Source organism: Ursus maritimus, unplaced genomic scaffold (genome assembly GCF_017311325.1).
Source record: "Ursus maritimus isolate PB19 unplaced genomic scaffold, ASM1731132v1 scaffold_5, whole genome shotgun sequence".
In the NCBI taxonomy this organism is placed as follows: Eukaryota; Metazoa; Chordata; class Mammalia; order Carnivora; family Ursidae; genus Ursus; species Ursus maritimus.
This window is the reverse complement of record NW_024426663.1, coordinates 77855483-77927251: the sequence shown is the minus strand read 5'-3', so window position 1 is coordinate 77927251 and position 71769 is coordinate 77855483. Positions and strand designations below refer to the sequence as shown.

General features: G+C 45.5%; 2 protein-coding genes across 2 annotated transcripts in view; both read right to left on the bottom strand.

Moving 5' to 3' along the window:
* Positions 1–35793, bottom strand: part of MAML1 (mastermind like transcriptional coactivator 1) — a 40488-nt gene extending 4695 nt beyond the window's left edge. Inside the window, exons 1-4 of the mRNA XM_040622713.1 lie at positions 35461–35793; positions 4196–5608; positions 1939–2178; positions 197–293 (exon numbers count right to left, since the gene is read on the bottom strand). Coding sequence (XP_040478647.1) covers positions 197–293; positions 1939–2178; positions 4196–5608; positions 35461–35793 — 2083 coding nt within the window. The remainder of the gene's footprint in view (positions 1–196; positions 294–1938; positions 2179–4195; positions 5609–35460) is intronic.
* Positions 35794–37902: 2109 nt separating this feature from the next.
* CANX (calnexin) lies at positions 37903–70227 on the bottom strand. The gene is made up of 15 exons (XM_040622627.1): positions 70070–70227; positions 54110–54286; positions 53782–53855; positions 53023–53081; positions 52447–52588; positions 51813–51894; positions 51102–51294; positions 48641–48830; positions 45826–45939; positions 45372–45528; positions 44246–44461; positions 43443–43562; positions 42439–42565; positions 42179–42258; positions 37903–40294 (listed from the first exon to the last, which is right to left on the bottom strand). Exons 2-15 carry the CDS (start codon positions 54281–54283, stop codon positions 40241–40243), a joined length of 1782 nt encoding a protein of 593 aa, XP_040478561.1. The 5' UTR covers positions 54284–54286; positions 70070–70227; the 3' UTR covers positions 37903–40240.
* Positions 70228–71769: the final 1542 nt, after the last annotated feature.

The following is a 71769-nucleotide window of genomic DNA, read 5'->3' as shown; positions in this document are numbered from 1 at the left end:
CTGTCCCCCGGCCCGAGGGGACCCAGAGAGCCAGGCTGCACAGGCACGCTGACGTTTATACAAGCAAGTCGATCTAGTCAGCTGCTAGCAGGAGGCCCCGCAGACAGTGAGAACTCGGCAGGGGAGGGATAGACCAACCGCTCTGGCCCGGGCCTGCCGTCCCCGCCCGCCTGCACCACCTCCGACGTCCCCTCACCTGTGAACTGTCCCACCTGCTGGGGGAAGGTGCTCTGGGTTGGGTCTTGGTACTGGGGAGGCGGGCGCGTCAGGTGGCGCTGAAACTGCTGCTTCTCCTAGAAAACGTTAAGAACAATAGAACAAAACAACAAGACCCACATAAAACAAAAACAACAGAGTTAGATCAGACAAAAGCACACCCCCGTTTGTTACTCAGGGATGCGTTCCTGTGGAGATGATACTTGTGGTTTCATTTGGGGGATTTTTAATCAACTGTATGAAACAGGACAGGGCAGACCTAAGAAGCAATGATTAGAAAAAAAAAAAAAAGGTGGTTTATGGGTTTAAAGAAACGTTGGGGGGGGGCGCCTGGCTGGCTCAGGCATTTGAGCAACCCACTCTTGTTTCAGCTCAGGTCATGGTCTCAGGACCGTGAGATGGAGCCCTGCACTGGGCTCCGAGCTGGGCGTGGAGCCTGCTTCAGATTCTCTCTCCCTTTGCTCCTCCCCGCAACGCTGGGAGGGCAGAGCAGGGAAATGCGAACCAGAGCCACAGCGACATACCACCGCTCATGCACGAGGATAGCTAGAACCAGAAACGCAAGCACGGGAAGGCTGTGGCGAGACTGGGCGCCCTCACACTGCTGTGGGATGTAAAACAGCGCAGCCGCTGGGGAGAACAGTCTGGCGACTCCGCACAGGGCTCCATGTAGGAGCTACCATGTGACCCAGTGACTCCGCCCCCGCGTGTACACTTGACAGAGCTGAAAACCTCCGTCCATAGGAAGGCGCAACAATCTGTGTGTCGCCAACCGGTGACCAAGTAAGTCAAACGGAGTGCATCCAAAGAGAGCACCGCTCAGCCACGGGAAGGAGGGAAACACGCACGTGCCACAACACGGGCGATGACTTTTTAGGGGCTGAAAACGGATGAAGTCGACTGTGGTGATGGCTGCACTGCTGTGTGATTATCGTAAAACCACCGGATTGTACACTTCAAATGGGTGGATAGAGGTCACATGACTCTCAGTTCCCAATAAAGCTGTCATTTTTAAAAATGGCAGAACTGAGGCAGGGGGGTGGGCTTTAAAGTCCTCCTCAGTCACCTTCGTCTCCTGGGTAGCTGGTTCTTCTCTTACGACTTTAAAGATGGGACCTGAAACCCTGAGCACTGCCGCAACCTTGGCGCCCGCACACCACACCTGGGGGCCGCGCGGGTGGACTGCAGGACGTGGAGGGGGCTTGTGGCCTGATTCTAGGACTCAAGGGCCTCAGGGACGTTTGCACGTCCCTATGTCATCTTCCGGCTCAGCACAAACTACATTTACAACAAAGCTGGACCCCACAGTGAACCGGCAGACTGGGGGGCTCCGTGCTCTGGTAGCTGCGGACAAGGGACGTGGAAACGCATCCCTAACAAGTACAGTGCTGGGCACAGATCGGCCTCCACGAATCCCCACCGAGTGACACGGAAAGCTGCCTCTACACAGGCCACTGCTGACGAAGGGGCTTAAGGGGCAAAGGAGGGGCGCCTGGGTGGCTCAGTCCACTGAGGGGCGTCTGCTGGAGATTCTCTCCCTCTCTCTAAAATAAATAAGTCTTCAGAAATTTTTTCTTGAAAAAGGGCAAAGGACATGCAAACGAAGGGCCACACATGCACGCACACACACACGCACACACGCAGCGGGGCTGACAGCCACGCTGTGACGTGGGAGGCGGGTGCGTGTGGGGCGGCGGGGGTCGTCTTCACCTCTCGTGTTACCTGTTCTGCCAGAAGGTGCTGCTGCCTCTGCAGGAACTGCTGTTGCTGCAGATGCTTTTGCTGCTGCTCCCGCTGTTTCTGTTGGTCCAAAAGCAAGTGATGCTGCTTCATGACCGCCGCCTGCTGCTGGCTGCTCAGATAGGGGGCGCTGCTGCGGGTGCTGGCCACGGACGCAGCGGGCTGCTGGCTCCCCACCCCGGCAGCCGGGGCAGCCACGGGGACGCTGGGCGGGGTCTGCTCCTGTGAGCACAGAGAAGGGGGTCTCACGTCAGGAGGAACACAGTGACGCCCATAAGCCGGGATCGGAGCAGGTTCTTCCCTGAAGCCCCCACGGAGCCCCGTGCACGCGTCCTCCAGGCCCGGGCCGGATGTCCAGGGAGCGAACACCCGAGCACCCAGGCAGGAGCAGTGTCCCCAGCCGCACGGGATCCCTGCTGCCTGCGGCTCACCAGCGGCAAAGGTGAGATCTTACCCTTTAGCTTGTGTATCTGCAGGCATTGCCTGCAGTCGGCAACCGGAGCTTCTAAACGCTCACTTTCTGGAATGCGCGAGTGCAGAAGGGGCCCCCGGGGAGGAACGCTCTGAGGGGCTCCAACGGATGGAGACACGATGGTCCAAGTGTGCAAACCCTGGGTCCCCAGCGGTGGGCCTGCCCCTCGACTGCCGGAAACCACACCACGTGTCCATCCGCGTATGGCACTTTCCTGGGACCAGTCTGCTTGGCTTTCGTCAGATACTCACGCTCACAGGATACTGAGTATCAATGAAAACGTCAATAAATACTCTCAATACGTGGGCTAAAAGTGAGAGTCACGTCAGGGGCTGCACGGTATTATCCCATCGTGACTTACATTTAAACGGGGGGGGGGGGATTGAACCCAAAATGGGAAAAAGGTAAAAAGCAATGATCATTTAAACAACCTCAACTTTTTGAGCTCTTTCCAGTCCTTACAGGTCTAACCTGACAAGAGGTCCATCCTTACAAGAGTCTAAACTTCGAGCAGACAGACGCTGAGGTAATTTCCTCACCCCAACCCCCGAGCCCCCAGAAGCCTGTGGGCTCCGAGTGCTTTGCGAGGTGCTAAGCACTGGCAGTCGTCACCGCTCTGAAGGGCACTCCCAGTGGCTGTGGAGTTTCGTGGCCGGCATCGGTGGCTGTCCCGACACTTGCACGTGTGCTCTCCTGATGAGAGATGCTTAACCTGCTTCCAGTTTGGGGCTATTAGAAATAATGATGCAATGAATATCTCGTATATAACTTTCCTATTTTTTAGGGATTATTTCTGGCAGGGGTGTAACGTGTCGATGCTTATGAACATTTGTATGGCTAAAGAAGAACATCGAATGCCAAATCACTTCCCACAAGCACCGTGCCCATGTGCCCACCCTCGTCAGCAGAGGGGCATCGATTTCCATTATTATTATCACCAACACTGGGTTTTTAGTTTTACAATTTTGCAAATACACAACGGTGCCCGCCAAGGTACTAGCCGCAGGCTTACCTACAGTCATGAAGACCAGGAGACGACGAGGTACACCGACACGAGGGCACCCCTGCGTTCCACAACTGCCGCCACACGGCTGTTAACAAGTATCGGGGATCTCCGTGCGCGGACACAGAAGATGGTCCAGGACACACCGCGAGTGAGAAAAGCCGGTGTGCTCCCCTGTGTCTTGGAGGAAGCTAGGCGAGAAGCCCTCGCCATGGGAAGGTTGCCAGGGAAGAGACATCTTAGAACACATGTGACCGTGAGTAGAAATGCAAATACCGATCCTGATAAAACTGGCACCTGACCATCCTCCACCCTACAGAGCGACGTGGCGCTGCCAGGCTGGAGCGTGATGGCTCAACAAGCACGGGGCTTACAGGGCTGGGGGTCCGCGCTCCCCTTACTAAATCTTAAGGTATTTTGCACACAGAGATCTGAAAGTTTTTTTTTTTAAAAAAAGCAAAGCCTCTAAGAAGCACATTAAATGTGACCTCTACCTGCAAAGACAGCCACACATGACTTCGTTCACGCTGTACGGCAGGCAGGACACGCCTCCCCCTCGGTGCCCAGCGATGCCTCAAACGTATGGCTACTTTAAACCACGTTACACCAGGGAATTTTATCCCATTTCTGTTTTCGGAATCAACTCCGGTTTGCCTGACTGATTTCCTCTCTCAAGAGACTCCTCCCTCCCTCTGTTCCCCAACTCCCTGGGCCTGAGTAACCGCGGGGGTGCACGGTGACAGAGAGGGAGGCCGCGTGCTCACCTGGCTGGGTGGAACCAGTGATCGGAAGGGCATATTCCCTGGCTTTGGTTTCATCATGAACAAGGAGTTCTGCTCATTGCTCATATGAGGCAGCTGCTGGGGAAGGTAAGCCATGAGGGCGGTCTTGCTCTGGCCGGCCGCGGGGCCGCCCTGCCCACAGTCGGCTTTGTAATGGGACAGGGGTTTGGTGTTGCCGTAGTCCAGCACTGAGGCCTGGTTAGTCACGGCGTTCTGGCTCAAGTTACTGGGCGGCGGGTGACTCGGCAGGTTCACGTGGCTGGCCTGGAGGTAGGGGCCCCCGGGCCGCGGGGAGCTCTTGCTCACACCGGGCATCATGAGCAGTTTGGAGTTGGTGAAGTCTTGCTTGTAGCCAGGAGGGCTGGCAGGCTTCTCCAGGGGATAGGGGACGGTTAGGGGGCTGTGGGAGGGGCCTGTCTGCGGCCACGTGGACATCTGGCCCGGGGCTGGCGCAGGGGTGGCCTGCTGCGGGTTCTGGAGCATCTGCTCGCGCTTCTGCTTGGCAGCGATCTGCTGCAGCTGGTGGGCAGAGGACAGCTCCGACGCCCCTCCCGGGCCCGGGCCGGGCAGCACCACGCTGGAGAGGGCTCTCTGTGCGTTCTGGGCCTGGGCTGATGCCGGCATCAGGCTGGGACTGGGATTGTCGGCCCCCGGCTGACCGGAGGCGTGGAACAGAGGCTGAGCGCCCCCCAGGCTGGGTGACTCTGTGCTCACGGGGCCACCCGAAGGCCCCATAAAGGTCTGTCCTGCAGACCCAGCCCTCACTTGTGGAGAGCCTAACTGTTCTTGTTCAAAGGCGGCTGGAGAGAATTCTGTCTTAATATTAATGTCCTGTGCCAACGGGGTCTGTGTGGCCGACCCAGACGACTCTGGGTCCTTCTTCTCCTCGAAGTCCTCATTAAACAGATCCTTCATGTCTTCATCGGGCACTGACCTGTTCAGCTCCTCGATGAGCTCCTTCCACTCCTGCTCGTTCAGGTTGAGGTCAGGCATGAGGTTGCTCTGAGATATGGAGCCCCCGGCCCCCGTGATCATGCAAGGCAGGTCATCAACGGGCTCCTGCTTCAGCTCTTTAGTCAGGCTCAGGGGAAACGGCTCGCCGGGGGTGCTGCCCCCGTTCAAGTGGAGGCTGGAGTCGACCAGACACTTCTTACTGATGGAGTCCAGCCCCAGGGCGTGCTTCCCGCTGGCCTGCAGCACCTCGGGGCCAGGCTTGTCAGGCTGCCCCAGGGGAGAGGCCGGGGGCAGGCCGTTGGATGTGACGGCTACTCCCAGTGGGGCCTCTCGCCGGGTCTTCTTGTGTCCAGGGAAGAGGTCTCCGTAGCCGTTCTGCTGCTCGCCATTCTGAGGGGAGGTGGTGCTATCGAGGTTCCTCTTCACCGTATCGTGGAGATGCTGCAAGACACGGACAAGAGGGACTTAAGACACAGCGCCATGCAGGAGGCCTGTCCACGTCTAGCGCTGACGTCAGTCAGGGCCTACGTCCCCGCAGTGCTCTCCTGTTGACTGCGCTTGTCCAGCTTACCCCCCCTTCCCCTCTCCCAGGTCCTACGGCTGGGCCTGAGTCCCGACCACTAACTGCACTGCGGGAAAGTGAGCCCACTTCAGTCAGGGTGTGGGTCCCTCACTTCTGCGGCCCTGTCTTCCTGCAGGACGCAAGCCCCATGCTGCCCACGGTCATCTAGTCGGAGGGTGTGCCCAAGAATGGAGCCAATGAGAAAGAACCAGAAGATACATACATGTTCTCGAGGGCGCCACCTAAGTCCTGGCTGTACAGGAGATCACCCTGGACTTTTCACTTCAGGGAACCAAAAAATTTCTCCTTGTGTTTAAGCTGATTTAACTCTGATTGCTATCGCTTCCCGTGGAAGGAGCCCTGGCTGCTAGGGGCTCTTTCTCAGGCGTTGGTGGGGGTGGCTCACGAGCACCAGGCCGCCGTCGTGTGGCACAGGCCAGTTTTCACGCCCTGTACAGCCTTCCAAGGAGCCGTTGCTCGGCCCCACCCCTTCTCTCCAGGCAGGGCTGCTCCATTCGTGCCCACCCTCCTCCCTGCCGGCCACAGCAGCTTCCGATCCCCCGTGCCCAGACACCAGCCCCACAAACCCCACCACTTCCTATCAAGAGCATTTCTCTGGACACAGCCAGTGTGTCTCTCACTGCTGTTCTTGCTTCCCCCGATCTCCTCAGCAAGATTTGTTCAGCTAACCTTCCGAACAGTCCACCTTGTGCAGGGGGCCAGTGCTGTGTGCAGATCAAGACAAATGAGGTGGTTCCTGTGGAACTCACGGGCTCCCGGCCTTCCAGGCCATGGGACACACACGGACACACACACACACACACACACACACACACACGACACACACACGGCTACAAACGCCCTCCACAAGCAGTGAGCAGCAGCACCCTGAGCTGGGAGTCCAGGCGCCGGAGTTTCATGACAAGAATACGACAATGGGAGTGGGGAGGAGAGAAGGTGGTATCTTTCCACTCTTTCCCCAGCCTCGTTTCCAACTGCCAGGACATGGCTTCTCCTTTAACGGAGGTGCCTACACTTAGTTCTAAACATGGTGCTGCTCCTTTCCAGGCTTACTTTTGTGACATTTTTGTCCCTCACCCTCCGCCACCCCCCATTCCATCCCTCCCTCCCACTGACCCTAAGCACCTACACTGTGCCACTTACAGAGTTCCAAACAGTAGCTTTCATTATCATCTTTCAATAGCTATCAGAGGCATCGGTAGCACCCAGAGCTCCGTACTGCTGTCCTCTGGCTACAGAGAAGGGCTACACCGACCCACCACAGCGGCTGGAGGAGCCAGAGAGCGCCCGCGCTCTGACCAGGGGTCCTGCCCTAGGCGACTCCTTGGGCACCAGCTCTCAGCAGCAAACCACCTCTAGATACAAATGCACTACAAGCAAAGAAACAAGGAGGGCAATTTTCTCAATCTGGTGTCCCAATTCCAATGCTCCCATTCCTTTTTTATCCCCACTTCTAGATTTTCCTATTTCTTTACTGTTAAAGCCGACTGCACAAGGCTCTATAAATCCTGGCTGAGTCCGTACTTCTCTAAATCCGTATCTGGGTACCTAAGTTGGCTCAGAAAAACTTAGGGATAACAACAGATGGAACAGTAGGGCAGAGGTGTAAGCTGACCACGGTCCTAGGACCCTACGAGAGGACAGCTGCTTTACTTTCATGTGGGTTCCTCTGCTTCCTGCTGCCACCTAGGGGCGGGAGGGGGAAAGGGACCCATGCTCTTCAAACGGACCTTTATAAGATCAACCGTTGGAAAGGTTTCCTTTGGGGAAGGGCAATTCATAGCTATTTAATTGGTCACAAGGAAATCTAAACGAGTTGCTGATTTTTCTTGGATTTTTTTTAAATTTTTAAAAAAGATTTTATTTATTTATTCGACAGAGATAGAGACAGCCAGCGAGAGAGGGAACACAAGCAGGGGGAGTGAGAGAGGAAGAAGCAGGCTCATAGCGGAGGAGCCTGATGTGGGGCTCGATCCCATAACGCCAGGATCACGCCCTGAGCCGAAGGCAGACACTTAACCGCTGTGCCACCCAGGTGCCCCTTTTCTTGGATTTTTATTCTTTCTATTATTTTCTTTTTGGAAAATCATTTGTTCCTCAGTGTCAGCTCTGGGCTGTCTGTAAACCTGGGAGCTCAGTTTTCCATTCTCCTAAGGGGGAAGATGGAAACCTAGGAGGTCAGGGCACTTCATGAGTCAGCTGGTCGTCCCAGATTAGAAACAGAATCCTTCTTTGCCCTAACAATTATAAAAGCTACCACTCCCTCTTTCAATATCCACATGCAAACAGCTGCAGACAAGTTCCAAAGTAACAACTCAATTTTGCAATCCAATTACTTTCAGCCAAAGGAAACACCGGGCCTTTTTCTCTCAACTGCTCACAAAATGTCACTGGAATGATGTAGGCGGGGGTGAGGAGTGTGGAATGCGGTGGCCTGGCAGATTTTTAAGTCTTAAGCATTTGCGGGAGTGCCTGATATGTGCAGGGCACTGGAGAGGAAGAGGACGATGGGTAAACCATGGGGACTAATCTCCAGGAATTTACAACAGAGATGGGCAGACAGCCTGAACGGATTAGAAGTTATGTAAGAACCAACACAGACATAAAGCATACAAAACTGGCGGCCATGGATAAACACACGGGCTCGCTCTCAGCAGACCTGGTACTTCTGGCTACTCCACTCAGAGGCTAACTATCGAATGGTCTTGAGGTACACAGGGTTCCAGGAGGATCCGGTCCTGGGATAATGTGATCTGGGGTTCGTTTCCTTTGCAAGGGGGTTTTGTTAAAGGGTACCATGTGCCTGATGGCAAGCTGGAGGCCCTGCATGCTCACCCAGTCTTCCACCAAAGCACCCTGCGGGCCTGACTCCCACCCCAGCCTTTGCCCCCCATCAGCTTCCGCTCTGGGCAGGGGGCCCCAGAATATCCACGCCGCTCTGGGTCAAGCTGGAGCTGCGGACACCAAATCTGCATCCTGCGTCCCCCACCCCCAGCCCAGCTTGAGGCACCAGCCTTACCGCACAGTCCTTGCCTAGTCTCCACTTCTGCCACCTCCCACTGAAGTTCCAGGGCGCTTTGAGGACAGACTAACCACAGGGTAACACCTATACTCTTGCGCTGAGCTAACAAACACAGGTGGCTGCTTGGGACAGGGGTGGCTCTCTTCTCCATCTCTCCAACCTGTCTCCTTGTTAATTCCCTCATGGAGGCACTCACCTGAATAAGCCTAGCTTCCCCCATTAGAATGAAAAGCAGAGGCCCAGTACCTGGAACAGCGCCTGGCACTCAGTAAGTATTTGTGAATGAATGTGCTCTCTTACCCGCCATGTCGACGGAGCTCTAGACTACTCCTGTTTGTCCAACCACCTACCTGCCGTGTAGGGTGTACCACAGGTAATTCAGACTTAATCTGTCCCAACCTGAAGCAGCTTCTCCCGAGTCCCGTCTTCCTTTCTCTGTTCCTGTCCCAGACCATGTCACTACCATCCACCTGGTCACATAAGCCAGAACTGGAGAGCCACTCTAGCCACTCCTTCTCTACTCCTCGGACCCAATCAGCACCCTCGTCCTGCTAAGTCCACCTCCTCAGCATTCTTGGATCTACACACTAACTTCTCTTGCTTGAATCATTTTCACCATGTCTACAGCTAGTCTTGTTGCAGTCTCTGCCCTCATCTACATTCCGCACTAAGGTCGGAGTGACTGCACGGAAGGGCAAACCTGACCCTATCACTCCTCCTGAAAGCTCTTCAGTGGCACCTCGTTGCCCTGAGGGCTTCATAACCCTGAGCTTGGCTCCGCCATCCTTCGGCTCTGGCACCGGTTTGACTCCCCACCAACTATCCAATTGCACCCGTGCTGTACGCCAGTGGTCCGGCTCGCTGGAACGCCTGAGAAGTGAGGTGGAAACATACAAAACCTTACCTTTTTAAGGCAGCAATTCAACCTAATACCATGCTCGCTTTCCCTTTTTCCCACACGTTCTTCTAGAGCCCTGTACGGACACTCAGGAACCCTGACTGTTGGTGGAAAAGTCCGTCTCCAGATAATATTGACCTACTCTCAGGCAACATTCAAGATTTTAATGATTTGAGGGAAAATGTGGGAAATCATGTCGAGTCGCAACTGTGGTAAGGCACTCATCTGAGCCAAATGCCACGGGGCCAAGTCATTACTTCCTTAGTGGCCTTGCTGACCGCTCAGCACCTGCACGTAACCACTCCTCACGGCATCAGAATCTCACGCAACCTTCAAAAGCTCGCTGTGAAGGGGAATCACCGGCCCTGTTTTCCAGCAGATGAAAGGTTCCATGAGGCTTCCCAAGGTGTGAACATTCGGGGGTCGCGGGAAGGATCTGCCGCCCATCCTCCCTCCTTGCAGCCCTGCTCCCTCCTGGTCACACTGGGAACGACCCACGTCAACTCTGCTTCCACCTGTGTGGCAGAGCGAGGCGTCTGGTATGAAACACGGGCAGCAGGGAGTGAGTCAGAGCTTCACGCTGTGAGAAGGGCACCTCCCCTCTGCTAAGCACGGAGAATCCCATCAAGGTGTCGGGACCAGAAAAACGGGCTGTGCCGTGAGGAAATCACACACACCTACTAAAGCAAAAGAAAAATACCACAGAACCAAATACAACCTGCTACTAAAGATTCCCACTTTTAAGATATTATTTGTCTTCATAGTTGGAATCATCAGTGATTTAGAAGTATGATAAATACTAAAGAGATCCGTAAACACTACTCCTGGCCCCTGAATCCACCTACAAGGACATACTGAAAATGGCAAGTTCTAAAAAATGCATTTTCCAGAAAACTTTATACTTTGGGGTCCAGACATTTTTACCATCATTTCTTAAATGTTTTATTTTTAACAAATTATAGGTTCCTGTGCCAACTATACTCAAATAAAAAAAAAAAAAGAATTCAAGGTTCATAGGAAATTGGAAATAGAGTTTAGAGAGGTCCTGCGTATCCTTCCCCCAGTTTCCTCCAACGGTGTCCCATGCACTGCTCGTTCACAAGATCCTCCTACATGCCAGACACTGCCCTATACGAGCTGAGCACAAAATAATCGTGAATTCAGATATACAATAAGTTTTTACTATACTCCGGGCACTGGGATAAAAAGAGAAATAAGACACAGCTCCTGCTCCCACCAGCTGGGAGGAGATGGTGAAGTGATGGAGACAGTACAGTATTATGGGCGGAAGGAGAAGGGGGCACCCGAGGTAGGTATTAAAAGATCAAAGAAGTCATCCAGAAGTAGGGGGCAGGCGTTCCAGGCTGAGACGCAAAGGCAAGAATACACAAACGAGCACTGAGTGGGAGTGGACAGAAGGAGGCAAGCAGAAAAAATGAGTAGTAGTTTACTGTTGCTCAAGGGTAACCGGCACAACAGGAAGTGCTAAAGTCAAGCTGGGAATGGACGCTGCTGGCCCTGAAATGTTATTTAATAATGTGAAATTTCAAAAAAACCACAAAACTAGAGAGAACAGTACACTGAACCCACATGTGCCCCTCACCCAACTTAAAACAACTATTCATATTTGGCCATTTTATTGTATTTCTACCTCCCTGTTCCCCGCCCCCCAAACTGGATTATTTAAGAAACAAATCCCAGGCCTAATACCATTCAATCCACAAATACTTCAGTATGTATCTCTAAAGAGTAAAAACTCTTAAAAATATACATATGTGTATAATATCGCAATATCACTCACACCTAAAACATTAATAATTATTATCACCACCTCAAACACAGCAGGATGGCTACTATCCAAAACAAACAAACAAACAAACAATCAAAATCACAAGTGTTGGCAAGGATATGGAGAAATTGGTACCTTTGTGGGGACGGTGGGAATGAAAATGGGGCATTTGCCATGGAAAACAGTTTGGTGGTTCCTCAAAAAAAAAAAAACACCTAGATTTACCATATTAGTCCGCAATATACATTTCTAAAAGAACTCCATTTCCAAGAGCACTGAAAGCAAGGACTTGAACAGGTATCTGTAAAGCACGTCCATAGCTGCATATTCACTGCAGCCAAAAGGCAGAAGCAACCCGAGAGTTCATCAATGGATGAATGAATGTACAAAACGTGGTCCAGCCATACGACGGAATATTATTCAGCCTTAAAAAGCAAAGACATTCTGACATGTGCTACAATATGGAGGAACCTTGAGGACATTAGGTCAGGTGAAACAGACCCGTCACAAAAGGACAAATACTGTATAATTCCACTTACATACAGTACCCAGAGTCATCGAATTCAGAGAGACAGAAAGGACAACGGTGGTTTCCGAGGGCCGTGGGGAGAGGGAAGTAGGGAGCTAGTGTTTCCGTTCTGCAAGATGAAAAGAGCTACGGAGATGGCTGGTGGTGGTGGTTGCACAAATAATGTGAATGTACTTAATACTAGCGTGTACACTTAAAAATGGTTAAGCTGGTAAATTTATACACACACATTCATTTTTTTTTTTAAGAGGGAGAGGGAGAGAAAGAAACCCAAGCAGGCTCCACACTCAGCGTGGAGCCCAACATGAGGCTTGATCCCATGACCCTCTGAGATCATGACCTGAGCTGAAACCAAGTCGGATACTTAATCAGCTGTGCCACCCAGGCGCCCTTTGTTTTACTTTATTACAATTTAAAAAAATTTTAATTCTTTATTATCATCCTATAGGCCAGCAGTGTTCAAGTTCCCCTGCCTCCAGATCTTTGGCAACCAAAATAACTCCTTTACTATGGAAAATTTCAAACACACACTAAAGTAGAGAGAAAGCAGAATGACCCTCCATGCACTCACTGCCCAAGTGACACAAAGCCCGGCCCGTTTTGTCTCATTCATACCCTACCCGCGGGATAACCTAGCAATCACATCATCTCTCCTTAAACAGTTCAGCATGCATCACTAAAATATGAAAGCTCTTTGGAAAATAACCACAACACCACTGCTGAATGTAAAAAAAAAAAAAAAAAAAAATCAAACTGTTGCTACAGTTGGTTTATTCAAGTCAGGATCCAATACACTGCATCTGGTTGACACGCTCGTAGGACTCTGAGTAGGTAACAGTTCTCTCTCCCTTTCTTAACTCTGCCATTTATTTGTCCAAGACACTTAGTCACTTGTCCTGTAGAATTTTCCATTTCCACAGCTGGCTGATTGTATAGCCCCCAAGGTGTCATTTTCAAGTTCTTCTATCCTCTGTATTTCCAGTACACTTACAGAAGCTTGATCGGATTCAGATTTTTTTTTTTTTTTTAACATAAATACTCACAGGTGATGTTGCACTGCAGGTCATTTTAATAGGAACTTCAGATGAAGTCAGACTTGCACTTTTTTTTTGGATTTGCATTTTTATAAGCTATCTCTAATGCCTCTGTGGCAAATACATTTTAGGGAGGGAGGCCACAGCCAGAGTGATCGCCAAGGAGACTGCGAAGTAGTCCCTGAAAGAGATGAGGACCGGACAGCCAGCATGAGGAAGAAGAGAGGATTCTGGAGTTGGGGGAGGGGGATTCAGCAGGTCCTGAAGACTGATTTTATATTGGGGGGTGAGGGAGAAAGGTGTTTCTCTCTAGTTTGGACACACGGGTAAGATAGAGAAAAAAGGAAAAGCAGGGTTTCGGTGGGGGAAGGGGTTTAGTTTTAGCCACGAAGAGATGACTAGACCAACAGGTCACGTCCAAGACGCAGTGAGTAACACTGACGATGAGGCCAGGGGAAAGACTGTCACCAGCAAGGCACGCAGCTGAAACCACAAGCAGGTCCGACCACTCAGGAGGAACGACAAGCCAGCCGAAGGGCAGATGAAGCGCCCATAATGAAGACAGAGCACAAGGGAGAGTGATGGGCTAAATGCATCCAAAAGGTCCAGAAAGATAAAGGCTGAGCATGTCCACTGGGTCTGGTAACTGGGTCTGAACATGTCCAAAGGGTCCCTCTCTAATGCCACTGCCCAAAGCAGTTTCAGAAGGCTGACTGGAGTAAAAACCCTTGACTTCAGAAGTAACAGGGAAGGAAGTAAATAGAGTATGAATTGTTCTTTCCCAAGTTTAATTTTAAAAGTGAGACAGACAAAGTAGATTAAGTGACTGCCTAGGACTGGGAAGTGGGGGGTGGGGGCATTGATGGGTGACAAGTAAGGTTGTGGGGCTTCTCTCTGGGGTGAGGAAATGTGAAAATCTGACTGTGCTGATGGTCAGACAATTCTGTGGATAAACTTAAAACCACTGAAATGTATGGGGGAAATGAATTTAAATAGGTGAATTATATGGTATGGAAATTATATCTCAATAAAGCTCAAAAAAGTGACGGAGGGCGCCTGGGGGGCTCAATCGGTTAAATGTCCAACTCTTGATTTCGGCTCAGGTCAGATCTCAGGGTCATGGATAGAGTCCCCTGCACGCTCAGCGGGGAGTCTGCTTGAGATTCTCATTCTCTCTCCTTCTCCTGCACCCCGCCCGGGCTCAAGCTCTCTAAATAAATAGGTAATTTTTTTTTTTTTAAGTGAGGGAGAGAGACCAGTAGCCAGAGCGGGTCAAAGCAGGGTTATTTTGGAAGAATACTTGAGCAAACTTAAAGAACAGCAGATAATTATTGATTAGACCAGATCTCTTCTAAAACCCTCTTGGAACTCCGTGATTCTGTGCAATCAGGCATTCATAGATAAATATGAAAAAGATGCACCATGAACTACTGAAAGCACAACCACCACGATTTTCTGTAGGAGGAAAACCCGACTTAACTGAGGGACTGCATATGAAACTGTGCATGTAAGAGTGATACCCTTCCTTTCCAAAGCCACGTCCTCCCCCTGGTTTCGCTATCCCATTCCCATGTGGCCTCTTTACTACCCATCTCCCTGTTTACCAGTTCTTTCCCCCCCTAAGCATTTGCAATGCTCCATACCCCCATCTTTCAGCCCCCATCCTACTCTACATTTAGCCCAGTGTTCCAATCCTGCTTTGGTTGCTTAACAGCTGTGTGCTCACAGGCAAGTTACTAAGCATCTCGAGAAGCTCTGGTTCCTCATCTAAAGAGGGGCTGGGGGTGGTGGTGCTGTGGGGAGAAGAGGCACACTTCCTGGGGGAGCTGCGAGGCACACCCCTACCGCTGACCGGGCAGCTGATAACAGTCTCAACCTTCAGCCAATCCCCTTCCTTCACTTTGGAGCTTCCTTAAAGATGGGTCTCTACTTTGCTGTATGTGCCAAGGTGACTTCCTGGATCAAAAATCCAAAGGACACTTCTAAACTGTATCTGCTTGACCTTTCTGAGGCACTTGAACTCTGATGACCACTCCTCCCTTCTTGAAACATGTTCCTCCCTTAAGGCCCAAGAGACGGCTCTCTGGACCTGCCTCCACGGCCACTCTCTGCAGCCTGCTATTCCTCATGCTGCTCCGTCCTCCCTTTCCACCGCGGTCCTCTCCCAGGTACCCCAACCACACTCGGGGCCTCGGCCACAGCCTGGCAACCTGGCAGAGGGGCTGCTTAAATATTCACTGAGTGAACACTTCCGGGATCTTCATCATTTTTAAAAAACATTTTATTCATTCATTCATTCATTCATTCATTCATTCATTCGAGAGGGGGAGAGAGAGGGCACGGGGCAGGGAGAGGCAGAGGGACAAGCAGACTCTGAGCATGGAGCCCAGTGAGATCCCAAGACCCTGAGATCATGACCTGAGCTGAAGTCAGATGCTTAACCAACTGAGCCACCCAGGTGCTCCTGGGATCTTCCTCTCTGTGCCCAGCTCCCTCTCCTGTGCTCTAGACTCACACACAAGACCGTAACCAGGAATCTCCACGTGGGTATCTGACAGGACGTCCTTCAAACTTGGCTCGTCCTCTCATCTCCCTCACTCAGTGCAGGGCTCAATCCTTGCCCTCCGCTGACTCTACCTCCTAAATCGATCTCCAGCGGGTTCCCTCCACGCCACCACCACCCCTCCCTCTTACTTGAATGCCCTATTTTTTTTAAATAGGTTACTGAAATAATTTCATGCTGATCTATTTCTATTCTCTCTCTGTTCTCACCCACCCTTTATGATGTTATCGAGTGATCTCTTTAAAACACTAATCTGAACCACTTTAAGTCCCTTATTCTTCCCTCCCTTACAGATGAAGTTCAAATTCCTTATTCTGGCACTAAAAGCCTGTTTGATCTGATCCCAAGGAGCCTTTCTGCTTAATCCCCTGCCATTCCCTTGGGTCCCCAACTTACAGTGAACTTTCAGGACGGAGAATATACCTCTAGCCTGGTGATCTCCTACTGAACTTTTAAGATTTAGCACAAACATCAACTCCTCTGTAGCATTTTTTCCCTGACCACTTACCCCCACACCTGGTCAGGGTCCTTATTCCATCCCTAGTGCTCTAACAAAGCGTGTTGCGTATTACTTATATTCTCCGTTCACGGTAAAGCAGGGAGCCCTACCTAAACACGCACTGACCTATTTCTCTGCATCTCGCCCCATCTGTGGAGGACAAAGGCCTTGCCCTCTCCGTCCCCAGCGCCAGCAAGTCGCAGGTGCCCAACGACGGCTGCCTGATGAAGCCTCCCTTCTGCCCCATCACTGCCCTCCACGGCCACGCTACTGTTCCTTAGCCTCCTGCACATCTGTCTTTCAGTTTCACGGGCTCTCCGTGCCCAATAATGGAGGTGCTACTAGTTCACTTAATCTTCACCACAACTTCTGGGGTTCGTGCTATACTGTTACCCTAATTTCAAGATCAAGGCATTGAGGCTTAATGCAGTCAAAGCTTTGCAAAGTGAGTATGAAACCTGGACCTGAACACAGATTTATTTGATTCAAAGTCATTTCCCAAAGTCCAACTTACGCGACTCCATCAAACGCGCCTCTTTTGCATCTCAAAACTTTCTTAGAGTCTTTACTTCTCTCTTCTCTCCCTCTTTTCTGAGAGGAAAACAGCTCGCCTTGCAAAGGTTAACTGCTTTCAGCTGCACCTTCTTATGCCTTCTGGACCTGCCTCACCTGAGACTAGCCCCTTCAAATTATCCCCTTCGGGGGCACCTGGTTGGCTTAGTCAGTGCAACATTCGACTCTTGATCTTGAGGTCGTGGGTTCAAGCCCCACATTGGGCGCAGAGCTTACTCAAAAGAAAAAAAACATCATTCTCCTCCTCACCTCAAAAATAACTTCAACACTGAGGTGCCTCGGTGGTTCAGTTAGTTAAGCGTCCGACACTTGGTTTCAGCTCAGGTCATGGTCTCAGGGTCATGGGATCAAGCCCCATGTCGGGCTCTGAGCTCAGCACGGAGTCGGCTTCAGATTCTCTCTCCTCCCTTTGCTGCCCCCCCCATTCACACACACACTCTCACTAAAATAAAATCTTTTAAAAATTTTCATTTGTAAACAAAATAACTTCAATATTTTGTTCTAGAGCAGTGCTTTTCAAGAAGAAGTTTTCAAAATCCAGTGTTTTTTATACTTTTGGCACAATACAGTTTGGACTAGGCACATGTCGAGGCTTAACAGCCCTCCGTGGCTGGCGGCTACTGTACTGGGCGACAGGGCTCTAGAAACGGGCCTTGAACGCCAGTGTTCAGGACAGGCCAAAGAGAAAAGGAAGCGCCCTTGAACCTGCTGCCCGGCTCAGGCAGCCGGCGCCTCACCGCACACACGGCTCCTCGCTCCTCCTCACAGCCTGCCCTCCTGCGTCAGGAGAGCTGAACTTCAACAGCCAGGCCCCCTTGCGTCTCTGCACAGGCGGCTTCTTCGCTGGAAGTACTCAACCTGGTCCCTCCTTTCCGTTTCTCCCAAACTCCTTCTCATGATCTTATTCTTTTTTCCCCCAAAGATTTTATTTATTTATTTGAGAGAGAGCAAGAGTGAGAGAGCACACACAAGCAGGGGGATCGGCAGAGGAAGAGGGAGAAACAGGCTCCTCACCGAGCAGGGAGCCTGAGGTGGGGCTCGATTCCAGGACCCCGGGATCATGACCTGAGCCGGAGGCAGACACTTAACCAACTGAGCCACTCAGGCGCCCCTCAAGATCTTATTCAATGTATTCTATACAAAGTTACTGAGAGCTCAGTCAGCCACCGTCTGGGCCCTGGAGTACCTCAAGGAACAAAACAGACAACCCCCTTGCTCTCCTGGAACCTACCTTCTAGTTGGCTTGTGCTCCCAAGTAAATAAAGCACAGAAAGGGAGTTTGTGGGGCTTACCATTTAAAAAAGATACTCAGGACAGGCTTTACACAGCAGAAGTTTGACCCAAAGTCGGCAGGAGATGAGGGAGTGAGCCGTGGCAACATCTCCAGAAGAGGGTCCAGGCTGAGGGAAGAGGGTCAGAGAGGCCAAGTGGGAGTGTGCCTGGGGTGTACGGGAGGGCATGAAGAGATGGTGGGAAAGGGGACCTGGGGGAGGGAAGAGGGTGAAAGCGAGACAGGGCATGAGGGACAGGGGTGCCAGACTGCATAGGGGCTGTGGCCCTGGTTAAGGGTTGGCTTTTCCCTGGGGAGAGATGGAAAACTGAGCGGGGGAAGGAGTTCATTCCGACTGCTGCACAGACAGCAGACCGTAGGAGGGCTCGGGCAGACAGAGAAACTGATTAGGAGGCAATATTCTAGGTAAGAAAACCGATGGCTCAGACCCAGGTGGGTAGTGACAGAGGTGGTGAGAAATGGCCAATTCTGGATGTGTGTGGAAGGCAGAGCTGGTGAGGTTTGCTGACAGCACTTGGCCCAGGGGTCTCTGGGAGAAGTGTCCCTGGCAGGCTCCCTGGCTAGAATGCAGTGCGGGAGGGCAGGTGGCCGCAGAGAGGTCAGGCTCCTTGGCAAGGTCCTGATGGACTCTCAGGCTGGTGACAGGGAGAGGCCACAGGTCTGTGGGGTTAAGGATGCAGGCAGGTGGAGAAGTGGTTTCGCCGGGAGCGCAGGGAGCTCTGCGGGCACCCCCCCCGCACTTAAGAGCAGACAGCACGTACTACCCACATCTTAAGGTCTTCCCCCAACTCCCTAAGGTAACTGAAGAGTTGGCCACTAGCTTTTCGCACCATCCTCCAGTGCGCCACATACGACACAGCACGGCGATGACCGGCCTCTGCATCTGTCTCTGCCAGCTCCCAGGGCGCGGGCACGCCCTCGTTCACCTGTCTCTGCAGCACCGCATGGTGCTGACTCATCACCACCAGCGTTCAGTACGCAGCTCGCCTAATTCTGCCCGTTGGCTGGGACTGGCTAGTTTGCCAAGCAAAAGAACAGTCCGTGGTTGGCTAGGTCTTCTGGCAAAGGCTCATACCTGATTAACAGAGGTAATGAGGAGATCAAAAAGAACAACACAGAAACAAACATTTAAAAAGAAATCTCCTGGGGGCATCTGGCTGGCTCAATCAGAAGTCTTGACTCGGGATCATGAGTTCGAGTTGGGTATGTTACTTAAGAAAGTATTAGGGGTGCCGGGGCGGCTCAGTCAGTTAAGCATCCGACTCTTGATCAAGCTCAGGTCTTGATCTCAGAGTCGTGAGTTCAAGCGCCATGTTTTACTTAAACAAACAAAAAAGAATAAATTAATAAATAAAAGGAAATCCCCTAAACCAAAAAGAGCAACCATTTATTTTTTTTTAAATATTTTATCTATTTATTTGACAGAGACAGACAGCACAAGCAGGGGGAGCGGCAGGCAGAGGGAGAGGGAGAAGATGACTCCCCATTGAGCAGGGAGCCCGATGAGGAACTTGATCCCAGGACCCTGGGATTATGACTTGAGCTGAAGGCAGATGCTTAACTGACTGAGCCCCCCCAGGAGCCCCAAAAGCAGCCATGTATGAAGCACCTATTCTGTGCCAGGCAGAGCAACTCTGCAAAGCAGGTGTTGCTGTCACCATTTCACAGCGAAGGGAACCAAGGCTTGGGGAGAGTGAGCAAAGAGGAGGAGGATTGGGGGTAACTACAGCTCAGAAGCAGTGCATATGAGAGAGAGAGAGAGAGAGAGAGAGAGAGAGAGAGAGAGAGTGTGTGTGTGTGTGTGTGTGTGTGGACTGAACTTGGGAGTGACAGCTGCTCACGTCTTAACAAGCCTTGAAGGCATAGTGAACACTGCGGGTCTGAGCCGCAGTTTCGCGGGTCTGAGCCGCAGTTTCACGGCTCCCGGGGGTGGCTGGCGGCCTGCCACACAAAACACTGGCATAGTCCTCAGAACACATGTAAATTCTTAACTCTACATAACGACTGAGACGGGCTGCACACATGTGATCACGTCGTACCACACAATCCACTTACAACACAGATTCTCAACTTTCTCGACTAAAAACCTTGAGGTGAAACAGACAACCTGAGGCAAGTTGAGGTGGAAACTATAAATGGATCAGTGCAACATTAACGGTGCGCCGTAGGCAGAGCTCCAAAGGGGCTGCAGCTCAAGACCGCTGCATATTTGGGGCTGTGGATTAATTCCACATCTGAGCCCCTCCCCCCCCACCTCTGCAACTGCCCTGGCAAGGTCACTAACGAGGCCCTTGTGGCCAAAAGCAACTTCCCAGCAACTCCTAACCTGGCAGGGGCTCTGCTGATCTGGGATCAGGAAATGGAATCTCAGAAATCAGAAACTCTTGATTACATCCCCCAATCCTCCGATTCCTTCATCAACCAATCACCATATCCTGTTCATTTTACCATCTCCTCGGCCTTCTCCACTGTTCCCATGCTCCCACTTCCTAACTCCTCTGAATCGTGTCTTGCCTAGACCAATAAAATAGCCCTTCTCTACTACCTACGCTCACCCCCAATCCATCGTCCACACCACTGCAAAGATTATCTAAGGCACAAATTTACTCAACGGTTCACTGTTAGTTAAATCCTCTAACAGGCTCTCCACAGTACACACCACAGAAAGAAGTGCAAGTTCCTTGCCATGGTACACGCAATGGTTGATTTCGGGCACTGACATGACTGGACCACGGAGTGTCCAAGCATTTCTTTGGCCAAACATTATTCTGGGTATGTCTGTGAGGGTGCTTCTGGATGAAATTAACATTTGAGTCAGTAGCTTGAGTAAAGCAGATTGCCCTCCCTGATTCAGGTGGGCCTCATTCAGTCAGTTGGGACCTTCTAGAACAACAAGACAGGTTAAGAGGCAACTCTTCCTGTCTGTTTGCCTTGAGCTGAGACATGAGGATTTTCCTGCCTCTGGACTAAACGGTAAACACTGGCTCTTTGTGGGGTCTCAAGCCTGCCAACATGTGGACCGGAACTATACCACTGGCTCTCTTGGGTCTCCAGCTTGTCAAATGCAGATCTTAGTACTTGCAAGCCTCCATAACTGCATGAGCCAACTTATTCTAATCAACCAATCTCTCTCTCTCTCTCTCTCTCTCTCTCTCTCACACACACACACACACACACACACACACGGGTTGTTTCTCTGGAGGACCCTAATACAGTATGTAAGGTTTTTATGATTTGACATGCTTATGTCTCCTGGCTTATTGCTCAACACATCCTTCTCATATTTCACTTTAGCAATGAACATTTTTGTTGTTCTTGTGAAAGGTATCATACATATATGCATACATAACAGTGCAAAGAATAATAATGAAACAAACACCATTTTCCAACCGCTCAAGTTAAGAAACACTTTAGACCTTGGCACCCAAAGTGTGGTCCCAGGACCAACAGAACTGGCAGCACCTGAAAGGTTAAAAATGCTGAACCTCAGTCACAGCCACCTCTGCCTGAGAATCTGCATTTTAAAAGGGTCTCTGAGTGATTCATATACATTAAGCCTGAGAAGCTCTCCTTATAAACTCCTGCACCCTCCCTCTTTACCCCACAAGAGAGAACAAATATCCTGATTTTGTATTATTTGATTTTGCTTATAGTTCTACCACCCTCACATAATCTAGCCCCAAACAATATGCTGCCCTAGTCTCACAAACAGAGGGCAAGCTCACACTAGCAGTGCAAGGAGAGGGCAGAACTGCCCCGCTGGACAGAGGGTCCAGGAGGAGGTGAGAGCAGTCTCCGGGTCATGGTCTGACTTCCCCTTCTCTGGGAGTTGACAAGGCCCCTTCTGGGGAAGTTGCAAGCAAGGTCACGAGTGCGTCTTAGGAAACACGGGGCTCTTCATACTTGGGCACTTTTAGCAAGACTGAGGTGTGGACCAGGCATTGGACATGCAGCAGAAGGACGGTCAGAAGAAAGGGGCTGCCTCCCGCTCTCAGGGAAAAGCTGAGAACTTCTGTGAGGGACGCGCATGCCCTCAGCAGAGCGTCAGGGGAGAGACCCTTGGGAGCACATGGTCAAGACAAGCTGGGTCCGGATGAGAATCTGGACCAAGCTGTCCTGGGCGTTCTGTCCTCGGTTTAAGAAGATGGCCCGATGGAAGTGGGGGGTCTTCATGATGGCTGGCTGTCTCTGGGGTCACACAGCTGCAGGATGGCTCAGCTCCATCCACATCTGGTGCACAACTGCCGTCCTGAGAGCACTCCGTCATCCTCCAAGGGATTCCCTCCTCATTTCCTTCTACGTTGAGTCTTGTCTTTTCTGTGCCTCATGCGTTACTCTTTCTGGACTTATTCTTTCAATTTGGTGGAGTACATCTTACAGTAGCTCCTTGAGAAAGGGTGTGTGGCAGTTAAATTTTTAAAAACCTTTATATTTGAAAATGACTATGCTGGGGTGCCTGGGTGGCACAGCGGTTAAGCGTCTGCCTTCGGCTCAGGGCGTGATCCTGGCATTATGGGATTGAGCCCCACATCAGGCTCCTCCGCTATGAGCCTGCTTCTTCCTCTCCCACTCCCCCTGCTTGTGTTCCCTCTCTCACTGTCTGTCTCTATCTCTGTCAAATAAATAAATAAAATCCTTAAAAAAAAAAAAAAGAAAATGACTATTCTATACTCATTCTTGTATATTTTGGCTAGGTCTAGAATTCTAGGTTGATAATCATTTGCCTTCAGAATTTTGAAGGCACTGTACTAATGTCTTTTTGCTTCATATGTTGCTGCCATGAAGTCCAAAGCAATTCTGATTCTTGGTATGTGACCTAGTACCCTACCCCGGAAACCTGTAGAATCTTTTCTTTAAACCCAGTGTTCAGAAATTTTATGACCAGTATGGGTCTATTTTCTTCCCCAGTGCTGAGCACACAGCGTGCCCTTTGAATCTGGCAATGGATGTTCTTCAGACCTCAAATTATTTTATTAATCATTTCCTACCTTGTTTTTTCTCTTCCTGTTATTTCTATTATTCAGATGTTGGACCTCCTACACTGTTCCTCTAATTTTCTTTTCTATTTTCCATCTGTTCTGTCTTTTTGTCTTTACTTTTTGGGAAAAGCACTCCTATTTCATATGTACAGTTCACACATATACTTAATATTTTAAAAACATTTCCAAGGGGCGCCTGGGTGGCTCAGCCATTAAGCGTCTGTCTTCGGCTCAGGTCATGATCCCAGGGTCCTGGGATCGAGCCCCGCATCCAGTTCCCTGCTCAGCGGGAAACCTGCTTCTCCCTCTTACACTCCCCTTGCTTGTGTTCCCTCTCTCGCTCTGTCAAATAAATAAATAAAATCTTTAAAATAAAATAAAAACAAAATCATTTCCCAAGATTTTGCTTTAATTTTTAAAAATTCTTGCTCCATAAATACAGTACATCTTCTTAATCTCTCAATATTTCATTGGCCAAAGTAAGTCATATGTCCAAGCCCCAAATCAAGGGATAAAGAAGAATACTCTGTCTGCTATGATGCCGAGGGTGTGGGTTTATAATATGACCCACAGAGTGAAGACCTGAGGCCAAACATTTAACTGACTCCCCAACAACTAAGGGATATGACATACTCCCATCAATAATAACAACTCATTTTAAAGATGTATTTATTTGAGAGAGAGAAGGAGAGAAAGACAGAGTGCACATGGGCGGGGGAGAATCTCAAGCAGACTCCCCGCTGAGTACGGAGCCCCGCTCCGGGGTCAATTCTACAACCGTCAGATCACCGCTTGAGCCGAAACCAAGAGTCAGACAGACACTCAACCGACTGAGCCACCCAGGTGCCCCAGTAACAGCAACTCATTTTAGCAGTGATTAAGGATAAAAGTCAGGGGACGGGTAGAGGAGGGAGGGCATCAGGAGGCAAGGAGATGTATATTTAAAAAGTGCCCCAAGTAATTCTTAAATATATGCCACAGAGAGTGTCTTTACTATACTAAATAATGTATTAACTGTGCTATGGTAAATCATGTATTAACCAGCAATTTGTTTCTAAAAAGCCTTCTCATTTTTGAAAAGTTCTTTCCCATGTATGGTATCTGCAGAACCTAAATGGCACAGTGGAAAGATAAAGAGCTTTGGTATTAGACTTTGGTTTGAATTCTTGTCCTACCACTGAGCTGGCAACCTTGGCAAGTTAACCTATGAATCTTAGTTTCCTTACAAGTAAAATTGGCCACAGTAATATCCACCCTATGAGACCGCTGTGAGGACTGAATGACAACATATTTAAAGAGTCTGGTCCTTTTAAAATTTTCTTTGGACCTGAGCAGCCTGACTCCTTAGATCAAAGCAGATCTGACTGGATGCCATGATCCTAAGACAGGCACATCATATCTAAGTACCAGAGGCAGCCAAAGGCCAAATCCCAGGCTGGCTACCCCTTTACACAGCAGACCACCCCCAGGCAGCCCAGGGCTTCCTTAATGGAAAGGTCCTGCTTATCATTAGCCAATCAGGAACACAGAGTCTTTGCTTTCCCAGCAAGGGAAGAGATGGTCTGTGGTCTTCTGGCTTTAAAAGAATCACCCTATTTTTCCTCCCCCGAACCACATGCCCCAGAGCCTAGACTGTGCTAGATTGGGTTCTCTGTTTGAAGTAAATTTTTTCCACTTAATTTACAATCTCTGGTCTCTTAGATTTTTTTTTTTTTCTTAATATCTTTTAAAGACAAGGGAGTTGGAGAGCAGAGAGAGTAAGTGCCATGCCTAAAGGCATACGATTACTTTAGGCCCAAAGTGTCACTGCACTCAGGTTTTTGGATCCAGGTCCATAACCAGCTTCATCCCTTTCACATGCAAATCTTGAACTACCTTCTTTCTCATTAGCAGTGCCTTCCTTCCCTGAGAGATAGGGAAGACATACTGTCTTTTTTAGTTTTGTTTAGATTAACAAATTTTTATTTGTAACTATAAGAAATAAAGATGCAATACAGATACACAAATATGACGTTTTTCCTCGTTTTACATTTAAGCAGAGAATCACAGAATCTATTACATCTTTCTCTGATTATTTTTTTAAAGATTTTATTTATTTGGGGGAGAGAGAGAGAGAGAGCGAGAGCACGCACACACAAGCAGGGGGAGGGGTATAGGGAGAGGGAAAAGCAGACTCCCCACTGAGCAGGGAGCCTGACATGGGGTTCATCCCAGGATACTGGGATCATGACCTGAGCCGAAGGCAGACGCTTAACTGACTAAGCCACCCAGGCGCCCCTCTCTGACTGATTTTTGAATGAGACAGGCCTTTAATTAAGAATCCATTGAAATTTCTATAAAATTTTCAGGGTATATGGCTTATAAAATCAAAGCTTTTATCCTGTAGCTAATTTTTTCAAAAATCTTATCATAAAATATACCATCTTAACCTTTCTTAAATATCCAGTACATGTTGTGCAACTGATCTCTAGAATTTTTTCATCTTGCAAAACTGAAACTCTACATCCAATATACAGCTCCCCCAACCCTTTCCCTTCAGCCCCTGGCAACTATCGTTCTATTTTCTATTTCTAAGAGTTTGACAATTTTAGATATCTCAAGTAAGTGGAATCATGCAGTATTTGCCTTTTTTGCAACCGGCCTATTTCACAGCATAATGTCCTCAAGGTTCATCCATGTTGTAGCACAGGACAGGACTTCCTTTCCTTTTTAAGGTCAAATAATATTTCACTTTATGTACACACCACATTTTCTTCATCTACCAGGTGCTGATGGGATACTTAGGTTGCTTCTACCTCTTGGTTACTGTGAACAATGCTGCAGTGCACATGGGAGTGCAAATTGGGACCTACAGGTCTTACCTCTGCCAACTTCACTTCTGACATGATCCCAGCTTAAACACATACAGCGTACGATTCCCAATTCAGAGCTCCATCCAGTGTCATTAACATTCACTGAATAAACACTTGCTGATGGCCAGACAGGTGGCAGGTATGGTGCTAGACTCTGGGTCTTGCTCTCAGGTTGCTCAGAGCCTACTGGAGAGCAGCAGCAAACACACGAATTAAAGCTCAACGTGGTTATTCTGACAGAGGCTGAGCGCCTAGCCCAGCTTGAGGAGGGACCTATAAGGAGTCCTGGAAAAGGAGATACAAGAGCAGAATTCTGAATGAGGAGGAGCTGCAGACATTACAAGACTGGGGAAAGATACATGTGATGACACCAATAGAATTTAGGCCATTGTCAAAGACCTGCATTCAAAGTATCTGGGGGCTCTTGAGAGAGTGGCACATGGGCTTCATTTCCATGGTACCAGATGCCACGCCAATGACAAGTCGCTCCACTAGACCTGGTAGCAGTGATGCTGCTCCAAATGTTTACCATGTGCCAAGTCTCTCCTGCTGCTCTGCTCTGCCAGACACAACAGTTCTCCACTGACCTTAGGGCCCTGAGCACTGAAATGGTCAACGTCTGGTCTGTGAGTTAGGATGTTTTAAATTCAGATACGCCATAGAGTGGGTAGCTGGAGTTGTGATATTTTCCATTTAAAGATATCACTCTTCCATCCTCAAGTAATCAAACCAGCTCTTTGAAGGAATGCTCCATGAGAAAGCAGAGGACAGGGTAAGAAATATGAAGGCAATGTGCGGTGTTTGATGCAGGTAACAAAACTCACAACAAGGCTCCAAGCTCTTTAACTACCCCCCTTAGAATTCAGAAGTGAGATGGTAGTCATGGGGATGTGTATTTGAAAAACAAAGTCAAACTTTCTCTGATAGAAAGCTGAGTCTGATATGGCTGATTAATTTGACAATAAAGATTGGTTTTGCCAGTTAGGTTACATGGTAGATGCTTTCCATACTTTCCAGATATTAAGCTATAGTCACAGTTCTAAGGTTCTGATGAAAATATATTTAAAGCCAACAGAAGTATTTTATCAAAAACACTGTACTGACAAAAGTGTATTGAATGAACAGCATTCTGATTTGTCCAACGAGTTTTGAGAATATCAGATTAAACAAGGTACCTCTAAGAAGAGAAAAACAGGTATAATCAATCAATTGATAAGACTTGATAAAGCCTTCTGTTATATTTCTCAGTAAATGAGTAAGTGAATGACTAATTAGATTAATCCTTTCATAAGCAGATGGTTTCTCATTTTTTAAAGGTTTTATTTAAATTCCAGTTAACATACCGTGTAATATTAGTTTCAGGTGCACAACGTAGTGATTCAGCACTTCCATACATTACTCGGTGCTCATCACGACAAGTGCCCTCCTAAATCCCCGACACCTTAATTCACCCATCCTCCCAGGCCCTCCCCTCTGGTAACCACCTGTTTGTTCTCTATAATTAAGAGCCTGTTTCTTGATTTGTCTTTTTCCCCCTTTGCTTGTTTTGTTTTGTTTCTGAAATTCCACATATGCGGGGCACCTGGGTGGCTCCGTGGGTTAAGCGTCTGCCTTTGGTTCAGGTCGTGATCCCAGGGTCCTGGGATCAAGTTCCGTGATGGGCTCTCTGCTTGGCAGGGAGTCTGCTTCTCCCTCTCCCTCTGCCCCTTCCCCTGCTCATGCTCTCTCTCTCTCAAATAAATAAAGAAAATCCTTTAAAAATAAGTAAATGCCATATATGAGTGAAATCATATAGTATTTGTCTTTCTCTGACTTATTTCACTTAGCATTATACTCTCGGGATCCAAGATGGCTTCTAATTCTTTGGTTCCAGTAAAATTGAAAGAGTACCTAACCAATACCATGAGGCTAATTAGTAAATTAATTTTTGATGATAGATCACCATGTAATTTTTGGCATACAACTCAGGTTTCAAAAACAGAGAGTAACAATGCTAGAATTAAATTTCTTCCTTTCTTTTGCATTAATGTGAATAAGGATTTCTGGGGCTTACATTTATAAAAACAAAAAATAGGAACAGCATTGAGAATTCTCATTTTATCAACACTATTCACCCATAGTTACATGAACAAATTGAGGAGGGGGAAGACTCATCCACCTCACTAAGGGAGGCATTTTTTTTTTTTTTAAAGATTTTATTTATTTATTTGAAAAAGAGAGCGAGACCCCGTGCAAGAGCAGGGGAGAGAGGCAGAGTAGGGGAAGGGGGGAGGAAGAGGGAAAGAATCCCAAATGGCCTCAACACTGAGCACTCAGGGCTCAATCTGAGATCACGACCTGAGCCAAAACCAGGAGTAGGGCCCTCAACTTACTGAGCCACCCAGGTGCCCCTAAGGGAGGCATTTCTAATAAACTTGTGCTCTTTTTGCTTAACAATTATTTATAAAAATTTATAATGTATTTGTTGTTTTTTGTGTACTAAATTACTGTAACTCAACTTATTGAAGTAAGAACCACGTAACACACAAACTCTTATAAATGCTACATATATTTTTCTTTTGTATAAATCAACCTTTCTTAAAAAGAGGAAAAATATCCACAGAGCTTTATGGTCAAAGTACATTGACAAGTTTTTAGTTTCAATTTTTATCCCTTTTTTTGTTGCCGAGAAATTTACTAGAATGATAAAATAAAAAGACTTTTTAAAAAACATAATGTTAGAATAAAACTATGTGGGGCAAGTGTCAAAGAAATGCAAGTTGCAGGAAGAAAAGGAAGGATTTAAAATTTCTATGAAAGAAAAGCATTCTTTAAATGGCTGATGAAAGTGTACTGCTAAGGTATTCAGATTCCACAGGCTACATTTTAAAAAGTGATGTAACCACCTTATTTTTAAATGTTAATATTTATAATTCTCTGAAAGCTACATCCCCTGAAACTATAAATAGCATTTTCTGTCTTTTCTCTTTTTAAAACAGTTGATTCATATTGAATATATGTAGCACTTATAAGATTGTGTTACATACACTTATTTCATATATTTCACTTAATAAATCGAGTTACTGTAATTAAGTATACAGCTGATCAACATAATGAGGGCATTATGTTTTCTGATAAGCATAAAAACTTGGGATGAACTTTTAGATGACAACATAAAAATGTGTTGAGGGTGTTCACAGTGTTGCAAAGAATTATTAAGTCCAAATGCCCAGAATCAAATAAATAGGTTTTTAGGATATGACTCCTATCTTCCTAGCTTCATCTTCTAGCTTCTGACACTTGAAGCCCCAAATTCAAAGAACTACTTACTGTCATAATTTTGTGCTTTTGCTTAGTTTCCCAAAGGGATCAAAATCCTATTAGGTGCCCTGTGATAAGAGCTCAAGTCCCCATGCATAATAGTTGTATTTAAAGGTTCAGAAAACTCCTAATAAAAGGAACTGTTTGTTTCTCCAACTCTAGAACTCTTTTAATATTCTGTGAAATTAATGTCCCATGGAACACCTTTTAGGCAAGGCATCTAGCAAAATCTTAATACCTCGTTTAAAACTCAGGTCTTGGGGCGCCTGGGTGGCAGAGCGGTTGAGCGTCTGCCTTCGGCTCAGGGCGTGATCCCGGCGTGATGGGATCGAGCCCTACATCGGGCTCCTCCGCTATGAGCCTGCTTCTTCCTCTCCCACTCCCCCTGCTTGTGTTCCCTCTCTCGCTGACTGTCTCTATCTCTGTCGAATAAATAAATAAAATCTTAAAAAAAATAAAAAATAAAAAATAAATAAAACTTAAGTCTTTAAAGCCTTCCAAACTTCACCCAAGGGGCATCTCTTCCCCAGTATTCCCACAGGCTTTGCAGCCCTCAACACAGCTGTGCAATAACTAGTTTATCACCTACTCCCCATGAGGCTGCATGACACAGGTCCAGTACCACCACAATTCCTGGCTCCTAGAAGCTCAGATGGTTGAACAGACCAGTGGAAAGCTGAAAGTGTAGGAAAGGAGTGGGCAACTCACAGGTTTCTGCTTCGGATGACTGGACTAGGGAAAATAACCAGAAAAAATATAAGATTGGCTGGAAAAAGGGAGAGTCCATTTTGGATTTGTGGGAAATAAAAGTGGAAAAGGTCTGGAGGACAGGTGGAAATACGGATCTGAAACTTGGAAGAAAGATTTGGAGAATCTTATTATTATAGGTGGTAGATGAAGCCATGAAACAATGACATGACCCAGGAAAACACGACTGAGTGGAAAAAGTGGAGGACAGAACCACCTGGTGAATGCTGGTATCTAAAAGGAAGTTTCACAAGCCAAAAAACTCGGAATTCCCCTCAATTCCCATCTCCCTCCTGCCCCCCCATCTGGCCCACTTCATCTGGCCCATCACTGAGCCCTGTCACCTCTGCCTTTGGGAGCTGCACAAAACCCATGTCCTCTCCATTGCCACGGCCACCTCCAGCCCCAGTCTAGACCACCGCGAAAGCCTTAACTGTATCCACTCTTGTGCACACCAACCCCATTCTCCACCTGGCACCAGAACTAAGTCATGGGGGCGCCCGGGTGGCTCAGTCAGCTAAGCGTCTGCCTTCGGCTCAGGTCATGATCTCAGAGTCCTGGGATCGAGTCCCGCGTTGGGCTCCCTGCTCAGCAAGGAGTCTGCTTCTCCCTCTGCCCTTCCTTGTGCTCTGTCTCAAATAAATAAATAAAATCTTTAAAAAAAAAGTAACAACCCATAAGTCATGCTCCTGCTTAAAATCCTGCTAACTGCTTCCCAGTGCACTTGATCTGGTCCTTCTTACCTACCTCTCATTACTCGCTGCCCACCTGCCATGCGGCTCCAGCCACGATGACCTCCTTTCTGTTGTTCAGACAAGCTCAGAAGGTTCCTGCCTCAGAGACTTTGTGCTAGTGGTTTTCTTTAACTGGAATATTCTTTTCTGAGACTTAAGCTGACTGATGACCTCCTGTCATCAGGCCCAAATAAAGACAGAGCATCTTACCTAAAGCTGCTACTGTAAGTCAACCAGTATACATTACTCTTTTCATTTCTTCTTAGCATCATCATATTATAAAAATTAATTTTTAAAATTATCAATGTCTTTCTCCACGAAGGCAGAGTTTCAATTTGTCTTGTTCACTGCTGTGTCCCTAGGGCCTAAAATCCCCTCCGGCCCACAGTAGGCACTCAAGTACTCGTTGCATGAATTAGTAAGGGAAAGCAGGAGACTGAGAAAGAAACAGAAAGCTGGAAAGAGAATCAGAAGAGAGTAGAAGCTAAGTAAGAGAAGAGCCTTGAGAAGGAGGAAGTCAGAAAGAATGATGACTAAGAAGCCACTGAATTTGGTAATTCCATCTTTGGTGCCCTTTAAAGGGGCAACTTCGGAAGAGTAGAAGAGGGAAAAGGCAGATTACAATGGGCTCATGAGTAAATGGGAAGTTCAAGGGGAAAGGGCAAAGGGAAGGAAAAAGATGGAATACTATTTTAAGGGTGAGAAAAGACAAAAGAAAGGAGAATAACTGCCTATGTTTTCAAGCTGAAGGGAAGGGCCGGGTGGGAAAGGGGATACTAAAGATAAAAAAAGGAAAGAGTGCCAGGACAAGGTCCAGGATGTTATAGGAAGAAATGGGATCCTAAAGCCACATTAGTCATCTTTTCTCTAAAACTATCCCACATGATTACAGTACGATGTCTGTTTTACGTTCAGAAATATCTACTCCCTAGAAGTAATGTTATTTGCATAATTCTTCTTTTTTTTTTTTTTAAGATTTTATTTATTTATTTATTTGACAGAGAGAGAGACAGCCAGCGAGACAGGGAACACAGGCAGGGGGAGTGGGAGAGGAAGAAGCAGGCGGAAGAGCCTGACGTGGGGCTCAGGGCTCGATCCCAGAACTCCAGGATCATGCCCCGAGCCGAAGGCAGACGCTCAACGACTGAGCCACCCAGGCGCCCCATATTTGCATAATTCTAACACAGTCTGGTCCACAAAATCATTATTAAAATGCTGTGCATGTTTCTTAACTCTTAGAAGGGACACACCGGGGTGTCTCGAGTAGAGAGCTGGGAGGTTTGCAGGTGGTGCTCTCATGTAGTTCACAGAACAAAGGTTTTAAGAGAGAGAGAAAGAGATGGGTGGATGGATGTGGACAGGAAAAAAAAGCGTGTGTTGCAAAACTTAAAGCAAATGGGGCACAATGGTAATATGGGCAGAATCTAAGTGAAGGATGTACAGATGCTCTTTGTACTTTTGTGTAGCTTTTCTCTAAGTTTTAAATTACGTACAGATAAAAAATTAAAAAGAGAGAGAGAAAGGGAAAGATTTCACACCTAAACTAAGCAAGGAAGGCAACTTCCATGAATGGTTGGCAGACAACGGTCATATTTCTCCATAGACTTTCACAACTACTTAAGGAATAAGCAGCAAAAGTGTAACAATGGTGGATAAAGAGATGAGGCATAAACCTTTATGACATTTTATTAAAAGAAAATGTTCGAGCTATTGTATAGGACTATTTTCATTACAGAATGCATGCTTGTATAAAGTGGTTGGATAATTCTCTATAATCTAGCGTTCCTAATAAAAAGTCAATCTTTTATTTTTAAAGATTGTATTTACTTATCTGTCAGAGACAGAGAGAGGGAGAGCACAGCAGGGGGAGCGGCAGGCAGAGGGAGAAGCAGGGTCCCCACTGAGCAAGGAGCCCGATGCGGGACTCGGTCCCAGGACTCTGGGATCATGACCTGAGCCAAAGCAGATGCTTAACCAACTGAACCACCCAGGCATCCCAAAAGAAGTCAATCTTAATGTCATTAGAAAACAATCCTGGGGGGCGCCTGGGGGGCTCAGTTGGTTAAGTGTCTGCCTTCGGCTCAGGTCATGATCCCAGGATCCTGGGATAGAGCCCCACCTCAGACTCCCTGCTCAGCGGGGAGCCTGCTTCTCCCTCTCCCTCTGCCCCCCTCCCCTGCTCATTCTCTCTCTCTCTCTCTCTCTCTCAAATAAATAAATAGAATCTTAAAAAAAAAGAAAAGAAAAGAACAGAATAGAATAGAATCCTGGGGGCACCTGGGAGGCTCAGTCAGTTGAGGGTCCGACTCTTGATTTCAGCTCAGGTCATGATCTCAGGGTCCTGGAATCAAACCCTGCACTGGGCTCTGCAGATGGCAGAGAGTCTGCTTGGGATTCTCTCCCTGCCTGTCCCTCTACCCCTCCCCCCGCTTGCTCTCTCTCTCTCTCAAATAAATCTTAAAAAAAAAAAAAAAAATCTGGTCTTTAATACACATACAGTATAAAGAAACCCAAAAAGGTCATTCCTTGACAACTAGAATAGAAAAAAGTCTGAGGCACTGTTTCTGATCCATTTCCAACAGAATAAGCAGAAAGAGGTTACGACTGCTGTGATGGGACATCCTAAGAAATGAAAAAACCTGAAGGTGAACTCTGTTGTAAATCTGATCCTTCTTCAGTTTTACAAATGGTTTGCTGATGAAACAGCTGCCTACCAGTATTATAGTACATTTGGGGAAAAAAAGAACTAATAATATTCCCTAAGTAAGGGATATTAATTAGATCAAGTACATATACAGAACTGTCCAAAATAACAATGTCTAAGAGGCACCTTCTCCTCTCCATTTCTCTGTGCAAAGCTGTGCTCTCTCTCCAAGCCAAAGCCCTGTCCAGGCAAGGACACTCTCCTAGCTGAACTGAGTAAGCCATTAAAACACCACTGTTTTCTTAGTGACACTGATCTTCTGTTACTACGACCCCATTCCAAGGCCAAAGAGCTCAGCTAGAATCAGTTGTAGACTGAAGTGAAAAGGGTCCCCCTTCCTAAGAGGGAGGCGGAAGAGCACTTCCACTCTGAAGTTTAAATTCATGAAATCCATGGGTCAAAGTTTAATGTGAGAGGACATCAACATAACATGGCACAACTGATCGGGCTCTAAAACCCGAAGGAATGACTGACAAGCCAGAGTCAAGTTCTAACACACTCAGAATTAATTTCTCTTCAAACAGCATGCCTCATTTCTTTCTAGTAAATCAGGACTAAAAATAACATAGGGGGTCTAAGCTCTTACTTTCTTTAAACAAATTGAATCACTACTCATATACCTTCTACAGGGTGTTCAAGGCAACTATTTGAGTTTAAAACTAGGATTTTTATGAGCTCTCATTGTTTACTTAAATTGGAATGACCACCCACTACTCTTAAAAGCTTTCCTTAAAACAGGAGTTGTTAGTAAATGTGGCTCATGAAATTAAGCCATTTTACTTTTTGAGATTAGTGCATAAGAGGACAGATGACTGAGTGAGGTACTACAAAGTTTAATACCAATCACTCAACAAACATGTGCTGAGGGCCTAAGCTGTGCACAGGACTCAGAGCCAAACTCCTTCCTGCCTCCCGGGGCTTACAGTCTAGGTGGCAAGACGTGACCTAAAGCAGACCACTATGTGCTAAAAATAAAGAGCACAGACCATACCTTTTCTAAATGTTTTCACAAAGAAGACTCCGATTGTGGGCTAGGGTGGTCAGAAACTAGCTTTAAAGAAGAGGAAGATGACCTGAAGGATGGCAGGATTCTGAAAAGGGAGAAGGGTTCTGTGGGCAGCAGCCTCTCTGTTTATGAAATATTTCCACATCCGCACTCACTGGAGTCTTGTAAGAACCCTGGAGGATAAGAAGATGAACAACATCCACACTTTACAGACGGAAAAAGTGAGGTTCAGAAGGCTGGACGAGTGCGTACGATAAGCAATGAAATGTCCAGCAGCCCCGTGTAGGAGAGAATAAGGGAAAAGAATTCCACCAAGCATTGGACCTGTGGAGGCAGAACATTTAGAGAGGAAGAAAGACCAAAGACTAGTTAAGGAAGAGCACAGCAATAGCCTAGTGAGAGGTAATAAAGGCACAAATTTAAACAACACACAGAACAAACTAGACTTGTAACACTTGTTTTAAACTTTAAATCACCACGAAAACAACAACAACAACAACAACTAATTCTTATTATCTTCCTTTTATAAATCAGTTTCAGGAAGGTAAATCTCTACCCAACAAATTCTCTAACACCATCAGAGATTTTTCAAGAGGCTTATAAATGAAAACGGAAATTGTCAACAATATTGCTGGAATCTCAAGTTCACACATTTCTGGGCTGCCTAAACAAGCAATACTTTCTTTGCAACTCAATGAGCAGTATTATGCCTTTTACTACGATTTCCCAAGATTTTTGGATTTTTCCATTCAGAAGTTTAATTTGGACAACTGCGGATCGACTTATTTCCATACGTAAGACCTGACTCTTCAAAGAGCAAGGACCTTACAAATATTCGCAGAATAAATCAGGCCACTATCAGAGGCAACTCTATGCCAGTCTGTTCCCCAGAAAAGTTACCAAAAATTCGGAATCAAGCCTGGAAGAACCACCTTTCAGCCACCGTTCCCCAACCTCCCCAGCCTTCCCAGCCGGGGGCCTTAATGAAAGTACGGTCCTTACGGTCCTGTTCTCCCAAAGTGAATGCCACAGGGCCATTTCCCGCAGATGACAACCTCTCAGTCCCTGCCATGTCAGCCTCCCCCGAGCCAGACCGGAGGAGTTGCGGGCACCGGGGAAGCCTCCAGGCTGCCGGGCGGCGTCAGGGGCAGCGTCTCCCCGACAGGGGCTGCTCCCCACGCCCTACTCACCGCGACGGGGCGGCCGTGCTCGGGGCCGTCGGCCGCGTCGAGACGCGGGGCCGAGGCCGGCGCGGCGGATGCCGGGGCGGCGGCGGGCGCCGGAGCCGGGGCGGCGGCCGGGGCCGGGGCGGGTGGCTGCCGGTGCTTGCCGGCGCGCTTGGCTTTGGCCTGGATGCAGCGCTGGTGCAGGGCGAAGGTGTGCTGGCGCTCGAGCTCCAGGCGCTCGGGCGACACGGCCTCGTAGCGGGCCTCGCAGGTGCTGTGGTGGCGCCGGCACAGCTCGATGCGCCGGCGGAGGCGCTCCATGACCGCGCTGTGCCGCGGCAGCGCGAACTCCGCCATGGGGCAGGTGGGCAGCACCATGGGCCGCGGGCTGCACGGGCCGGGCCCGGGGCGGGCCTCTCGGGGCCGGCTGGCACTGCGGGCTCCGCTCCCCGCCGGCGGCCCGGCCGCCTCACGGCAGCGCCATGGCCCCGCGGGCTGCGGAGCGAGCTCCCGCGCGGCGGCGGGTCTTTCTCGGGCCCCGTTCGGCCCGACCCGGGCCGGCGCTCGCTGCCCACCTCAGGCTTCGGCCTGTCCCCGCCGGCCCGGCCCCATTGTTTTCCGCGCCGCCGCCGCCGCCATCTTAAAATTGTTTTCAGGGCTCTCGGAAGAGGGTGGGGCCCCGGCAGGCGACCCCCGCGTCACGGCTGATGAGCAGGCACTGCGGCCAATCAGAGGAGGAAGAGCGGGCCGCCCGAGGGGCGGGGGCGAGCACGCAAGAGGCGCGCTGGGGCTCCCGAGCCGGAGTTTAAAAGGAACTCTCAAGTGAGGGGCGGAGGGAAGTCCCTGGGCGGGCCTCAGTGCGGGGCACAGGGCTAAGTATGACCGACGGGAGCCGGTCCTAAACGCCACCCCTTGCCGGCAGGCCCTTCCGGGCCCGCGGAGGAAAGGGGCAGTCCGCGCGGCGTAGCCTAACCGCCCGACCCGGACGCCTGCCTGGCACTACAGCGCTTCACCATTTTCTTCCCCTGCAGCCTTTGAGATGTTTTCATAAACTCAAAAGTAGCCACGCTTTTTCAATGTCAGCTGTTTTTCGACCGCATTCCTTACATCCGGCCTCATAAATGGTCGGAATTGTCCACGAGTGAGCTGGAGGAGGCTTCCTCTTTCACCATTCTGAATCACTGGGGCTGTCAGTTTCTACCTAATACAAAAGTTTGAACAAGTTTCAAAAATACTACTTAAGAAGAAAAAAAAAAAAGGCAGATGCGAAGAGGAGGGTGTGAGGAAGAATCGAGCTAGCTCCATTAGTGGGGACTAGAACTTGTATAGGATGCTGCTTCAGCCAAAAACCAGGGAGCCTGGCCTGCCATTTAAGGACGGTGGCTTAGGTAAAATTGAGTCAACAAAATGCAACCAGAGACAATTACGTTTGAGTATAAAAACGAGGGGGGGGGGGGGGGGGGGGGGGGGGGGGGGGGGCGGGAAACAGGAGCAATGACTCAGTACTAAAACTAGGTAACTAAGCCTGCGTTGGCCCAAGAGATACGAAAAACAGTCATGGGCACCCTAATTGCTAAAAAGTTAAACAGGAGGTGCCAGGACCACCAACAGCTCGAACATTTGTTACAGTAACTTTTTACTAGGGCTCACAAAAATATTTTAAAATCAGAAGGAAAAAGAAAATGAGTTCTTATTCAAGTAGTATTTGTTTTTATACAGATGCAGTAAAAAATAAATTCAAGCGGCCCAAGGCAAAAGTGCCTAGAGCCCCATCAATTGTTCTGCTTTTTTTCCAGTCTTCATATATTTTACATTAGAATTAAACTATTTTCTAATAGGGGAGATAATAGTAACTAAGAGTACTACTACACTGTGTACTTCTCTTCTAGTAAGGGATCCAAAAGCCTATATGGCACATATTTAAGACGTTTTGGCCTAACTTTCAAAAACATCCCTGAAATACGTAAGAATATGTAAAAGTGGAGTCTGATTCTGAACATTCTCTAATAAAAATTTAAAAGTTCAATGGCTCCCATACATCTTAAAGAATATTATCATAAAATCTTTTAAAGGGGTGGTGGGGCGCCTGGTTGGCTCAGTCAGTTAGGTGTCTGCCTTCGGCTCAGGTCCTGATCCCGGGGTCCTGGGATCGAGCCCCGTGTCAGGTTCCCTGCTCAGCAGAGACCCTGCTTCTCCCTCTCCCGCTCCCTCTGCTTGTGCTCGCTCTGTCAAATAAATAAAATCTCAAAAAAAAAAAAGATTATGTACAAATTACTGTCCCCCCTTCTGAGCTGCTATCCCTATTATAAAACAAACTGCTGACCCCCAATCCACCAGAAAAAGGCAGAATTTACACAGAATTGATTGGATCAAATTCACATGGTGACATGAACTAATTACTCAACCGTCCACATTCTCTGCAGTAAAACACTTGAAAGTTACCATGAAGAAGTTCAGTCAAAAGCAGACACTTAACACAGGGCTTTAATGTAATACCATTTAGTGACGTGACAATTTGAGAAAAATGGAGAGTATTTTGTGGATAAGAGAAATCGAGGATCACATCTGATGGAGTGGGCATTTTACAACACTGTGACAGACAGCCAGCACGTAGAACTATTACGTAAGTGCATTTTAAGAGCTAAACACTGCTGGTCACTCATTAATGTGTCAGACATTTAATCAGAAGGCTGCACCTTCAACAAAGAATGAAAAAGAGAACCAAGGAAAGACTTTTGTTTTGTTTTTCTTTTGACAATCTTGGCTAAAGGATCCTGGAAAGGCAAATGAACACTCTAATTTATACTTGTCATTCCACAGCTCAGCTGGAAAAAACTGTTAAGTGAGACATGAGATGTAACATCAATGGACAGTGAGGAAGGCAGGTTGCTGGAAATTTACTTCACACACATTTACTTCAAGGAGAAACCTGCAGACGTATTTTCAGGTCTTGCTAAGTAACTGTTTATTTGCACTCAATACATTTGGGAAAGTCTGCTACATAGCTAAGGTCACTGTGACCACAGAACAACAGATGAAAAGGATAAAGCACTGAACAGCAAGAAAAAATTCATCCCACCCTCATAAGAATTTCAGTGAACCAGTAAAAAATTGAAGATAAACAAAATAAACAGATACAGCCTTCATCTTTTACGAATATACTTCCTCCCCAAATCTCCCCAATATAAACACTTTGGAGTGTTTATATATTCAGTGCAAGAAACAGTATCATCGGTACATTTGAAACACCTCTGAAGAAAGAATAAAGCTAAAACAATTCTGAATACATTTCAGTGTGGTGTAATAATGATATTACACTATAGTGATGGGGGAGAGGCTCTGATAGCACCCATCTGCATTCCACGTGAAAAAAAAAATCTAAAATCACTTTTTAAAGAATTCTACAAGCCACATACCCAAACAAAAAATTTTTTTCAACAGGACTGCTTTATCATGTAATTTAAGACACAAATGTTACATGAACTGCAAATGAAGACTCAAAAAGTTTAGCAGCTAAAAAGAAAAGAAAAAGAAAAAAAAATTCAGATAATTCATGCTGTATGTCACTCCTCCCATAAATACTTTTAGCCTGTGTTCAATTACAGTCAATTCTGAATTGGCTCACCTCTGGCTTAGACTTCTCAAGTCTTTACACAGAGTAAAAGAAATGGATAAAAATGAAAGACAGTATTCTATCCTGTACTTTGACCCTGGAAAGGTGTGGGTCTGCTTAAAAAAGGAAGAAGAAACACACACTTAATCACAATAAAGCTGAACACTATGCGGAGCTTATAATCATTTTCAGCGACGGACTGCAAGCTGCGCTGTGAAGAAAATGCATAGCAGAGGAGAAAGCTGGGGGTCTGGGCAAACAGGGAAGGAAACAGTGTCAACACAGTGGAAGAAGTGATGAAAACACCGGCGTCTACTTGGGAGCTCCCAGGCCCTGGGAGCATTCCTTAAACAGCCACCTGCTCTGGAAGGCTGGAGCCCAGACTCTCCCAGTTTGGGAAGCATGACTGCCCGAGTGCCACCTTATGCCACCTCCTCCACTGACTGCAAAGCTGTCTGGGAACGGAGCTGTCCCAAGGGCAACAGAACACACGCACGGTACAGTCTAACCAACATCAAGAGGAAAAGTTTCTTCTTTCTGTATGTCTATTTTTAATACAACTGAAACAGAACCTTTACATAAATTTGGGGTTCCATCCAATCCATCTCCTCAGTTTCCTTAGGAGGAACTAGGTGATGGAAGCAAGCGAAACAAGATTATAACCACAAACAACTGCACTTTCAACATGATTATCAATTTTAAGGGACAGAGAACACTTGAATGTTTCGTAATACCAAACTTAAACAAATTTGGTTATGAAAACTGCAATTCATCCCCCTAACATTTCTAAAGGTCGGTGTTATTTCTGCATGGACAGATTAATATGTTAAATTAAGCCAAGATTTCAAAGACTGGCAAAGTTCTATCACTCTAGTTTAAAAAACAAAGATGTTTAAAAAACCAAAAACAAAAAACAAAATACAAGTTAGTTGCTTCATGTTACATTTCACAACCATTCGTGTTATATGCTTTCTTTCTACAGAAACAGGGTCCTTTATGTCACAACTGCAAGTACTGACTGCTTAGATGTTTACAATTACACGGGCTAGTGTTCGACTGGAACCTGTCAATGGTGACGTCTGGAGGTTTTTCTGAGTTTCAACCTAAGGTGTGCCAGGCCCTCTCCTAGGACCACGCTTGCAGGGGAAGGGGAGGGAGAGGGAATCACAGATCAAGTTCTTTAAGATTGTTTCACTCTCTTCGCGGCTTTCTGTTTCTTGGTGATCTGTTCAAAATTTCATCCTCCTGTTGGTTGAAAAAATAAGAAATTCACGACAATTAGCATGCTTTAAACAAGTTAAAACTTCCCCAAGCTTTCAAGATCAGCCAGGCTGAGGGTAACCCATCTGAGGAAAACACCAGAGAAGAAAAATGATTAGAAGAAAATGCACCAAAGACAACGATTGTCTCAGAGGTGGCAGGGCTCTCTGTGCTCTAATTTAGTCCGTATTGTTTTCTATAAACATCCACTTCCCTCAAACTAACCCATCAACATTTTCTGTAAAAAGGACCAGATGCCATGCTTTCCCACGTGATCTCGCTCAATCCTGAATAACTGAACCTACTGGCCTGTGGGCACCTTAGCCCCACTCTGAGGCTGAGAAAGCTAGAATCTCAGGGGGTGGAAGACTATCCCAGCAGAGCCGCACACAACGGTCAAGACTGTCAGCCCAGGGCTCCTTCTGCTCTACAGCTCGACGTCTTACTCTCTGAGGAAGACTGGGGAATATAAAATCAGTGTGTGAGACCGGTCCCTACCCGAAAGAAGTTGAAAGTTTACACTGTAGTTGAAACAGAATATAGCCACAGAAGATATAAACAGCATTGACCTTTACTGATGGAGGGGCAGGCGTAGAAGCTGGGATGGAAACTGGGTAGGGTTTTCCAGGAAGGAGCAGACTGAAACAGAGTAGTGCTTGGAAAACAGCCCCAAGAAAGGTATAGATTATTCTCTTTCCCTCAAACGTCCTATCCAATCCACCTGAAATCTGGACCCAAAAGCCCAGTGAGTGCTCACACTCTCCTCTCCTATCACCCTGCTCAGAGCCACCGCATCTTGCGTGCATTAAAACAGCAGCCTTCTAACTGGTCTCGTTGGTTCTCCCTGGTCTGTAGAAAACACAGCAGCCAGCATAATCAGGTCCTGTCATTCTTGTGCCCCAAAGCCTGCGGTGGCTGCCCAGTTCACAGGAGGAGAAGCCAAGCCCACACCAGGGCCTGGAAGGCCCCACCCAATCTGGAGCCTTCCCCACCCTCCTTTTCTCTGCCCCTCACTCTACTGGCCACATGGTCTTCTACTACTTTAGGCCTCCGTACTGGCTGTCGTCTCGGCCAGGAATGTTCTTCCCATGGACAGCTCTATGGCAAGTCCTTTATCTCCTTCAGGTCTGCCCCAGGGTCACCTCTTCAACAAGGCCTACCATCTCTAACACTGCAACCCACCCCACACATCCAGTACTTCCAATACCTTTTCCTGTCCTACTTTTATTTTTCAGGGCCTATCACTTCCTAACATACTATTCATTTACTTCCTTATAACCCTACTGCTTATTGTCTGTATCCTCCCACTGGAACTTAAGGCTCCCCAGAGGAAGGGTATCTTTGTCTTGTTCACTGACAATCTGCCACCCATCATGGGCGCTCCATAAATATTTGTTGAATGAACAAATCCATGAGCAACAGGGACAAAAATTTTAGAATACAATGAAATCATTATTCAAGAAATACTTTTTTCCCCCTCCTAACCACTAGACCACCAGGGAAGGAAATACTTTTTCAGGGCACAGTGAGGAGAGAGAGAGAGGAGACAGACATGTTGAATAATAACCTGAAGTTACCATCTTCACAAACATTCTATTGGTTTTCCCCTGAAACCTTCTGCTTATTCCAGAAAACCATCTGCAGCACAGAAAAATACTTCTGAGATTCAGATGTAGTTTAAAATGATCCAAGGGAATGTGTACCTGTGTTGCTAAGAATTCCACTTTTACAAAATTAATTCTCGCAGATTTTTTTTTTTTTTTTTTTACTGCCACAGCCCATTAAAATTACCCTCTGAAAAAAGCGCCTACTTAAAGGCACCTTCCCCCGAGCTGTCTGGGCTGGAAAACGTACTCCCCCTTCTGTTACCTCTGCTTTAGGTTTCCTGTCGTCCTCCTCCTGACTGGCAGTGCCACCGTCTTCTTCAGCATCACTTTTCTGCTTCTCTTCTGAGACAAAGACCAAAAGTACAACAAACTGAGCAAAACCTCGTACTTGTTTTGGATGATGAGACCAGCAGCCTTAGAACACAACCTCTGGAGTCCAGGGCAATCTTTATCATAACTTGCTTCTGAGTCTGAAACGCCTTAGGGTCTTGGCCTAAAGCAGATATGCTGGGGTCTACTTACCAAGTTTTTCTTCGCCCTCCTCCTCCTCGTCTCCCTTGTCCTTTTCCTCTTCCTTTTCTTCTTCTTCCTCCTTCACATCTGGTTGAGGAGCATCGGTCTTCTTGTACTCCGCGGGGCTAGACTGTTTCTGAAATATTCCCCCGAGTGCACCAGTTTTGTTCACATCTTTAGGTACTACATCACCATATAATTACTGAGTGCCTATGAAAAAGTTCTGCACGAGGCCATATACTGGCATAAATAAAAATGGTAAGACGGAATTCCCGCCCTGAGAGCTTTCTCTTCAGTGAGCATGTGTGTGGGGGTCAAAGGCAGAAGGAACAGTAAGAACCAAGGGGTGAGGGAGGAACATGCAGATTTAAACAGTCAAGATGACTGAGGCAGAGACACGCAGACAGAAACGTGGTGGGGGAGAAGGCTGAAGAAGGAACTTTGGGGCTCAGGTTACAAAACATATCGAATGCAGGGTGAAACACAATCCTCATTTAATAGGAGAGCGCCTAAGCAAAATTCTCTTTCCTGGTTTTTGGACTGCATACAACAAAGACTAAACAAGAAAGACTTTACAATAAGGCTGGATTTCCCACCCCCCACATGTATTTTTTTGGGGGAAAGTAGGGATGCAGAGGGAAGAATGGATAATGAAAAAAATCAAAGACTGAATTATAAAGTGTTTGAATACAAACAGCTATGCCAAGGAGGAAAAGCTGGTTTGGGCCCAGATGGCTGGTTTTGTATCTAAGTTGTTGCGTTTTTTATTTTTGTTTTCCAGAAAACTGCTGCCAAATATTAGGCAAGAGTAATACAGCAGGCTTAACTACTACTAGACACTGAAGGGCTGTAAATCCTGCTCCCATCTGGGCACAATAAATGGCCACTGAGACCAGTGAGTAAGGTTTCAGATGTAGCCCAGTCGTTACTGAGAAAACCTGAGGCAACAGATCTTAGTTATACTAATATAAAAAGAGTTCTTTTTAAAAGTGACTGAACAGAAAAACTCCTACCTTTCCAGAGCAGCAGAAGAGGATAACGAGAAACACAGGCAGAGCTACGGTCAAAATGTAGACCACCCAGAGCCACGGGCGCTCCTCGGCGGCCTCAATCATCTGCCCCACTACACCTGGCTGAAAAACAGGACAGGACAGATTTCAGGTCCTTGGTTTGGACACCAAATATAGGCTGCACTGTCCCTCTGTTCAATTTCTGCCTGGCACTACTCAGGCTCCTCCTTTGTCAAAGGGTTGGAGCCAAGATATTCATACAACAGAAAAAGGAAATAAGAGAAAAGCCTCCACTTCCCCCCCACTCTTATCATCAAGGTGATTTCCCTTTCACGGATGTGAACACGGGTTTCTTAATCGCCTGCCAGAGGCCCCCTTAACCTCAGGGCCAGTGAATAAAGAATTTCTTGATCTCAGTATCTCTGGCTCTCCCACTCACAGCCTGGCCTTGTGGCCAATTGTGCGAAAATGGCAATATACTGGTAAACCAAGATTAAACATTTAAGAGTGCATTAAAATACCCTAAACGGCAAATTTTGTTAAACATACTTCAGCACATTAATAAAAAAAAAAAAAAATTACCCTACCCATAACACAAATAGGGAATCTAAAGCCATTGCATTAGACTAATGAAATCATGTCCAAACACCCAGTATTTTGTCTTTAGCAGGCACCCGGTCATACGTTTTATACCAATATTCTCAAGTAAGGGAAAAGCAAATCCTAGAAGATAGCCTGCCACAAAAGGAACGATTTGTCACCAGCAATGCCAGACATAAACGCGTAAGCAGCAAGTGAGCACGAACCTCGGCAGCCCCGTCAGCAGCTTTCTTCAGACCCCATCCGTCATTGGCCCAATCATCAACTACTCTTCGATCCCCGCACACAATAAAGTTGTCAAAAAAAATGTCTGAGGTCATGGACCACAGTTCCAAACCGATAGCGCTAAAAGGAGTCATTTTGAAAGGTTCCAGATCTTCAAAGAAATCCGGATTTGGTATTTTCCGGGGCTTCCAGATTCCCTAGAGAAAAAAAAATGTATTTTTTAAAACATTTCAGATAAAGAACGACGCAAGCGTATGGTGAACCTAAGTAAGAATTAAAACGAATTCTGCATGATCAGTGAAGGGAAGTACTGCCTTCGTAAAACATAACTGAGTACCAGGGAGAAAACGATGAAGATGTCTGGACTCCAACTACTTTCGATTTCTAACCTCGGCCCTGCCCTTGACCCAAACCAACACCTCGCTCTGCCTGGCACATTCCAACAGACTCTTATCAACGAATGGCCTTGAACAAGCACAGGCTTGCTCAGTGGTGATTTGCAATGTACGTGACCTTCAACCAGCAACTGTTCTTCTTGATAACTAGCTAGAGGAATAGTTACCACATATACCCAGACATGCGCGAGGGTGATCAGTGCAGTAAAGACTCTGAAAGCAAAAAGGGTGGAAGGCAATCCACCCAAATGGCCATCCACAGAACAGCTAAAGGGTGGTTTTAATTAAAAGGCAATTTTAATTTATCTTATTGCTTGACTGCACAACTAAAAATACACTTACAAACAGAAAAGTATATACACAGTAATATGCACAGAGACACACACCCACCCATACCTTACATTTGAAAGGGAGACAGGAACGCCTGAGGGGCTCTGTCGGTTGAACGTCTGACTCTTGATCGTGATCTCAGGGTCGTGATCTCAGGGTCTTGAGATCCAGCCCCATGTCAGGCTCCACGCTCAGCACGGAGTTGGCCTACCACTCTCTCTCCCTCTCCTACCCCTCCCCACCACACTTCAGGCATCCCTGAAGTTTGTTTTTAATTCAATTGTTTGAATACAGTGATCAACCAACGTAGCCTCACTATAGACAAAACTTCTATCCAAACAAACAGATCGATGAGGCAACTCAACCATCAGGAGGCACAAACCTGGTAGTTAGGATTGTCAATCATGGGAGGCTTCCATTTGCCCTTATAATTAGGGTTGTCAATCATAGGTCGCTGCCAGACACCACACCCAGGGGCCGACTCACACTTAGGGTTGGCAATCTGAGGAGCCTCCCATTCTCCATCCATATCTTCATCCCTGTGGAGATACAAACAAATTGCAAATGGATTCCGTGATGCAGGCCTTGGACGGCCATGCCAGGACTCCCCTGACATCCTGCAGTAACGCTTTCAGTGTCATCCTGTGACCCTAGAGTATCATCTCGTCCCCACATTTCCAGGAACAAGGGTTTTCATGACAGAAGCATTAAAGACAAACGGGTAATTAGATCTGTTGGGCTCTACACTTAAAGTTGGATACTTGGCTATATGTAATCATTAACTTTTACTTCACTAAAAAAAGCAGGTAATTTAAAAAGTTAACTGAAGCTCTCACCAATCCTCCGGCTTCTCTGCATCTGGATCGGGTACATATTCGGGCTCATCATCCAACCAGCCCTCAGGCTTTGTAGCGTCTTCATCTGGAATCTTAGCTGGGGCATCTTCATCCCTGAAACACAAAAGAAAAAGCTAGTTATGACAACACTGACCGCAGAATCACTATGAGATCTCACTTTATGAATCTGAAACAGGGCAATCTGAAAACATCTCAGTCGTGCTTAATCTCAAAATTTAAAATAATTCCTTCTAGAAAATAGAAGAGAAAAATTCATTCATCTGACAGTGGTCTAGTATTCAGGATACATAGAGAGCTCTGACAATTCAATAATAAAAAGACAACCCAACTTAAACACGGGCAAAGAATGCGAATAGACATTTCTCCAAAGATACACAAAGGGCCGATAAGCACATGAAATGATGTGTAATGTTGTTAGCCTTCAGGGAAATGCAAATCAAAGCCACAATAAGATATCACTTCACACCCACTAGGATGGCTATAAGAAAAATGACCGATAAAAACAAGGGCTGGGGAGGATGTGGAGAAACAAGAACTCTCGTAACGTTACTGAAAAATAAAACAGCAGCAATTTTGCTCCAAGAGCAATGAAAATGTAGAACCACCCCAAACCTGTAATGACTGTTCATAGCAGCATGATTCATAACCATTGCCAAAACAGGGAAACCACCTAACCGTCAGTCCACGAGGAATGGATAAAGTGTGGCAGTATCTACACAATGGAGTATTATTCGCTCAGAAAGAGGAATGAGGGGCGCCTGGGTGGCATAGCGGTTGAGCTCCTTCCTTCGGCTCAGGGCGTGATCCCAGTGTTATGGGATCAAGCCCCACATCAGGCTCCTCCGCTAGGAGCCTGCTTCTTCCTCTCCCACTCCCCCTGCTTGTGTTCCCTCTCTCGCTGGCTGTCTCTATCTCTATCAAATAAATAAATAAAATCTTAAAAAAAAAAAAAAAAGAGGCATGAGCATTGACACATGCTTCAACATGGATGAACCCTAAAGACATGCTAAGTGACTGAAGCCAGACACGGAAGGTCATATATTACAGTATGCTACGTCCAGAATAGGTTAAGCCATAGAGACAGAAAGTAGCTTAGTGACTGCTGAGGGGCTGGTGGAAGGGGAAACAGGAAGTAACTGCTTAATGGCTATGGGCTTCTTTTTGGGTGATACAAATGTTCTGGAATTAGGCAGTGGGGATGGTTGCACAATACTGTGAATATACTGAATTGCTGAATTGTACCAATTAACAGGGTGGATTTTAGTATGTGAATTGTAACTCAAACAATTAAAATAAAAGTTCACGAAGAAGTAACTAATTTCAAAGTTTTACAGTTACTATGTAACAGTGCCACATTAACTGGTAAGCAAAGACATCTTCTATCCTCAGTAAGGATTATGCTTCTTTCTGACCCATGCTTGTTTTAAATTAACTGCATGAGAACATCGTATGACATTGTATAACATTCAGCTCGCCCTTTTAATGAAGCTAAACATTCACACTCCCACCCCCAAAACAGAACAGCTAGTTAAGGGGTACTATACTGAAATAGGCCAAGTCCCGATCGGTGTTCACGAATACACAAGTAAATTCAGCGTTTACACTAGTGCAGCATAAAAGTTCATGTACACATACTTAAGGAAGGAAAAACATCGGCTAGAATTTAGCTGCTTTGTGTCACTTCTCGACATTCCTGAAAGTCACTGTATCGGAGTTCAAACACAGCCATACACAACAGTACAACCCTGTTTTCATTTTTATCACTCTCCAATTCGTACCCTACAAGAAAGGCTATACAGCATATACTCAAGGTCACTCACACATCAAGCTCACTCCTACTCCTTCACTTTTTTTACACGCTGTTCTTCCTCAGCTGGGAATACCATTTCCCATCTTCACCACTTGCCTGACTTCTTACTCCACTTCCAAGTTCAGTTTGACTTGCCCTGCTCCAAGAAACTGCCCCTGGACCAGGTATACCTGGTGCTCTGGTCACCTACTAACACCTACTATCAGATCACTCACTACGTGCATGCCAACTTCGCCTACCTCACAACTGGACTGAGAGCCACGTGGGCAGCTGGTATCCCTGTGGCTTTGTATTCCACTGCCCAAAACAGGGCAGAGATGTCTTGAGTGTTATTTAAATGGGGAAAAGGTCATTTTTCAAATTAAAATTTAAAATTTCGGGGCACCTGGGTGGCTCAGTCGGTTAAGCATCTGCCTTTGGCTCAGGTCATGATCTTAGGGTCCTGGGATCAAGCCCCACATCGGGCTCCCTGCTCAGTGGGGAGTCTGCTTCTCCCTCTCCCTCCCGACCCTCCCCCTGGCGTGTGCACATGCACATGTACATTCTCTCTCTCAGTAAATAAAATCGAGTAGGGAGCCCGATGCGGGCTTGATCCCAGAACCCTGAGATCATGACCTGAGCCAAAGGCAGATGCGTAACCGACTGAGCCGCCCAGGTGCCCTAAAATCTTTTAAAAAAATAAATAAAATAAAATTTCAAGACTTTTAAATGTGAATTCATAAAAGTACTGGAAGGGCCAGGCCAAGAAAGGTTCTGCTACAAACCAACCATGTTACCACAGCAAACTCTATCATCAATTTCAGCATTTTGTGGCTTGTTAAACAGTATTAGGCAATCCAGATAACCACTATGGCCCCTTTTCAGCTATAGTGGTCTCCGTTTTTCCTACCATTTAGACAGCATCATAGATTATCGAAATTATGAGATCTTAGCCAACATTCAGTTGCTTAAGCCACGTGGAACATATGTTCTGCAAAGACTCACCAGTCATCTGGTTTGACAGCATCGGGATCTGGTATTTTTGGTCTTTCATCCCAATCCTCAGGCTTCTGGTCTTCTGGGTCCTCAATTTCACGGGAAGGATTTACAGGAGGAGTCATGTCATTCAGCAAATTTCCACTATTCACAACAGACTGGTCCACTAATATTTCAAAACTATTATCTGGATTCAAGACTAAAAGAAATTAAATGCAATTAAAAAAATAAATTAACCACTCATTCCCCAAGCTCTCTTTACCACAGTAGAAGATCGTATTTCTAATAGAAAACCGAAGCACAGAGTAATGACCTAGGGGTGTTAGAGGAAGAACATGGTCCTGGAGCCTTGTGTAAGTTAACTCTCTTTTCCTTATCTATAAATCCTAAATGCTAGTTCCTCAGGATTTTTGAACTAAAACAAACGATACATAAAATTTAAAATGCCAGAAGACTTTACTTACGGACATTAAAAACATCAAATACCAAAGGTATATAAACTAACGTAATAACGGTCTGACACAAATGGTTACACACCAGTCAACAGGCAAATAAGTTTATTATAACCACTGCCCCCCAGCAAAAACAAAAAACAAAACAAAAAAACAAGAAACCATTTCCTCATTTTTTGAATTGGTACTACTACCATCTGTGTTACCAAAATTTCAAGTACACAAGCTTTTCATTTTAATAAACCACATGTCTACTTATGGTTGTACTTCTGGAGTCCAGTGGTACTTTAAAAGTATCTTAAGTGAGACTTACTCTTAAGGCCTGGATCCCACACCTAAATGTCTCACAGGCAACTGACTAGGTCCCAGCACATCCAGAATACTACGGAAAGCAAGGAGCGCCTATGCCACTGACCTCAGTGATAATGAAGACCAGCAGTGTTATCAGTCATATATACTCTCACAGAGAGATTCTTACACTTTTGTGAAAGGAGCAAGTGAAATAAGCACGTTCAACTTTTTAAAGATTTATTTGAAAAAGAGAGAGAAAGCGTGTGGAGGTATGCAAGGAGAGGGGCAGAGGGAGAGGAAAAGAGAGAATCCTCTAGCAAAATGGAGCCCGACGCAGAGCTCAAGCCCATGACCCCAAGATCATGACCTAAGCTGACATCGAAAGTCAGCCGCTCAACCGACTAAGCCACCCAGGCGCCCCTAGCATGTTCAACTTTTAATAAAAAATTACACGTGTTGGGATGCCTGGGTGGCTCAGTCGGTTAAGCATCTGCTTTCGTGGCTAGGGTCATGATCCCAACATCCTGGGATCGAGTCCGGAGTCGGGCTCCCTGCTCAGCAGGGAGCCTGCTTCTCCCTCTACCTGCGGCTCCCCCTACTTGTGCTGTCTCTGAGACAAATGAATAAAATCTAGAAAAAAAAAAAAATATATATATATATATATTACAATATTACACGTTTATACACATACAGCCAAATACATATACTACAATGTTGATATTTCAGGTAATTTTAAACGTCTTTTGTTTTGCTTATTTCTAGCTTTTGAATTCTATATGGAGTATGTATTACTTTTGTTATAAAGAAAAAAAAATGGTTACTGTATTGTTTCGGAAAAAGGCATGTTCATATATGTTCAAACCAGCAGGAAAAGCTTCATTAAAATAAAAAACACATTCCAGGGGCCCCTGGGTGGGGGTGGCTCAGCTGGTTAAGCGGCTGGCTCTTGGTTTCAGCTCAGGTCCTAGTCTCGAGCCTATGCCAGGCTCTGCACTCAGTGCAGGGTGAGCTTGAGGATTTCTCTCTCTCTCTCTCTCTCCCCCTCTGCCCCTCCCCTCCCTCGCATGGTCTCTCTTTCTCAAAAATAAACAAATAAATCTTTAAAAAATAATAATAAAATAAAAAAGGCATTCCAATGTCCAAATGATTAAACTCAACTGTCTAGGGATGCCTAGATGGCTTAGTTAGTTAAGCATCTTGATCCCAGAGTCCTGGGATCGAGTCCTACATTGGGCTCCTTGCTCAGCAGGCAGTCTGCTTCTCCCTCTGCCCTACCATTCCCCCTGCTTGTGCTCTCTGACAAATAAATAAAACCTTAAAAAAAAAACAACACACACACACCTCAACTGTCTAGGTACTGGAGCATCCAAAGCTCAACTGAAAGATAATTTGAAGAAACCATACATATATTTCTATTGTGTCCCATTATTTAATATGTTATCAACAAGAAAATCCACAATGGGAGAAAATGAGGGGAATCAGCAAAGCTCGTCATGGAACATAAAAGCTTACTCTTAAAACGGTCTCAAACCCCGCTTCTCAATTCAACCTATGGGAAAAGAAGCTTTTTTTAGTGCTAAGAAATTAAGTTCTTTTCACTGCTAAGATATTAAGTCAACAAAGACTCTTATCTGCAGGCTTGGGTCTTCTCCAGATGTACAATCTTTAAATTAAACAGATGATAAATGTATAGTGCCATAATAGCCCCAATTAGTATGTTTTCTTACTTAATGTATAAAGATGTGTTTTCTTATCAGTAAAATAGGTCTTCAGATCTGCGTCTGGCCTCTTAGCATGCTTTTCTTCATATACACCCGTTTTGGGGTTTTTGTGGCGGAAGATGAAGTGCAATTTATAGTCTTCTCCACATTTATCTGGACCAAACATAATCGTATAAGGGGTCTTGTCGTGGAACTGATCCTTCAGAAACAAAAATGAATTATTTTTAAGTGACTCAATCGAAGTGTTCAAAAGCAAACTTTCAAAGTGTGCTATTTCCTCTAATCAAATCCCCAGTAAATTTTTGGCACCTTAAAGAAAAAGCTGGTTCATTTATGAGGCTTATAGAAATAACCAGAAATTAGCTGGAAACTTTACATGAGGATATATGAACGTGCTTTAAAAAACAAAAAACAAGAAACAGAGTAATACATGTATCTAGATAGTTACTGCTTCTTCCATAGAACAAAGAAATAAGTTTGCCAAAACTAAAAATTACACAGAACAGAAATCAGGGATAAGGCACAACAGCTTTGAAATTCACATTTCAAATAAAAAGCAAAGAAGTGTCAAAGTCAATATTTCCAATCCTCTAAATATTTCAATTGTAGGAGAGGAGGCCTTCACTTTCCCAGGTCTTACAAGATTCTCTTTTCTTTTCTCTAAGATTCTTAAAAGACAACTGTGGGTGGCCACATAAGGAAACAGGAAGGACTTACCAGGTTGAGTTCTGGGGTTTTGGAAAGCAGTTTCACGTAGGCACCACCACATTCTATTCCATTTTGGAAATTAACCTCATACCTGATTTCAAAGAGAAAAGCAGAAAACCATAAGGCATTTTGAAAGATCAAATTTCTTAATTTCTTAATTCCCCTTCCCCCAATCTTGGTCACATGTTTTATCACAGATCATATCACATATCAAAATTCCATCTTCTGTCGTTTTTGAAGACTTTTTTTTTTTTAAGTCATTTCTACACCAACTAGGGCTCCAATGTACAACGTTAAGATCAAGAGTCGCACACTCTACGGATTGAGCCAGCGGGCACCCCTCATCTTCTATGGTGTTTGAATGGCTACTCAACCACCCACAGAACCAAATAAAACAAAACCTAAATGCGGATTCCCAGTACACACTTTTTACAAAATCCTGATCATCTGCTATCAGGAGAAAAATAAGTCAATCTGCTTCAAGAGAATTTACTGGGCAGGGAAAAACTGCTGGATGACAGATGCCTAAATACACTGTAAACCCGCCACGGTACCGTGTACTCATTCTTGTGATTTTTTTTTAGAGCAGAGTAATAATCTCCTGAGACCTGGGAAGTCTCTATCAAGCAAACGTGTCACTCACTGAACAATGAGAGGCTTGGTATCAAACATGAAAGGCTTGTTGAGCTTCGCAGAGATGGCGTGATGCTTGGCCCGAGACATCAGCACAAGCCCTTTATCACCTGGGAGCTTCGTTTCCTTCATTTCATCTACCTCCCACTTTCCTGCAAGACATCAGAAAAAAATTCCACTCCACTTCCTGATTAGACCTTTGACGAGCCCTTAAACAGTAACAAGCAAAACTCCAAGGTGGGCACATCTATCATCCTGGCCAATTTTTAACCAATTCCATTTACCTATGGCACACACGTGACAAGTACTAGGATCCAGTTTTTAAACCTGTAGCGTATTCACTTCATCTGTACCTGGAAAGACCTTCCATTTCCAACAGATACCACACCAGGTGACACAATACCTCTCCATTTGATGGTGTAAAGCAGTCAACAGATCTAATCCTATGAACACATAAGACAGCAAAGCTTCCAAGGAAAAATCTTAAAATGTACACATATTCTTTTCAAACCAGCCTTAAGAGACACTATAGAAAACACACGTGAAGTCTGTCTGCTAGTCTACGTAAATCAAATGGAACTCTCACCGTCATATTTGGCAATTTCATCATCAGTGTCATCTTTCTTGGCTTTGGATAAAATCCACCTGTAATGAAGACAAACCCCCAAAATAAGATTTAAATGACAGCTGGCCTGTGAAAAGAAACAATGTAAATACTAACAAAAGCAGGATCTATCCAACTCTTCTTAGGCCACTTAACCACTCTACTACTTTTAACTTTTAAATCTGCAGCACAAACTGTAATACATACTATTCAACTCACAAACCTGTAAGAAAAAGTACCAAACCCATGAAATAATTCCACTTTTTTTTTTTTTTTTTTTTTTAAGATTTTAGTTACTGAGAGAGAGTGAGCACACACAAGCGGGAGGGAGAGAGAAAATCTGAAGCAGACCATGCACTGAGCCGGGAGCCCGATGTGGGGCTCGATCCCATGACTGCGAGATCATGACATGAGCTAAAACCAAGAGTCAGATGCTTAACTGACTGAGCCACCCAGGAACCCCTCCACTTTTTTTAAGACTCAAGAGAAAAATATTTCTCAGTTCAAAAGAACAATATATAGGGTCAAGGGGGAAAGAGAAATGGAAATTAGACCTACATATTCTAAAAAACTTTTCCAAAATGGACATGTTCTAAACTCTCCTAAATGAGCACAATCACTGGGGACATAAAATATTTAAGACATTTTACCATACAAAATGCTATCCAAAAAGGAATCCACTATCACATCTTATTTACATGATGTTTGCCTCCAAGACATTTTTCCCTGAGAAACACTTACCCTGACAGAGTTCCTCTGTCAAAGGAATCAGCAAAATACACTTCCCCCGTTGGAACTGGAGCTTTATAGGTGACCTGTGTTAAATATAAAAATGTATCAAGCATTGCAATTTTCAGCATGATTCCCTTCTTGGTAAGATCTGCTTTCAATTATCCCAAATTTGTATAGCTGGCTCGTGAATCAATCTATATAATTTATCACTGGCAACATATAAGAAAGGCTGCTATTTTAGCTAACTTTGACTCCCCTTGGAAAAGGATCCAAATTTACCTTCGTCCTCTGACTGTCTCAAGAGGTAAAACAAAGAGATACAAAGACCACTTCCAACCTTTGGAGACGCAGGAGCGCTGGTATCTGGTTTTGATTTGGAGTCTTCTACCTCTTCAATAACATCATCGAGGTCATCCTCAATATCAATCATATCATCATCGTGTCCCTCATGAGCCTGAACAGCAGCAGTTCCCAAGACCAGTAACATACACAGCAACCACTTCCCTTCCATGATCTACACATAAAAAGAGAGTAAAATCCACTAAATGTTCTTGCTTCCTTTTAAACATTTTGTAAAGATCACGGACCCCTCTCTTATTTTAAAATTATGGCTTTCAAATCAGAGCTAAAAGAACTTTATTGTGACTATTTCATTTTATAGATAAGGAAAGTGAGCCCAGAGAGATGAAGGGGTTTTCCTAAAATCAGTTAGTTAAAAGACTGAATTTCAAGAAAATTTCAAAATGAAACTCAAAATGATTGTCCCCATATAGCATATCACGTTGGCTACCGAGACCCAGGGTGTCCGAATGTAATCTCAAACTAACTTCTTGCATTTACAAAGAGTTTGACAATGGACAAAAGCCTCTTTCGTGTATTAATTTACAATGACATGGTAACAGAAGAGCTAAAGAGCCTCACGTTAAAGATTTAATGTAGATATTGTTCAAAGATCATCAAGGTTAGATATGGTTTTAAATTAGTGTCTTAAGCCTCAACAAAAATATTAAACCAAGGACCAGCTACTTTTATCTCTTATTTTTTAAACACTTAAGAGCCCTGTGTATTGGGGCGCCTGGGTGGCACAGTGGTTAAGCGCCTGCCTTCGGTTCAGGGCGTGATCCTGGCGTTATGGGATCGAGCCCCACATCAGGCTCCTCCGCTATGAGCCTGCTTCTTCCTCTCCCGCTCCCCCTGCTTGTGTTCCCTCTCTCGCTGGCTGTCTCTATCTCTGTCAAATAAATAAATAAAATCTTTAAAAAAAAAAAAAAAAGAGCCCTGTGTATTGTGTTAGACTGTCATGGGTGGTAGTGGGTCCTCTTTCCAAGGACCACCGATCGAAAGATATAAAAGCTGAGTCACATGGAGGTACAACACGATTCAATAGTATGTAGTACAGTTTCAGTTCTGCAAGGTGAAAGGAGTTCCAGAGATGGATGGAGGTGATGACTGCACAAGTATGTGAATATACTTTATGCCACAGAACTGTGCACTTAGTAATGGTTAAGACAGTAAATCAACAACAAAAATTAATCTTTAAAAAAGATAGTAAATCTTACGTGTTTTTAATTCAACAAAAAAAGATTTAAGGAAAAAACCTGAGCTTAATATTTTTGGTCTCTTGTTTACAATGGAGACCTTTATTTCTCAGGCAAAATAAAAAACAAAAACAAAACAAAACAAAAAAACCAGAAGAAGAAAAGAAAGAAAACTGAAGGAGCTCCTTGATAAACTTTGAATGGCCCCAATTCATAACCAATGCTGCCATTTTGACTGAGTTTCTAGAAAAATGTAAATCAATTTATTCTAATGCTCAATTTAATGCCAAATTCCTTATAAACTCTATAATCCTTTATAGTGAGTAACCAAACACAAAGAACTAGATTTTCATGCATCACTAGTGGTATTTCTTTTTTTATGCATCTTAGGACTGTGTTCACAAAAAGAAAGAAGGTAGAGACTGGATTACTAATACTTAGCATTTAGTGCAGAAAATAAAAGTGCTAAATAAAATCACTTTATGAATGATTTTCCTTTCCTAGGACTGGTATTAGTTTTTAGAAAAAAATTCTTAATGTCAACATTCTGCTTCAGTTTCCTACATACTTAAAAAATACAAGTAATCTCTCATTTATTCACTGGAAAGACCTCTGTTTTCTGCAATGGCAAAGCAATATTCTGTTTGATTTACAACTTTCTCTCTGAAACTAAACAGGCTGACTCAACCCTTTTATCTAAATCAATTTTATACAACTCCCAAGTTCTCTCTCAAAGAAACAAACCTGGGTGGCTCAGTCAGTTAAGCATCTGACTTTGGCTCAGGTCATAATCTCAGGGTCCTGGGATAGAGGCCAGCCTCAGCCTCCACGCTCAGCATGAAATCTGCCTGTCCCTCCCCTCTGCCCCTCCACCCCACTGGTGCGCAGGCTTTTTTCTTTTTAAAGATTTTATTTATTTTGAGAGACAGTGCACACAAGCAGGGGGGAGGGGGAGAGGGAGAGAGAGCATCTCAAGCAGACTCCACACTAAACATGGAGCCCCACGCGGGGCTCCATCTCAAGACCCTGAGATCATGACCTGAGCCAAAATCAAGAGTCGGAGGCTTAACTGACTGACCCACCCAGGTGTCCCTAAAAAAATAAAATCTAAAAAAAAAAAAAAAAAAAAAGAAAGAAAGAAAAAAAGAAACAATGCTATAAGTAGTGATTAGATTCCCAGGTATAAGCTACAAAATCAAATTAGCCCCAAACACAGCTCAAAGAATATACAGCTAAAACTTTTTAAAAAATAAATAAAATGTGCTAAGACTAGTAGTAACTGAAAGTACAAAATCAATGGATTACTTAGGACTAAGTACTGGTGCTGGAACACCGCTGTGTGAAGGAAAAAAGCTGATTCGGGAGATGGTCTGGTGGGCTACCTACTTACCTTTAGTAAAGGTAGGACTGATTTTTTTTTTCTCAGTAAGTTTTAATGTGTTGACAGATTGCTGCTATGGACTGAATTGTATTCCCTTGCCAAAATTTGCATGTTGAAGCCCTAACTCCCAATGTGGCTGTATCTAGACACAAGACCTTCAAGACAGCACTTCAGGTTAAGAGGTCATAGGGTAGGTAGGGCCCTAATCCAGTGGACTGGTGCCCGCATAAGACACCAGGAGTGTTCATACACAGAGGAGAGTCCATGTGAGGACACAGCCAGATGGCAGCTCTCTGCGAGCAGGACAAACGTCCTCACCAGAAACCAATCCCAACCACACCCTGATCTTGGACTTCCAGCCTCCAGAATTGAGAGAAAATAATTCCCTATTGCTTAAGCCCCTGCCGTGGTATTCTATGTGGCAGCCCGGGCAGACTAAAACAGTTCTCCTCCGGTTTTTAAGTACGACGTAGAGCTGTTTCCCAAACTGAAACGGCTTTCGGCATCTCGCAGCGGCCTGGCTGAAACAGACTCCTGGGGCTCAGTCCGAGTTTCTGATTCAGTCCAGGCCTGGATTTTCACCTTTCTTTCTTTTTTTTTTTTAAGATTTTATTTTTATTTATTTGACAGAGAGGGAACACAAGCAGGGGGATTGGGAGAGGAAGAAGCAGGCTCCCAGCAGAGGAGCCTGATGTGGGGCTCGATCCCAGAACGCCCTTCCAGGAACCACCCTTTGAGAACCACTGCTTAGGGTTTATGAAGAATTCATCTGTGCTCTGTTTTCCAGTTTATGAAGCACTTTCATGTACACTGTTCATGTAAACCTTCCATGAGGTATTACTCTCATTTTATTTTACCTATTAGGAATCGAGACAATGAAATCAAAATAACTAATAAGTGAGACTCAAGGAATTCAAACCCTGTATTTCCGTTACACGAGACAGAATGCTACTGTGTAGTTTGCACACTGAGAAAGTAGAACAGAACAGAGGACAGGAAGACCAGGCAGGAAGCGCCTTTAGGAGGAGTGATCTGGAGCGGGGAGGTTCAGATAGCGTTAGTGAGGGCAGAGCAACTGCAGAACAGCGAGCCCAGGCTGTGGACCAAGGAAGAGGGGGAAAGAAGGCAGGGGAGGCAGAATGGTCCCAACTGAAAGGAAAACCGTTTTCAGAGAACAGAAGGCTGGCTACCTGTCCTATCAGGAACAACAGAGGAAGTCTCTAGCAAGCTTCAGAAAATGCACTTCTCTCCCACTGCCATTTCCTCCATACTGTGAGGTGCAGAACTTGGTGTTTTAGGTGAGAGAAGTGCGCAGGCGTTCATCTGTTCCTTTCACATTATCCAGCAGGTTGAGGAACCTGTGAGGAATGAGTATCGCCAAACCACGCCTCTCAGAGCTCTTACACACACTTACGAGAGCCTTACCCACTGCCAGCTTTACATACGCTGCGTTAACACCAGTACTTTGCCAATACTCCCCCAAAAATGCTACAGCCAATAGGTCTATTCTAGTTCTAAGAACCACTAGTAAGTCAGCTTAAATGTTCCAAGTTTTGTTAGATATTTGTCCATACTTACAAACAATTCAACAATATGTTTTAAGGTGACCTTAATTCTCTGCTTTGTTAATGAAAATAAAACATTACCAAGACACAGAATCCCCCCATCTTCTTTCAGTCCCCCTACATCAAATGGAATCCAAAAGGTAGCACTGACTGGATGGGTATTTACATAGGATGTTGCACTACTGTGCTTTCTAGAAGAAAACACAGGAGAAAATTTAGGTGATCTTGGGTTTGACGATGAATTTTTACGTACAACATCGAAAGCAAGATATATGGAAAGAAAAATTGCTAACCTGGATTTTACTAAAATTAAAAACTTCAATTCTGCGAAAGACTTAAGAGAATTAAAAGACAAATCAGTTGAGGAGAAAAAGACTTGGAAAATACATATTTGATAACAGACTAGTTTCCAAAATGTACAAGGAACTCACATTCACCAATAAGAAAACCACCTAGTTACAAAACGTGCAAAAAATTCTGAACAGATACCTCACCAAAGATATTGAGATGGAAAATAACCATTATGAAAAGATGCTCAATATCATTTGCCATTAGCTAATTGCAAATTAAAACAAGATACCACCATGCACATATTAGAATGGCCAAGAGCCAAACACTGGCAAGGGTGTGAAGCAACAGGAGCTCTCCTTCATTGCTGGTGAAAATGCAAAGCGGCATACCCCCTCTGGAAGACAGTGTGGCAATTTCTTACAAAATAAACGGAGTCTTACCATGTATTCAGCAATCACGTTCCCAGGTACTTGCCCAACTGATCTGAAAGCTTACAGACGCACAAAAACCTGCACACCAGTATTTCTAGCAGCTTTATCCATAACCACCCCAAACTTGGAAGATCTAAAATATCCTTCAATAATAGCTGGATGAATAAACAAAGTGCAATGCAATATTATTCAGCAACTCAAAGAAATGAGTTCTCAAGCCATAAAAACACTTGGATGAATTTTAAATGCAGATTGCTAAGTGAAAGAAGCCAGTCCGAGAGGGCGATATGTTGTATAACTCCAATTATAGGACATTCTGAAAAAAGCAAAACTACAGATACGGTAAACAGATCAGGGGTTACCAGAGGTTTGGGGGGAGGTGGTCAAGATGAATATACATCAGCACGGGGGGGATAATGGAGCCAGTGAGACTACTCTGTAAGATGCTACAACTATGGATAACATAACCCATGAAACTTCACAGCACAGAGAGTGCATCTTAATGGATGAAAATTTTTTGAAAATCATTTAGGAGGTCGAGTGACCCAAGGACAGCACGCAGGATGTGACAAACAATCTGTGACAGATATACTAAACCACTTCACTGGAAGGGGTGGAGGGAAAAGATGCTGACCTATGTAACTTCAGAAACAAGTGGAATCTGTAAGCTAGACTGTGCGAAAGCACTTTTCTAGCTGGTAAGTTATTTCCCATGGGTGTGCAGGTTAACAATCCTGATACTGCTGTCTGCACACACTGGAGCTAAACAAGTGAGTATATGGGTGGTGGGAGCCACTTTTTCACTACTGGGTGAGGGAACGGACAGACAAGCATGGGAAAGAGGCTGGAATAGCCCCTATGGCAATGGGAGCGAGCTGGAAAGAGGTATCAGTGCAAACGCATGTTGTGGCTAATTTACAGAGGGTTACACACAGTAGTATTTATAGATATGCACATATATGCCTATTAGTATGCACGCGTTTCCTTGCTGTGTCACCTGTGAGGGCCTAGAAGAAATTACACCCCAGTAGCAATAAATATACCTAGTACCAAGATCTTGACTTTTTTTTGAAGACTTTATTTATTTGACAGAGAGAGAAAGCACCAGTAGGGGGGAAGTGCAGGCAGAGGGAGAAGGAGAAGCAGATTCCCCGCTGAGCAGAGAACCTGATGTGGGGCTCGATCCCAGGACCCACAGATGCTTAAGCGACTGAGCCACCCAGAGGCCCCAAGATCTTGATTTTTAATACCACCTCCCATTAAAAGAAACAGGGCCCCTTGGAGAAATGGACAACTCTAGAACTGGGGCAGGAAATACACGAGATGAGCCTGAAACATCATGCAGGGCCAAAAAAGAAGTGTTCAAAAAAGAAAACAAAAATAAAACACCCATAATGATACGGGGGTGAGGCGTATGTCAAAGGAACACAAGAAAGAGTGCCCAGTGGCCAAAGCGGAACAGTGTGAGCAACAAAATAAGTGGTACTGGATAATACCCCAAAGTATAAAATAAATGTCCACGGATCTATACTGACACAAATATATGAGTAAAGAAATAAATGGGGGAGGAGACACAAATTTCCAATGCAGAAACATTCTAACTAACCTCTGCAGCTCCTCCTCCTTCAAGGAAGGAGAGCCTAATTCCCCACTCCTTCCGTGTGGGCGACTGCACAAGGTGACGTCCTCCCAAAGAGCACAGTACGGGAAGGAGGAGAGAGAGGAACTTCACACTGGAGACACCTGGCAAAAACCATCTCACCCAGGGGACCAAGGTCAACACCAACAGTAAGAGGTCATGTTGATAGTATGTACCCTTGACACAGCGTGATGAAAAAAGGACTTTATCCTCTGCGGTCTTCCTCCCAAAAATCCATATCCCTGGTCTAATCATGAGAAAAACACCAAACAAAATCCCAATAGAAGGACATTCTACAAAACATCCTAAACCAGTAGTCTTCAAAAATGTCACGGTCATCAAAAACTAAGGAAAGTCTAAAGAATGGTTCTAGCCAAGGGGAGCCTAAGGAAATAGGACTAAATGCAACGTATCCTGGAACAGAAAAAGAACAGTGGGTAAAAACAAAGGAAATCTGAGTTAAAGATAACTTTAGTTAATATATATATATCAATATTGGTTCATTAATTGTAATAAATGTACTACGCTCATTTAAGTTGTTAATAGTAGGGGAAACTGGGTGTGTATCATATGGGAATCCTTTGTGCTATCTTCATAATTTTTCTGTACATCTAAAACTGTTCCAAAAATTAATTAAAAAAAAAAAAAAGGGATGTTCCACGATTATGCCTCAAAAGGTGATCTCCCACCCCTTCAAGAAAATCCTGGGGCTGAAATATACCACAGGAATCTAGTCTAGTTCTCCTTTTTGACAAGACTGAGGTCCAGAGACCAACTTGCCAAAAATCACAGTTATTGGCAGAATCAGGACCAGAAGCCAAGGTTCCTGCATCCCAGTGCAGTGCACCCTACTTGGTAATTCTACAAATGCTTCTGTCTGAAAGACATAAGGTGATTTTTCACATATTTTAACACCTGGGAGGATTTCAGAAGGTCTTTTTCTCCCTTTTAAAGTCTTCATTTGTCTTTACGCGCACAGAATCCTAAGTAGAAAGCAAACTTCTACTGTCACTTTGCTTTCCTGATTTTATGATTTTTGATAGGAAATACATAACAAGGAGTTCAACAACAAAGCAAGAATGCTTTTAGAAAACAAACAGCACACTCCCCCCCCCCCCCCACTCAACTTCCCCAAAGCCACAGAGCAAGCGGTTCCTAGATTTGGAAGGTTCAGGAGTAAAAGTGAATAAAGAAATTACCTTTAAACCAAGAAACATTTTCCTGTGATAAAGAAACGTTGACCACATGTGCTAAAATTCTCTTCTATTTCACAGTTCATGCTAAGATGTATTAGCTCCTCCAGGGCAAGGTTTCCCGCATCCCTGCATGCCAGTACAGTAGTCCGGTCCCCCACCCCCGACTTTAAGCCATTATATTCTTGGAGCACTTCATTTTCTGGTTTCTTTCAGGGGCCATCTCTCCCTGTCTCTCATTTTCATCACCGCAGGACTCTTACCTGAAACTCTACAGCAAAGCCCCTCTGAGCCAGTGTGCAAATGCTGGGTGGATGCATAACCAGTGACTACCTACTCGGTGCTACAGGAGTCTCACAGTGGGCCGCTTAACTGCCTACCTTGGTCAAATGATAATCACTACAGGCATGGACCTCCAGGACAGCCAGCAACCAAAAAACAAAAGCTCAAACATCAAAATCTTCTTTAAAATTTTGAATCTACTGACGTGGACAACTTGTCTCAAACATACCCTTGAGTTATATACAAACGTGAGTTTTGTGCAGCCCTGCCTTATGATATCCTTTAATGTAAGCAAAGACTAAGTCAGTAAAACCAACACTATAGGGGCCAACACCGTATGGTCCAAGTTCTGATTTCTGTTGATCTAGAACTCAATCTAAAAACAAAACCTATGGGATGCCTGGGTGGCTCAGTTGGTTAAGCACCTGACTCCTGATAGGCATCTGACTCTTGATTCCGTCTGGGATTCTGATCTCAGGGTGAGATCGAGCCCCGATTCAGGCTCCCCATTCAGCAGGAGTCTACTTGAGATTCTCTCCCTCTCCATGCTCGCAAGAGCATGTGCTCTCTTTCAAATAAATAAATCTTTAAAAAATAAAGTAAAAAATTAAACCTACAATATCTAGGTTCTACAGAAATCGACAACTGCATATCCTTCAAATCCTCACCAATCTATCAACTAGACTTCTGATAAAAGCTGGGTGGCAGAGTTCAAGAGTGTTTTCTGGCAGTCACAGGCTTAGAATGGGAATTATGTATTACAAAGGGGTTAAAAGAGAAAATGCAGGGGCGCCTGGGTGGCTCAGTTGTTAGGCGTCTGCCTTTGGCTTGGGTCATGATCTGGGGGTCCTGGGATCGGGCCCCAAATCGGGCTCCCTGCTCCGCAGGAAACCTGCTTTTCCCTTTCCCACTCCCCCTGCTTGAGTTCCCACTCCCACTCTGTCAAATAAATAAAACCTTTAACATAAAAGAAAAGAAAAAAGAGAAAGAAAATGCATCTGGTGCCCATCAGAAACCCTGGCTAGGGGGCGTGGCTCAGTCGTTAAGCGTCTGCCTTCTGCTCAGGGCACGATCTCAGGGTCCTGGGATCGAGCCCCATATCCGGCTCCCTGCTCCGCTGGGGCCTGCTTCTTCCTCTCCCACTCCCCCTGCTTGTGTTCCCTCTCTCGCTGGCTGTCTCTCTCTCTGTGTCAAATAAATAAATAAAATCTTAAAAAAAAAAAAAAAAAAAAAAGAAACCCTGGCTAGAGTGAAACGCTAGACCAATGTTTGTTGATGGCATCCAATTCCATGAGTGCCAAGTAGATATCAAATATGAAAAAAAAAAGTTGGTCTCTGACCTTCAGGAACTCAATCTATAATATGGTGTCCATAAAGTCTGGAAACATAAGGGCCAAGGGGATTCAAAAAAAACCCTGGAAACATAAAAATGTTTTATCGATTAAAAGTGACCTTGATGACATTATGCACACTTGCCTGTGTTTTCAGAGTTTATGAATGTACTGTAGTATTAGTTCTACAAATCAATTTTGGGGGGTTTTGGGGTCAATATCAAAATAAACTCATAATATTATAACCTATCTTTTCTTTATCCAACTTGCAAAATATACACAGGTTTTTTAGTACCACTTAAGACTCATGCTAGTATTCTCTTTCTACAAAAACAATGCCAAAAAAGTAACAATTTCAAAAATGAATTCCCAACATAAAATTGCATAGAACTATATACAGACACACACACAAGCGCATGTAAATCCTGGGAAATTATGAAAAACGTCTGTAGATTGTACCAATGTCAGTTTCCTGGATTCGAGATCGTACTATAGTTATGTAAGACGCTACCACTGGGTGGACACCTGGGTGGCTCAGTCAGTTGGGTGTCTGACTCTGGATCTTGGCTCAGGTCTTGATCTTAGGGTCGTGAGTTCAAGCCCAGCATTGGGCTCCATGCTGGGCATGGAGCCGACTTAAAAAAAAAAAAAATGCTACCATTGGGGGAAGCTGGGTGATGGGTACCAGGGACTGCTCTACAATTTTTGCAAATTTTTACAGGTCTATAATTAGTTCAAAATTAAATGCTTTTTAAAATGACATATACTGGATCAACAAATATGGCACTTTCCACTTAAGAAAAGTTGTCCAGAAATCAGCTTTAAACTGACCTGCCTCTGTAAAGCACAAAATTATAAGGAAGTCAGATATGTGAGCTGTATTAGAAATTGAACTTGAAGAGGTCAAGTCTTTCTCTTTTCCTTCCAGTTTATAAGGGTTTATGTTTTTGGTCATCAAATGTAATTATCTATCTATATCCAGGCCATAATATCTCCACCCTCTGGGTTCACATGGACAAACATATGTAAAGCCAAGAAAAGAGGAATGAAACACATGGACATTTACACTATACACTTGTAATATACAAGATTTCTGGCTTGCTTCCCAATCTCCCAAGGGCAGAGCAAAAAGTCCAGCTCGCTCAATCTCAGGGACAGGAGTCTTCAAGAGCACCTAATCTACTCACTTTTAATACTGCAGTCCACTCTTCAACTTTTAAGAGAGTGAATTCATTTTGACTTCTAGAGACAGAAATTTCCTATCTTAAAACTGATGATTCAGAAAAGTAATTCCTGATAACCCACGGCAGTACAGTGCACATGGATGGTATAACTTGTCAGGTCAGAGAAGCCTGGGCTCCAGACTCCCCTGCTCCTCTCTGGGCTCCCAAGAGTCTTCTTTCCCTATTTTACAGATGTGGGTAATAGTACTACTGGCAGAAAGGCCTGCTATGAAAATAGAAAAAGATAATACAAAGTCTACCAGAGTCCAGTACTTTATAGCAAATAGTTTGTTCTTTGACATACACTTAGTACAACCATAGTGAATACACCTTCAATTCTCACACTAGGGATTCCTCGGTGGCTCAGTTGGTTAAGTGTCTGCCTGCGGCTCAGGTCCCAATCCCAGGGACCCTGGGATCGAGTCCCGCGTCGGGCTCCTTGCTCAGCGGGGAGCCTGCTTCTCTCTCTGCCTGCCACTCCCCGGGCTTATGCTTGCTGTCAAATAAATAAATAAAATCTTTTTAAAAAAAATTCTCACACTAGACCCATAGGTCTAATATGCCTGCCTCCTCCTCCAACCTTTTTCAGCAAAGCTGAATAATTTTGCATAGCCAGAAAAACTTGCTTTCTTCCAATCATACTGTATGGTTTCTTAACTCTTCCTTGCAATGGTGTCTCTACAATTTTAACATTTGCATATAGAAATGTCCATGTTTATCTGTGATTTTTCCTTTGTCATTGATTATTTCCGTTCATGAATTCTCCAAAATTCAATTTATTTTTGGTTGTTATTCTGTTCTCAGCACATTCTGAAAAAAGACAATCCCAATTATTTTACTACATACATTTAATAACGTACATGAGACTTCACCCGAACACATATCTTATTTAACAGAAACAGACAATTCTTCACTGAATTTCAGCAAATCCAGACAACCACTTAGATCAACTTTAGGAATGGGCACACTAAAGAAATAGTAAATTTGTATACCCTGTAAGGCACAAAACTTTATTCTCAATAAGGGTCTATTTAGAAAAAAAAAAAAAAGATCTTTAAACAAATGGAGGCTTAAATTATTTTTTTTAAGTTTATTAAATTTAAATTTTTATATTTTATCAAGTTAAGTATTTTTTTCGTAAGAAATATTGGTCTGGGGCACCTGACTGGCTCAGTCAGTAGAGCATGTAACTCTTCATCACGGGGTCATGAGTTCAAGCTCCATGATGGGCACAGAGCTTACGTTAAAAAAAAATACATATATATTTTGGTCTCTGGTTTTCTTTTCTTGTGAAGTCTTTACCTGGTTTTGGCATTTACAGAATATTGACCTTACGAAATGGGTTGAGACGTATTCTCTCTCTTCTATTTCTCAGAAGAGTTTGTGGAAGGGTTGGTATTAATTCTTCCCTAGGTTTCTGAATTCACCAATGAAGCCATTTGGTTCTGGGTTTTTATTGGTGGGACTTTGTTTCTTAAAAGAAATTAGGAAATTTCAACCCTAATTCCTGCAATCCATCTGAAATTAGAAAGAGGAACAGAAGAAAACCCCAGGGGGCGCCTGGGTGGCACAGCGGTTAGGCGCCTGCCTTCGGCTCAGGGCGTGGTCCCGGCGTTATGGGATCGAGCCCCACATCGGGCTCCTCTGCTGGGAGCCTGCTCTTCCTCTCCCACTCCCCCTGCTTGTGTTCCCTCTCTAGCTGGCTGTCTCTATCTCTGTCAAATAAATAAATAAAATCTTTAAAAAAAAAAAAAAAAAGAAGAAGAAGAAAACCCCAGGAAGGGATTATTTGTCTCTTCATCAGGTTGAGGAAGCTCTTTCTATTCCCAGTTTGTTGAATATTTTTATCATGAAAGGGAGCTGCATTTTGTCAAATGCTTTTTTGTCTACCGAGATGTGGTTTTTGTCCTTTATTAATGTAGTGTGTTATATTCATTACTGTATGTTGAACTAACCTTGCATTCCTGGGATATATCCTGGTCATGGTATTATAGTCCTTTTTATATGTTGCTGGATTCCATTTGCTAGCATTTTGAGGGCTGTTGCATCTATTTTCGTAAAAGATAGAGGTCTACAGTTTTCTTGTGAAGTCTCTGGTTTGGTATCAGAGTAATATTGGTCTCAAAGAATGAGTGGGAAGGGTAATCTCTTCTATTTTTGGAAGAGTCTGTGAATGACTGATGTTAATTCTTGGTTAAGTATTTGGTAGATTTAACCAGTAAAGCCATTTGGTTCTGGGCTTTTCTTTGTGGGACTTGTCTCTTAAAAGAAGTTAAGCTATTTTAAATAATTCCTTCAATCCATGAGAGATTAGAAAGAGGAACAGAGAAATGACCTAGCTAATGTTCTTGGTTGTTCAAAAAAAAAAAAAAGTTATTATTTTTTTTTAAAGGCAGCATGTAATAAGAAAAGAGGCAGTCTTTCTTTCATGCAGGTTATCCACTCATCTATTAATATAACCTTCTCAAAATGTTGGTCTTATAGGGTACTTAGGTTGTCTAATTTAATCCTCACAAGAACCCCAGGAGGTATGATTACCCTCAGCTGACACAGGAGAAAACTAAAGTTAAGAGAAATTACAGAAACCGTCCGACGTCACAGTTAGACATGTAGCAGTGTTTATGAGCAGGAACCCAGAAGTCACAATCTCTCCTGGACTATCCAGTAACTTGGTAAACTGAGTGAACTACTAACTTCAGGGCCTCAGTTCCTTCATCTCTTAAATGAGATTACCACCACTATATACTTCTTCGGGTCGTTATAATGCACGTGCCTGGCTTACAGGATATATGCCAACACTAGCAGTGATTTCTACTATTACTAGGCGTTGCCCAGTGATTCCATGTAAGTTTTAATGGTTCTAAAACTCGAAGTTTTAAGGCAAGTAAGAAATTCTAAGTTTTAGACTGGAAACAAACCAGTTAAAAGGGATTTGATTCCAGTCAGAGATGAACCACTTTACTTTTTATACCTTCTGACTGCATTACACAAGCATCTAGACAAAAAGTAAAAGCATTTAAGGGGGGGGAGGAACTACATAAAACATGACCTTCATTGTGAATGCTCATCCATTTAAAAATATATCTACACTACCTTGTATACAGTTTTGAATTTTGTTTTCATTGACTGGAACACCACCGGTTTTTCCATAGCACTTTCTTTTTTGCTATAACCTAAGTCGGTTTACCATGTGAATACTCAAAACATTGCTCTAGAGCCTCTAAATTAAAAAAACAAAACTCTCCAAATAGGTTTCATAGCTCACAGTTAAACTTAATTTAAAAGCACATCTGTTGCAGTTAAAAAAGCGACCAACCAGCAGCACTTTCCTGATGAAGTTCTACAGCAAGCTATATAGGTTACAACTATGTTTGGGCGCTTTTATTTTTCCTAGGAGTTGTCATGGGCTGCCTCTTCTGTCTGCACAGTGCAGCACACTATTCACGGTAGTTCCCTGTTCACCACCTTATTTGTCCCTCCCAGTAGCCCCCGAATGCTGAGGCCACCAGGAGACTTCCCATTTCCATTTTAAAGATGGGGAAACCAAGGTGGTTCATAAGGTAGTTACTTACCATGCTGGGCCTGCAATTCAAGACTCTGCATTCTGCTTACCAACTGTCACTTTGTCCCTGAAGCTATCTTGCAGGGCAAAGTGAACTCTCATGAAAGGATGCAACAGCACGATTGCCAAAACGGCTGCAACAGCTTCTGCCCAAACGTTTACCTCTCGTGGTTCTTGGAAGATAATGTGTTAGATGAATTGTCTGTCCGGTTAAGATAGGTGGAGCGGGAGGCTAACACCCATTTTCAGATAGGTCAGAAAATCTGTCGTTGTGCGACTCATTCACTCCAATACACACAGTTCACTCCAGCCTTCTCATGATCCAGTTACCAGGCCTGTTGGCTTGTGTACCCTGGCTGGTGCAAAGAACTCCCACACAGTGCTTTACCTCTGTTCCAAGTCTGCTCTAAGTATAATTACAGCAAGTGCACAACATGGCAGGGATTCTATACACGACCCTCAAACAATGCGGGAAAAGCTCACATACAGAATGATTTCAAAACTCAACGCAATTCTTCTCTTAAAAACAACAAAAGTCTGTTCATTAAAAAATTAAACAAAACGTTCCGTTTCCTAAATTAGAGGTAAAGAGACTTAACCGTGGCTCACCTTTGTCCTCGCAAGCTTTTAATATTCAGCTCAGTTTAACTTCCCTCAACCAGCATTCACGTGTGCCATGCCCAGCAGCTGACCCACTAGACCAGCTCTCCCTCCCATTACTGTAAATGTAGCTTCAGCCAGAAACCAATATTGCACTGTATGTTAACTAAAATTTGAATTAAAAATAAATAAGTAAATGTGTCTTCAGATACTGGGAAACAGGACTTAATTCAAAGCGCAGGACGTGAGTGTAGGGGACCAACAGCATTTGGATTATAATAACATTGCAATCATTAATTACCCAACAGTTAATATGTGTCACACTTGCCTATCTTATTGTACACCCAATTTAATTCTAACAACTCCATCAGGTATGATTATGCTCATTATTTGGGGAGAACTAGGACACAAAAGGTAAGTAAACTGCCTAAATTCACACAACAACAAATGGTCCATAAAGGGCTTGAACCGGGGCCTTAACCTTAACCCCTACACCAAAACTGCCCTGCCCTCAACTATAATCCCAATCGTGACCATAAAATTAATGGCATGACCTTGGACCAGTCACTTCATAGCTCTGGGTCTCCGTTTCCTCCACCATAAAATGCCATGCCCTCTGTGAGCTTTTGGGTACTTTCCTGCTTTTAATAATGTCCACTGCATCTCCGCATGGATTACTCCCCACCCCCAAATAGGTCTAAATGTTAAGACTGAAGTTTTTCAGCCAAGGCGTGTTCTAGCACATTCTCCACACTCTTGGGGGTGCTAGAGTTCATTCTTCGCTCTGCGGTTTTATTTTCCAGTATTGAACCTGTAATGCTAATCCCAGACATTCCCTCTCGGTCTGATACCACCTCTTTCCACTGCTAGGAGGGCCGACTAGGCCCGATCCCACTCCAGACCTTTCCCTGTTTACTCCGACCCACCTCGCGGCTTCCCAGGTAGCCAGTAAAAAGCCTCAGAAAGCCCTAGAAGCAAAGCCATAGGAAGAAGTTAGCTACCCAGAGGTCAAGGGAGGCTCTAGGGCACCTGCCACGCCTCCCGACCCCGGCGGGGCGGCCTGGGCCTGGCTCCCCACACCAAGCTACCCGGGCTCGGGCCTCGTCCCTCACGACTGGCGCGTCTGCTGGGGCCTGAGCCCTCAAACCCAGCCCGACCCCCTCGGCCCCGGCCACGCCCGGCCCTTCGGCCGCCGCGCCGCGCACCCAGGCCCCCCGAGGTCCTCACAGGCCCGAGGACACGCAAGGGCCTCCTGTCTCACCTCGAGTTTTACGGGGACCGCCGGCGGTGCCCGCGCCTCCACCCGCCCGCACACCTGGCCCCGCGCTGCAGTGGAGACAGCGGCAGAGGCGGCCCGACCGTCACGTGCCGCAGAACCAAGAGGCCTCGGCTACCGCTGCGGCCGCGCGAGCGAGCCCCACCGCGCGAAGCCCGGCCCTGCGTCCGCCCCTCGCTCCTGAGTAGCCAGGGCCGGCGCCAAGTCCCGCCCCCACGCGCAAGCTCCGGGATTTGGTTGGCCGCTGCGGCCATCGCTCTATGCACCTTCCCATACGCCCCCTAGGGCTATTCTTCGTGGAGTGTGGGGACTGGCTGGGAGCGAGGCAGGAAGTGGCTGTTGGTTGGGCGGGAGGGAAGGGGGCGGGCCGCAGCGGAATCTGGAACCTCGGGCGCGCGCGCCCTGGGGCGGGGCTGGCCGGGCAGGCGTTCCGGCGCCCGGTTGCCCTGGTGCCTTAGTGGGCCCGCTGCCCGGCGTTTCATCCCCACCTCTTGGGTGCCTACGCTGCCGGTGCCTGGACCTGGCCTCCGGGATGGGTATCCCGTTCCCTTTGCTTGGGGGACAAATGGCAGCCGGGAGAAGGGGTGGGAGATCCGCTGGGCCATGGGGAAGGGCCAGTTCCCGGAGGCGGCATGTGCGGGGCCGGGATGGAACCCGGCGCGGGCTCCCCGGCCCGGCCTGGCGTTGACTGCACAGCGCTGTGTAACCAGGCGCCACCGTTCCTGCAGAGTCATCTCTCTGGGCGCAGCAGCCTGCCGCCTCCTTACCCAGCGAGTCCAGAATACTATAACCCAAGGTTATTTCCATTTTCAGTTTGCGATGTTTCCTTAAATAAGATGAAACGTAAGGGCACGGAGACAGACTGACGGCTGGGTGGAGAGGAAAGGATGGGAAGATTTCAGACACATCACAATTTTTGTAACCCCCTTTAACACATCTTCAGTTTTACTATGCTGAGAACCTCAGAAAATGGAGATGGTCTATGGTTTTTCTAGACCTTTATAGATCCTATAAAGGACTGCTTGTTTGGAGACCCAAAGGCTCAATCTTAGGATGGAAAAAACTAGAATCAGCAGGTGTGTCGCCTATCCAAGGAACCAGCATTATTCCCTCCTGCCACTTGGAAGGAGAAAAGAGGAGTCAGAGTTCGGTGTTTGTCTGAGTTTAGTATTCTCCAGTTCTTCAACCCCCAGATCTATGTAAGAGAATTTTACTTCTGATATTCCGAATGCCACATGTTCCAAACAATGAGCTTAAAATGTAGTTATAGGAACTGTATGTGAGCAAAAGAGCTACTCCAGTAAAGGTGCTAAAAGGTAAAGAGAAGGAGCGCCTGGGTGGCTCAGTCCGTTAAGTGTCTGCCTTTCGCTCAGGTCAGGATCCCAGGGTCCTGGGATCGAGAGCCACATCAGGCTCCCTGCTCAGCCGGGAGTCGGCTTCTCCCTCCACCCCTCCCACTGCTTGTGCTCTCTCTGTCAATTATAAATAAATAAATGCATACATAAATATATAAGTAAATAAATCATCAAGAGAAGGTAATGAAGGGGCACATGAGTGGTTCAGTGAGACCAGCGCCTGCCTTCTGCTCAGGTCCTCATCACAGGGTCCTGGAATCGAGCCCCACATCGGGCTCCCTGCTCAGCAGAGAGCCTGCTTCTTTCTCCCTCTCCCTCTGTGATCTCTCT

What these genes read in the sequence shown, in the direction of transcription:
- CANX (XM_040622627.1), bottom strand. Translation starts at nt 54,283, where the DNA reads ATGGAAGGGAAGTGGTTGCTGTGTATGTTACTGGTCTTGGGAACTGCT. An exon ending in GCAGAGAAGCCGGAGGATTG is followed by an intron (nt 45,529 to 45,825) that starts GTGAGAGCTTCA and finishes GTATCTCCACAG; the next exon opens with GGATGAAGATATGGATGGAG. An exon ending in GGAGGGCGAAGAAAAACTTG is followed by an intron (nt 42,259 to 42,438) that starts GTAAGTAGACCC and finishes TCTTTGTCTCAG; the next exon opens with AAGAGAAGCAGAAAAGTGAT.